At 37.3% G+C, this 72,089-nt stretch overlaps 2 protein-coding genes and 1 non-coding gene across 8 annotated transcripts; 1 reads left to right on the top strand and 2 right to left on the bottom strand.

The window, feature by feature from the left end:
* Positions 1 to 17,925: 17,925 nt before the first annotated feature.
* Positions 17,926 to 26,964, top strand: CUNH21orf91 (chromosome unknown C21orf91 homolog). 4 transcript variants are annotated; one of them, XM_087721552.1, is made up of 6 exons: positions 18,194 to 18,264; positions 19,164 to 19,178; positions 20,041 to 20,171; positions 22,614 to 23,144; positions 24,019 to 24,081; positions 25,869 to 26,964. In XM_087721552.1, the coding sequence occupies exons 3-6, from the start codon at positions 20,048 to 20,050 to the stop codon at positions 26,027 to 26,029; spliced, it is 879 nt and encodes a 292-aa protein (XP_087577678.1). In that variant the 5' UTR covers positions 18,194 to 18,264; positions 19,164 to 19,178; positions 20,041 to 20,047; the 3' UTR covers positions 26,030 to 26,964. The 4 variants fall into 4 exon arrangements, with proteins under 4 accessions (XP_087577677.1, XP_087577681.1, XP_087577678.1 ...); XM_087721551.1 differs by lacking the exons at positions 18,194 to 18,264; positions 19,164 to 19,178 and adding an exon at positions 17,926 to 18,056; XM_087721555.1 differs by lacking the exons at positions 18,194 to 18,264; positions 19,164 to 19,178 and adding an exon at positions 18,091 to 18,189.
* A 9,237-nt stretch (positions 26,965 to 36,201) lies between these two features.
* Positions 36,202 to 36,420, bottom strand: LOC148044385 (Nuclear RNase P). Its single transcript, XR_015697598.1, has one exon.
* Positions 36,421 to 37,923: 1,503 nt separating this feature from the next.
* CXADR (CXADR cell adhesion molecule) lies at positions 37,924 to 68,100 on the bottom strand. 3 transcript variants are annotated; one of them, XM_014055125.2, is made up of 8 exons: positions 67,826 to 68,091; positions 53,347 to 53,507; positions 52,230 to 52,428; positions 50,610 to 50,765; positions 47,979 to 48,101; positions 47,717 to 47,855; positions 46,342 to 46,528; positions 37,924 to 39,360 (listed from the first exon to the last, which is right to left on the bottom strand). In XM_014055125.2, exons 1-8 carry the CDS (start codon positions 67,872 to 67,874, stop codon positions 39,319 to 39,321), a joined length of 1,056 nt encoding a protein of 351 aa, XP_013910600.1. In that variant the 5' UTR covers positions 67,875 to 68,091; the 3' UTR covers positions 37,924 to 39,318. The 3 variants fall into 3 exon arrangements, with proteins under 3 accessions (XP_013910600.1, XP_087577676.1, XP_013910590.1); XM_087721550.1 differs by lacking the exon at positions 46,342 to 46,528 and having other exon boundaries at positions 67,826 to 68,100; XM_014055115.2 differs by lacking the exon at positions 37,924 to 39,360 and having other exon boundaries at positions 43,570 to 46,528; positions 67,826 to 68,095.
* Positions 68,101 to 72,089: the final 3,989 nt, after the last annotated feature.

Genomic DNA, 72,089 nt, shown 5'->3' with positions numbered 1-72,089 from the left:
AACATGATCTCAGTAATGTCATGCAGCAATTTGGTTATGATAGGAGCACATTCACAGCATGGTTCTTAATTGGATTCTTTTTATTCATTTGAAGAAGAAAAGCTATAACAAAAAGAACATATGACACTTTAGTAGAGGATTAGCGAATGAATTATTTTAACATTATGAGCAAGCATGAAATGAGTGGTAAAGATGTCAAGCAATACTTCATTCCATTACCCCAGTACAATATTTGCATTAAAGATTTTAAGTAGAAGATTGTTCCTCTCAATCATAAATATACTAACTGTTTCTCACCTTACCATAGAATGCAGAGATTCTAATACTGTTGTTGTACAATTGGTATTAATGCAATTATCTATGCTTCTTTTTAATGGTTTCTAACAGCACAATTTTATTTTGATATATTTATATCCTGAATTTATTATTTTTACAAATAACTCAAGGTGTCAAATATTTCCAATATACCTTCACCTTCTATTTTCCCCACAACTATCCTGTAAGGTTAATTGGGTTGAGAGAGAGTTGGGGGGGGGGGGCAAGATCACCCAAACAGCTTTGAGATTCCCTCATCCTGCTCAATATTTTAGCACCATACAATATTGGTTACTTGCATAGATGAAACAAACAAAATGTTAAAAAGTTATATTTATGTGTTTACTTACCACGCATATCTACATATCAATAACTTAATGAAAAACTGCTGGTCATCTTCTACCACTGCACCATAGAGAGTATGTTAACTTACTGCACCTGTGTATGGTTTGCCAATTGCACAGTGGCAGGCAGGATAGTACTCCAGAGGGTTACCGTCATTGCCCAGAGGATAATTGGCTGCCCTCTCCCCTCTTTGGAAGAGCTTTATAGCTCCTGCTACCTTAAGAAAGTTCAAAGCATTCTTAAAGATCCATTTCATCCTGGGCACCCTTTTTGAACTATCACCACCTGGCAGACGGTACAGGATAATAAAAACAAGGACATATAGGCTGAAAAACAGCTTCTATCCCAGGGCAGTAACTATATTGAATTTTACTGTATACTGCAATGTCAATGCAATATCGGGTTTTCAATTCAATTGTATAGAATGTGAAGGATGTGTGTTTGGGTTTTATTTTTATAATTATTATGTATATGAAGATGGCATTTAATTTCATTGTATGAGGTGCAATGACAATAAAGTAAACTAACTAAACTAAATTATATTAAATTAACCAAAATATCTTTACAAATCCCGAAAGTTCAGGAAAAAAGGATTCAGCTTTTCATTATTCTGCTGGTTAATATATAAAAGAAAAAGGATGATTGTCAATACAGGAGTAAGTGATTGGTGGTGAAAGTGTTTTTTTTTTACAAAACTGGGAAACACGTTTGGAATAGAGGGTTGCCTATAACAAATAGAAATGCAACAGGAGAACCCAACAGCACCAAACAAACCAGCATAGGTTGGAAAAGTACTTTTTACATAGAGCAGGAAAAGGCAGGTGGGGGTTTCCTTGCGGGACTGGAAGTGGGAAAAATTATGTTATATATTCTTGCCTTTAAGAAAATATCACTGTTCATTGTGGTGCTGAGGCAAGCTTGTCAGTCCATGAACTACTCTCAGGAAAGGATCCCTGAAGGGTGAATAAGGCTAGCAGGTAAAACCATTCTAAAAGCTTATCTAGCTGGATTTCTCTGGTCAACAACTACCATCAGAAGAAAAGACTGGACATGTTATACACTAGAAGACCTCATTTGGAAATGCAATTTAATTGGAAATAAGATACAACTCTTTCCCAAAGGTGCTTTTTTCAAGAAGCAACTGGACTTTGTTTTTCTTTGAAGATGTTTCACTTCTTATCCAAAAAGCTTCTTCAGTTCTGACTAGGTAGTAAGAAATGGAAGGATTTATATTGTTTGCAGACAGCTGGTGATTTGCATTCCTTTAGAGAATCCTTGAGGCCACTCAGAGGTTTGTCTGGCCTCAACAACTCTATAAAAGAATGCAGGTGACTAGGTTAAGGTTAGCAGATCCCTTCCAAGGGGATCTCTTAAATCAGCATTACCCAATCTGATGTATTCTGAGATGTTTGGATTATAAATTTAAAAATTTCTAGCTAGCATGGATGTCTAATCAAAGCCCCAACATATCTGAATATCATAAGGTGACCAGATTTTCAGATTGGTAAAGAGGGACACCATTGACGGGGGGGGGGGGGGGGGTTTGATTAAAAATTTTATATTTTGTCAAAAGGTCACCCCAGGACACTGAAATCAGCATAAATACGAATCTGTTGCCAAACAAAATTTTGATCACGTGACCATGAGGATGCTGCAACGGTCGCTAAGTGTGAAAAATGGTCGCAACCATTGACTTATAAATAGACTAATGTTCTGAAAACCTGACCTAAATTACTATATATTTTAAATAGCTGTAAAGCTATGCTGAAAAAATTGTTCTCAAGGTATTGTGATAAATTCAATAAAAAGAAGGGAATTCTTCATGAACTTAAGGAGAAATGAGAGTATTGGATAGTAAATGGGCAAATAAAATTACCAATCAAAGAGAATATTTGCACCTCAGGGTTGAAATGAGATGTTCTCTCCTACTCTTTCCTCTTCCTCTCTTCTCTCTCTGTCTCTCTCATCCTCTTTCTCTTTGTCTCTCTTCTCTTTCTCTCATTCTTTTCCATTCTTCTGTCACTTTCTCTCTCCTTCTCCCTTCTCTCTCCTCTTTGTCTCTTTCTCTCACCCTCTTTCTCTTTGTCTCTCTTTTCTTTCTCCTCCTTTTCCATTCTTCTATCACTCCTTCTCCCTTCTCTCTCTTTGTCTCTTTCTCTCTCTCTTACCCTCTTTCTCTTTCTTTCTCTCTCCTTCTTTCCCACTCTTCTGTCACTTTCTCTCTCCTTCTCTGTCTCTTTCTGTCTCTCTCCCCTCTTTTTTCTTCCTCTCTCCCACTCTTTTATCACTTTCTCTCTACCACCCAACCTTTCCCCATACTTATCTTTGACTGATCATGTTTGCAATAATTTACCTTTTCTAAATAGGCTCAGTTCCCTTACCGGATCCCTCGCTCAATCAAAAACACACACACACACACACACACACACACACACACACAACCATTTTTCTCCAAATTTTGGTCACAGCATGGTTCTGACTTTGGCTGGTGGGAACAGCTTTCCCCTTTCCCTGTCCAGTTTGGCAGCGAGTCTAGCGGAGAGCTGTCCCCATCCCCGGTGACTGGGGTGGAGCGGGAGTAGCGAGAAGGCAGGCCCGGCTCTTCTTGGCTTCTGCCTCTCCTTGCAGCATACAAGAAACCCCGCGATCTCCGGTCTCTCTTAAGATACAGAAACTAAGCCCGGCGCCTGATACAGACGTCACAAGGGAAACGGCCAATAGGAACGGCTCGTGGTCACAGATCAAAAGAGGAGATCGCGACGGAGAAAGAGCATCCATTAGCGCTGCCCCCCCTTCCCTACTTCTGCGCATCTCAAGACCACCGTGTAAACAGAATTTGCCCCGAAGTTTTTCCCGCGGACAATGAGCTCTCCCTCAGACCTTTTACGCACGCGAAAGATTAAAAAGCTAAATTTACTGCCACGCATGCCTGGAACGCCTGCAAAGAAAGAAGGGGAATGCGGGCAAATGTGTGAAGGAGAAAGCGCAAAAACCAACCTGTCCTTGCGCCATTCCGACAATACAGCCACGCGCTGCCAGACTCCAAATAAGTTCTAACTAAGTTACCCAGCCCATGCGAGCGGCAGCGGATGGGCGGGGGAACGAATGAGCAGCTCACTCGTTCCCCGCCCATCCGCCCGCTCACACGCTACAGTACCCAGCCCATGCGAGCGGCAGCAGATGGGTTGGGGAATGAATGAGCGGCTCACTCGTTCCCCATCCATCCGCTCACTCACACGCTACAGTACCCAGCCCATGCAAGCGGCAGCGGATGAGTGGACGAACGAATGAGCGGCTCACTTGTTCCCTGCCCATCCACCCGCTCACACGCTACAGTACCCAGCCCATGCGAGCGGCAGCGGATGGGCGGGGGAACGAATGAGCGGCTCACTTGTTCCCCGCCCATCCACTCGCTCACATGCTACAGTATCCAGCCCATGCGAGCGGCAGCAGATGGGTGGGGGAACGAATGAGCGGCTCACTCGCTCCACGCCCATCCGCTCGCTCACTCGCTACAGTACCCAGCCCATGCGAGCGGCAGCAGATGGGCGGGGGAGCGAGCGAGCTGCGAGCGCCAAAATAAAGCATGTTTTTTTTAGAACGGCCCGGGACGGGGAAAAATTATGAAAAGGTGTGCCTGTCCCGCCAGATGCAGGACATCTGGTCACCCTAGAATAGCATCAACGTAAAAATATCTACTTCAAATAATAGGCGTGCATATTCTCTTTCAGGTTTTCATATTCATTGTGATAAGACAAAAAAACCCTTGGTAAAAGTGACTTTCTACAATTTTGCCTTCAAAGACGAAACTCTTTTTATTTTTAAGATACAAATTCCAGGAGAATACTTATGGCTATTTTAAAAGTTTACATACATTTTAGGAAGTAATTTTATACAAAGCATGCCAAAACAATAACAATGAGCAAGGCAAAATGAAAACATAAAATTGATGTCTGTGAACAAGTGATTGCTTTTTCAAGATTCTTGGAGAACTTGAATTTTAATTTAAAGTGAGAGATAAATTGAGAAGAAAGGAACTGCTTTACTGAACCGATTTTCTTCCCACGAGTACAAAAACATCACCTCACTTTAAAATTAACATGGTTGATCACATTAACATCTAAGCTGAACAATGTTTGAGACTAATAAAAATATGTGAAGATAATTAACCACAAGATGTTAGTTCTCCACAGGAAAATACTTTTGGGAACTACCTCCCTTTCATTTAGCTTTTAGATGAATATGGTTATACTTCCCAATGAAGCATGTTGTATTTTGAACTTACAGAATAACAAACAAAAAGAAAACCAGTGGGGAATGCAAAACAGATGGTAAACAAGAAAGGATATGACACAACTTGATTTAATTAAAATTAAGCATTACAGACAAGCTTTACACTTGCCATACTTGTGCTAATTGAAACTAATAATAGTGACCTGTTTACTAAGAAACTACTTGTGACCTTTGCTCCAAAAGCACCACAAAACGTTTCACAAAATTAATCCTACCCTCAGTATAACCTGAAAAGGAGAAAGTTAGGATCCTATGGGAATCCATATTATATAAGATTTAATTGTAGAATAAATGTTGAAGATAAAAACAGAGTTTTTCGCTCCCTAGAAATATATGATATATGAAACCCAAGGTCCAAGCTACCATTAATAGCTTTTATTCTCAGTGGAATTTTTCTGAGTCTAGGTGAAATCCAGTTAAGAACATCATAATCCTACAGAGATTTGGGTTGGACATTTGGAAATTATATAACAGTGATGGCGAACCTTTTTTTTTTTTTTTTTGCTTGCATGCCAAACGTGGGGGGAGTGCAGGGGACTCATGTGCGGGTGTGCCACACCCATAATGCTATGCGCACGCATGCAACCAGCTCCCCCTTTTGGCGCCTCCACACAACCAGCTCCCCCCTATTTTTGTCCTCCCCAAGTTCCAGAGGCTTTCCAGGAGCCTGGGGAGGGTGAAAACAGCCTCCATGCCCACGCGGAAGCCCTTCGGAGGCTTCAGGAGCTTCCCTGAAGCCTCTGGAGAGCAAAAAACTGCCTCTAAGGGCAAACCAGAAGTTCAGGAACGGACTTCCGATTTGCTCGTAGGGCCGCTTTTCGCCCTCTGGAGGTTTCAAAGAAAGAAGGCTGAAGTCAGCTGGCCAGCTCGCTGGAGCTGACAGGGCAATGCCTCATGTGCCCTAACAAATGGCTTTATGTGCCACCTGTGGCACGCATGCCATAGGTTCGCCATCACGGTTATATAGCAATCAGGGACTAGTTAGCTAAATGAATATGAATGTGACTTGAGTTATCTCCAATTTAAAAATAAAAAAAGAGGATGACAGGAAGTGATCCAGCTGGACAGATGTGAGAGATATAGGCTCTTAAGAGTCTCACATGAACCCTGTCTGACAAACCATCTCCGAAGATTCTTTTGAATCTGAACCCTCACTGAAGGTGGAGGCGAAGAAGGGCAGCGTCTCATCAGACCCTGAGAGAAGCAACTGATCTCTAGTGGATTAGAGATTTGCCTATGAATTGGAGTCGGGGCGGCAGCCTTTATGGCTGACAAGACACTAGAATTTTTGTCAAAATAAGTTTGGAACAGGCAGAGACGAGGAGAGATAACAGACCTGGTAAGAGAATTTATCTAACCCACAACTACAAATTAAAACTGGAAAAGGCAAAGGAATTTGGAGAACATAAATAATACTGATGGTCAGATCGGGACTTTTTCTTCTTAAAAGAAAAGCAAGAAAGGAAGGTGGAGGGTTGTAACACCAGTCCCCCCCCCCCCCAAAGTTCTTTGCTCTTTCGAACAGAAGAACACAAAGCAGAGCAGCTGCAAACCCATATAATTATAAATGTTGAATTTGGTTTTGGATCTTAAACAGGAGCCAATATTTTTACTTTGTTTGAATTGCTAAAATGATCAAGAAAAAAAGCATGTCTTCTTTTGAACTCACTCAATATAAACTCTAATTTGATCTTGGATATCAAATAGAAACCAAATATTTTGATCTCTTTTTCTCTGGTAATCCAACCTTGACTGTGTGAGAAGTTTCAACTAATCAACTACCATAAATCAGAAGCTGCAAGAGCAGGAGACAAAAGAGACACATACAGGAACCTAGCTCTTTAAAAGTTTGTTCTAATTGATACGGTTTAAACAGCTGATCGGAGACAGAAGGTAACAGGGGGAAGAATTATTACAGAGATAAGAACTCAATGAAAGCTAGGGTTTTTTTTTTTCTTCTCTCTTTTTTCTTCTCTCCTTCGTCTTTTTATTTTAGTGCAAAGATTAAGATGGCCCAGCTTCACTTCCGGTCCTACAGTAGCTAAAATTTAAGGTGGACCAGAACCTCAAAATAAGACTTTGTATAACTAACTGCAATCTTGGAATTGGATATTAAGGGAGAACAGAAGACCAAGATGGCCCCCACTGTTCTCCCCTAAAGCAGTGGATGTGAACAAATTTAAGGTGGACCAGAACTTTGAACTGTATAGCTAATTCTAACTTTGGAACTGGACATCATGGAAAGTTGGGAATGTGAAGAATTGCGTGAAATTATAAAAAATATGCATAAATCACTAAAATCACTAAAATCAAGCCTAAATAGAATTCTGAACCCAGAGAAGTAATACCTAAAGAAAGAAGAAATATCTAAAGAGGAATTCAAAGAAGCGGGGGGCAAAGTGGGCAAGGGGAGCAAGATAATGAAGGAGTAGAAAGGGAGGGAAACAAAAGTCAGACAAAAGAGGTTGAGGCTGTTAGTGGTATAAGGAAAATTGAAGGGGGAGGCTTTTCCCCAACAAAGAGAAATAAAAACATCCTTCTGGTAGTGGCCTAGGGAAAGTTGGGGAGAGTGGATGTGCCAAAGCAAAGAGAAGGGAGAGAGCAGGAGCAGGGAAGTGGGACAAAAGACTTACTAGGAAAAAAATCAGATAACCAGAATTTTTATCTGGGAGAATATAAAACTAAGATAAGGGTTTTATTTCTAAATATGACAACAAAATGGAATTGCTAATTGATTTAATGTAATAATAGAAATATAATTAAGCAAAAGTTGAAATGTGTGGAATATGGATAAATATGATATTGATATTGATGTGGGGAGGTTATGAAAAATATGACACTAAAATGGAGTTGCTAACTGGCTGAATATAATAATGGAAAGACAACTAAACAAAGCCCAAAATATATGGAATGTGGATAAATATGAAACTGACATGAGGACGTTGTAAAGCAGAGGTTTGCTATTCACCTTTATACATGATAATGAAACTGAGTGGCAAATTGAGTGGAAACAACAACAGAAGGATAACTAATCATGGGTTAAACTATATGAAACATGGATACACATAGATGATAAGATGATATATAAAGCGATGATGTTTACCGTTTGCTATAGTATACAATAGATTAAGGGAATTTAAATGAATTTTGAACAGCGAGGTTTGCCATTCACAGACAACTAAAGGTAACCTAATCCAAGACATGGAAAAATTGGAGAAGAAACATAAAATGCACTTATAATGGGAAACTATTGAGACTTAAAGGCAGAATCACAAACTGGGGGCGCCTAAGGATGTATAATTATATAAAGATAATGATGAGAATAGCTGGGAACTGTAACCAGATCTATATCTCAATCAAAATTAGGCTGGCATGGGGGGATTTAAAAGTACAATGAATATATATGTATACTTCTTTGTTCTATTTTTCCTTTATATGTTTAAAATTAAATGTATGTATATTGAAAAGGAACTATAAATACCATCAACATAAAATGGAGCTTGCTCAGAAGCTGAAATTCACCAAGCAAACGAGATGAAGAGTGGGAAGAAAAGGAGAGAGGGAACGGAAGGAGAGAGGGAGTGGCGAGCCGAGGTGGCACAGTGGTTAGAGTGCAGTACTGCAGCCACTTCAGCTGACTGCTAACTGCAGTTCGGCGGTTCAAATCTCACTGGCTCAGGGTTGACTCAGCCTTCCATCCTTCCGAGGTGGGTAAAATGAGGACCAAGACTGTGGAGGCAATATGCTGACTCTGTAAATCGCTTAGAAGCCCTATGAAGCGGTATATAAGTCTAAATGCTATTGCTATTGCTATAGAGATAGGACAGAGGGTAGGAGGGGGGAAGAGGAGGAGAGAAATGAGGAGTGGAAAAGAGAGATATGAGTAGGAGAGAGGAAGGGGAAGTAGAGAAGCGAAGGAGGACAGAGAGAAGAAAGGAGGTAGGGAGGGGATGAGAGAGGGAGAAGAAAATGAACACATAAATATAGTGTATGGAGAGAAGAGCCAATAACTGTTGTTGTTGTTTTTTTTCTTTTGGGGAGTTGGTGGTAAATGAATTGATATAAACATTTAATAATACAATACGATGTTGGCTATGTAATAGTATACATACGATTATATGTTATGAAAATGAAAAATAAAAAATTTATGAAAAAAAGTAAAAAAAGAAAGAAACCTTAGTGTTTCTGACTGAAGAAACAAAAACTTAGCTGAAATAAAATTTATCAAGCAAGTTAAAGAAAATCACCATACTCATCCATTCCAGTTTCTCTTTAGCCATCAAACTGCTGTGTTCACAACAATCTGATCTATTCTACCACCATGTAATGAGACATAAACATACAGGACATGGTGGAATGGATCCTGTTCCCGTAATAGGGTCTCCAAATGTTGTTGTGTCTTTTCAACCTTCTGCTTTTCTACGCTTGGTTTGCCTAATTAGGACTTGAATTTTTAATGAATCAATGATCCTAGTTTTGGGAGAGCTTTTAGGCACATTTTCCCTCCCTCCTCAAGTTACTGATGGAAAGAGAATTACCAGTTGCCTGCTTCTAAGTAAAACAGCACAGAACGATTTGTCTGTCAAAAAGTAAATAGTGGCAGCATTATTAAGAGACTTTCCAGTAGGTGAAGCAGTTTGTGGATTCAAAAATCGTCTTATGGTAATCAACATCCTACACATCCATTCAGTATGATCAAACACTTAAATCTTCACATTTCACTTGTTAATAATTGGTCAGAATTTCTAGAGTTTTCTATCTTTTTTTAAAAAAAGCATTTAAAGTTATATAGAGTCTGGATTTCTGATGTGAAATATAAATGAGCCTCTGAGAATTAAGTTACTTATATCAAGTCAAAACCATCTGACCACTACATTTATTTATATTAATTTCATTCACCTTATTTGCAAGTGCAGAAAGTGAAGGCAGAAAGTGAAGAAGAAGTAAAGAGCCTCTTGATGCGGATGAAAGAGAGTGCAAAAGTTGGCTTTAAACTCAACATTAAGAAAACTAAGGTCATGGCATCCAGCCTTATCAATTCCTGCAAAATAGATGGGGAAAAAATGGAGGTAGTGAGATTTTACTTTCCTGAACTCTGAGATCACCGCAGATAGGAACTGCAGCCAAAAAATTAAAAGACACTTGCTCCTGGGAAGGAAAGCTATGCCTAATCTAGACAGCATACTAAAAAGCAGAGACATTACCTTGCCACCAAAAGTGTGTATAGTCAAGGCTATGGTTTTCCCAGTTGCAATGTATGGCTGTGAAAGTTGGATCATAAGAAAGGCTGAGTGCCAAAGAATTAAGGCCTTTGAACTCTGGTGCTGGAAAAGACTCCTGTGAGTCCCTTGGACTGCAAGGCAATCAAACCCTAGAGGAGATCAACCCTGACTGCTCTTTAGAAGGCCAGATCCTGAAGATGAAACTCAAAACTTTGGTCACCTAATGAGAAGGACTCACTGGAGAAGAACCTAATGCTGGGAACAATTGAGGGCAAAGGAAGAAGGGGACAACAGAGAATGAGGTGGCTGGATGGAGTAACTGAAGCAATAGGCGTGAGCTTAAATGGACTCCGGGAGATGGTAGAGGACAGGAAGTCTGGAAGAACATTATCCATGGGATCGCGATGGGTTGGACATGACTTCACAACTAACAACAACAACAATCTTATTTGCCTGGAAGAAAATGGAAATTTTGCCTGGATCTGAAGATGATTTGATTAATACATAAAAAGATGAATGAAATTACAAAAGGCATACATAGTTTATTAATTTCAAACATGTATTTCTCTTATTTTATTTTAGTGGGTAGTTTATTGGAATAAAATACAGATAGTCCTCGACTTACAACAGTTCATTTGGTGGCCATTCAAAGTTACAATGACACTGAAAAAAGTGCCTTAGTCACACTTAACGATTGTTGCTGCATCCACATGATCAAAATTCAGAAGCTTGGCAACTGGTTCATATTTATGATGGGGTCATGTCCAAGGGTCATGTGATCAGCTTTTGCAACCTTGACAAGCAAAGTCAATGGTGAACCAGATTCACTTAAGATGCATGTTATTAATTTAACAATTGCAGTGATTCACTTAACAACTGTGGCAGGAAAGGTCACAAAATGGGGCAAAACTCACTTAACAGGTGTTTCACTTAGCAACATAATTTTTGGGCTGAGTTGTCATAACTCAAGGACTACCTGTATAGAATAAAGCAACTAAACAGTAAACAATGCATAAAAGATTTATAAATGTAAATAGAGTGATAAACATTCGTACCAAAATCAAAAACTCATGCAAAATTCTGATGGAAGGAAATATTCTGAAGTTTATTTTGGAATAGATTCAGTGAGTGCATAGGGGAACAGGAAAATCAGCCCACCATTTTGCTGAATGACATAAAATATAATAAAATGTTATGTGTTCTACATTTATAAATCATCAGTTTATTTTTTGAAATCCTATACCCATGTTAAAAACAGAAGTGCTGAAGTATAAAGTTTATGTAATGGCCCGTTACTTTGGTATTATGCCATGAAAGACTTTAGCATTAAGGGAATAAAGCAGCTAAACAACTTCACACAATTTCAGCAGCTCTGAAGGTCAACTCCCTACATACTGTATATCTATGCCATTTCCAGGTCTCTGCCTTTCTGAATTAGGAATACAACATACTTTCAATTCATTGCCAGTAGAGGTCCCCACTAACATGTTCACTTTATAATGGATTACGGGAAAAACAATCACATTAACCAAACTGTGAATACTGTACAATTGGTGAGTATAATTGAAGTTTTTAATAAATGTATAAAAAATAATACAAACTAAAGCAGAAGAAAATAAAATAAAATTCAGAATGTGCAAAAAAAAAGATCAAAAAAGGCAACAAAGGCAATAATAAATAAGTGGTTTTAATCTTTATCTCATTGAGTATATGAATATAATAACATTTCACCTTTTAAAGCTACACGTCAAAAAAAAAATCCCAACCTTCTTCTCCCCATTTTATCTAAAAGCAATCCAAAAAAGAACAACAAAGATGATTAAGGAACTGGAGGCTAAAATATGAAGAATATCTAGTCGAGTGAAAAAAATGTTTAGACTGGAGGATCTTCGGCATCCCTTCCAAACTCTATTATTCTGTTCTGTTAGTCTGTTATTCTTACTATGATCACATTTATCCATTCCATGAAGCTCAAAGAAAGTCTTGAATGGTATAGGACAGTGATGGCAAACCTTTTCAACACCAAGTGCCGAAAAGGGAGCGCACGTGTGCATGCACTCTTCTGGCCGCGACCTGGATGAGGAGCTGCACAGGAGGCATGTGCACACCGGAAAATGAACTTCTGGTTTCTGGTGCCTGTGTGCACACCAGCCAGCAAGTCTTCTGGTTACTGTTGCGCATGCGTAAGCGCCGATCAGCTTGCTGGCACATATGCTTACGGCGGAAAATGGAAGACCAGCTCTTTGTTTCCGCACTGCTGCATGCACCAGGCCAGCTGATTGTCGCATGCGCACCAGAAATCCAGAAGAGGAACGGGCGACACTGTGTGCTACTTCAGGCACACATGCCATAGGTTCGCCATCACGGGTATAAGATCGCCTGCCATGAGCTAGAAGACTTCCAAAGTATCTTCCAATTGTATTTTTCTATGTTCTATGCTCTTAAATTGTTCTCTTTTCATTCCTGGTTAAGCAAAAATCCATTAAAAGTTATTAGACATATCAAGCAAATAGTTTGTCCCTGGTCAAACAGTCCAAATTTATACTCATTGTTTTTACTTTGAACAACCTTGACCTTTAAACCTTCATTCCTGTAGCATAGCAGGATTTGATCTTTTATCAATCTTTCACATTTAAAAGGAGTCTTCAAAGCTTTCATCAGCCTACTATTTAGATCCCATAAAAAGGCATTGTCCAAGATTTCTTGTCACAAGCCATGTCTTGTCCACATCATTTTCTTCATTTTTCTTTTCTTTTGGATTCCCATTTTGGTAATCTCAATTTTTAATATATATTTTCTCATAATCTAAAAAAATGTATCTATTGAAATTATATTCTTTATGAAATATTAGTTATTTTTATCTCAATCCAATTAATAAAACAACTCTTTAAAATAAGAAAAAGCTAAACACTTATCGTTTTTAACTCTTTTCTACTTGGTCCTTTTGTTGTCAAGGGTCTATTTGCAATCTTCCTCAAGTGACAGCTCCTAATAAGGGTTTGATTCTATTTCAGTTATTTCCCACATAATTATTTTACCAATAATTAAATATTGGTTAAAGAAACAATATCCTATAGTTCTCTGGATCCCAATCTGTTTACAATTTTATTAATTTTTTTGTTTTTGTCAATTTTATATTATTATAAATTCTTAAATCTCTGCTTAAAATTTCTTCAAAGAAGGTAAAAGATGTCAAACTAAGCTCACCTTTTGGAAGGTCCCTAATATCCATAAATTGGCTAAACTAAACATTTCCAAATGTGGTTAGATAAGGCTATCATGGTGAATAATTAGATTCCAAATAAAAAATCCTTTAGTAGGCCATTTTAAAGTTATCTTCAAAAATAAACCAACATTGTATGTGATGATTTGCCAGACAACATGATCAAGCATTCAAACTGAAACAGCATGAGATGCAAAAGAAGGATTAGATCCAAATGTGATTAACAAAGCAGGTTGGCAGTTTCTGAATTCATTTCAGTCACTACCATGGAAATTAGCCCTTTGCTAACAATGAGCTTAATGCTGGCTGTCTGGCAATTTCTAAAGACTAGGGTTTTGCTTGCATATACAGCAAGGTATCTCTTTAACACTATGTAAACAGAACCAAATGCAGCTTTTACTTTCTATTTAACGCATTATAAAGAGGTTCTGCCAGCTAAATGTAGCCTGTACTGTTCCTGTGGGAACTTTTTATAGACAACTCACAGTAATTAGGCTGTGGTTTATCATATGCTTATTAATGTTTCATCAGATATTATACAGTACTGAAAAATATCATTATAGTAACTGCATTTAAAAAAATGAAATGCTACCTAAAAGTTTAAAAGTGCGAAGTAACACAAAGTCTTACCTTCAAAGTGCGAAGTAACTTAATTTTTAAAATGGAGAGCCATTCATTTCTCTTTTTCATGTGTGGACTTACCCGAAGTGCAAGGAGTGTGAAATGAAGTCCAAATATTTTCATACAACTCAATAGAGTTGGGTGTCCAAATAAAAGAAATATACAATCTATGCTACTGGGAACTGGAGCTCTGTAATAGTGAGAAGGCTGCTGGCTTTCTATCTCTAGGTGAAAGAACATAATTTTTCAGGTTGTGGCAGAAACACTGTTGAAAAGACATATGATACCTCTGATTTCTGAAAATTGAATTAATTTTCAGGAGACCTTATACTATTCCTTAAGTGCCTTAAAAACATTTTAATTGGCTAGCTCTGAATCCCAGCACCATTAGAAGTAAAATTAACGTCACTCTATCTCAGCCCAACCATTTTGTTGTGAGGAAAATAAGAGGAAGAAGGTATGTTGTTGGATATGTTCGCCGCCATAAACAAACAAACTTTCCACATTTTCTGTCTCCTGAAGATTTACCAACTATCTGCGATCGCATTCCTAGGTATACGCAGCGCAGCATAAGGGCTTGCATGCAAAACTGCACATTTCTTCGTGGTTGGCCAAAACTAAGCACTCACGTCATAAATTGAAGTTACCCCATCTCAACTCGATTGCCCAATAATCCGCTTTCAGAACACATTTAAAAAAGGAAGCGTGCAAGTCTCTTTCTAACTGTGAGCGACGTCACGGAAAACTACCGACAAACAGGAACTTCCCTCGCCTTAGTCCTAGTTCATCAGGGTAATCTGAAGATCCCGTCTCCAATCGTTCCTAAATAGCAGTGTTACAATAGAAAGAAGTAAATTTATTATATATGCTGTCCAGTAAAATTCCCGTTATTAACCTGAATCACTTGTGGCTGAAATGGAAACTGCCCAATAAAAATCCCTGGAAAAACCCCGGAAGCGGCAAAAACACATAAAAGAGTTTTGTTCAGTTATGCCTTTATTCTGTTTAGGAAATGTGGTCCTTTTTTAAAACATTGTTAACCCACAATCCATATTAATATAATATCGTAATAGAACTTGATACAAAATATTGTATTGAGGCAGTCGCCCCGTCGCAGTCAGTTCTACGCGACAAGATTGTGGGGACAAACAGACGCGTGTTCTGAAAATCAGTTTGAGCTTGTGGAAAAAAAGGTACGATACGCAATATAAATGTAAATATATACTGTTAAAACCTCAACACTAACAATAGCTAGTCACTCCTCTTTTCCTATGACTTTTTAAAGTTATCTTGTCTTGACGAGTTTTTAGTCCTCAAAAGCTAGCTTATTTTTTGTAACCCCAAGTCGATATTCTGTAAGTAGCAAATGGTTGTCTTCTTACCCAATTTGTCTATGGAGATTCTCAGTCATTCAAGTCCCAGAAGTGTTTTTTCAAGTGGCAACTGGACTTTGTTTTTTCTTTGAAGACATTTCGCTACTCATCTTGTATGAGAAGTGAAAAGTCTTCAAAGAAAACTCGAGAGAGCCCAGTTGCCTCTTGAAAAAGCACCTTTGGTTTCTTACCCAATTAGTATTAATAATAGTTCATTTTCCCTTGTAATGCATTTATTTTCTATACCTCTAAGATGTTTGCAAATTCAGCAGTATATCATTTTGCAATAATATTAGTTGCCGTGTTATTACTCTTGCAACTTGCTAGATTAGTTTGCTTTTCATTAAATGAATCAAGATCTGAGGACGTATTAAGCCTGACTGATGCCAAGTCACTGAGGTCATAGGCTTGAATAGAGAAATTCAGAGATGCAAACATTGGCAATATTTTTTGCATGTAATCAGAATAGATTATATTATTAATTACAATTAGGTTGTGTTTGTTGATTCTTATAAAACTGAGGCAAAGGAGTACCTTCTTACTTTAGACCTAATGTCTTTGTTTTCCTTGCATGCTCATCCCATGGCACTCCCTGTTGCTCACCATTTTACTGGTCCCACATCAGGTCCTTGTTGTACCTGGATTGTATATTCTGATTGTGCTCCAGTGGTGTGGTTGTTGCTCTGTCACCAACCATACCACTGCAAGTCCCAGATTGGTGGTCTGTTAGTGGCAACCCTATCTGCAGGGATGTTGCAGTATAAATATCTTTGACTAATATCCAAGTAGTGCAATGTTTTACTGTATTTTAAAATCAGATCGATTGATTGATTACATTTAATTTGTTTGCCACCCACCTTGCCAACAAGCAGTTTGATCCTCTGGTTGACCAGTCAATAAAGTATTGAATACATTTATACATGCAAGTATATATATTTGTATCTATGCAAGACTTTCATATTAAAATAATGTGATTATTTAAAATCTTTTAATCATACACATTTACAAGTTCATGCACAATCCAGAATCAGCACTGCGTAGCAAGCCCATGGTTGTTGTGCATAGTCTCAAGCATCTGTTTCAGATATGTTGGGAGAAAGTTAGATGAAGGAAGTATTTCTTGGCCTTAGATGCACCAGCACACTTAAATATTAGATGCAGGATTGTCCACAGCAGCCCTGAATGCATGTCACAACTTGGGACACCCTATGTAAATGAGTTACACACTTCATTTCTGCCTTCATGTACTTCAAAGCTGGTCAGGATTTCTGAAAGGCTGAAGGCAAGCAAAAGAGAGTAGCTATAACATCAGGGTCTCTAGTTCATGGCTGAGCTTTCTGCACCATCTGTAGCACTGCTTTTAGTAGAGAGATACATAATGGAGAACAGGATGTTGGTCACAGCACAGATTTGTCGAGGGATGTTTGGGCAAACCTCTTTGAGCTGTGCTGATCTATGCCTGGAGTTCCTGGTCCTCTACAGAATCATCCACCCTGCCACTAGAATCTTGTAGCATTAATCAATTACACTTCCTGGTTGCTACACAACCATGGGTGCCACTGCACATGAACTATAGTTCCTATAGTTAGTAGGAACTAACTGTAACAGGGTTAAAGATGCAGGTCTTTTATTTGAAAACATCTACACATTATTACTTTTAAATTAGAATTATAAATTAAAGATATATAACTTTATTGCAGTCATTAACCAGCACAAAGAAATTGATATCTAAAATATCCAAAATTAACAATGGTTAAGATGTTTAGGAAAAGTAAATGCATACAAAAATTGTGGTTAAAAATAATTTTAAATAAAAGTTAGCTAAAGGACTTACTCAGGCTACACATTCAATAAGAAGAGATTAAAATTAGCAATCTGGAAGATAAAAATCTTGAAATTCCAATATAAAATACAATACAAATAGATATACATACATACACACAGGGACACATATACGTACGCATATATTCATGTGTATGTATTGCAATGAATAAAGCAGTAAATAAAGCAATGAAGTATAAATGAACAAGTAAGTCTCTTTACTAAAATTTATCGTAAGAGTTTTGAGGGGGAAAATACGCTTAACCATAAAAACATATGAGAAATCTTGAAGTTCCCAATCATCCTTTATTATCTTCTAGTATCGTACCCCAAATTTCACTTCTGAAAACTTGGGGGGAGGGAACGACTTCTCAACAGGAAATGCGTAACTCTATCTGGAGTATATCTATAGCTTGCAGCACTGGTTGCTACTTGTCTGGGACTGAGGGTCGTGTTTTTCTTACACCGTGGGGAGGGGGGGAGAATTATAATTTTACGGTGCTGCCGAATCAGAGTGACAGCAAAGTAAATGTTACTGCACACAAATCCCATTCGCTAGAGGGAAACAAGAAAAGAAAGGAGAAGGTGGAAAGGCTGGTTGGGGAGGAGGGAAAGTTTTCTCACTCTCCTAGATTTTCACCCCTCCCTGACCAAAAATGGTATAGTCCGGAAGCAGGCAAAGTCGGGGTTTCCCCCACGCTGGGAGGCCAGGCTTAAGCTTAGGTTTGCTGCCGCCGCCTCCTCCCACTGTTTTCGCTGTTGCTGTTTCTCCGACAGCCATTTCGCGAGCGCCTGTCGTGAGCACCGAGAACTCGGGAAGGCGGCGGGTCCCGTGTGGCCAGGGTGAGGAGGAGTGCCAAGGGGTGCCATGCTTGCGAGTGGCAGGGCTGGGAGCGCTAAGGGTTTCACTAGGGTCAAGTCAAAGTGAAGCTGGAGCTTGCCTAGAGTGGCGCGATTTACTCTTAAAAGGGGAACGGTAAGGCAGGAGCCCTCGAGCACGTTATTTCCGCCCAAGGAGGAAATATTTGGGTTCTTTTCCAAGCGGCTTTGTGTAAGGCTGGAAGGACTCGTGCTAATTTCAGGGCAGCCATTGGATGGCTTGGGGGCGGATGAATTGCAGCTGCGTGGTTTAGCGCTCCTCTCCCCTTCTCAATTTTTACCTTTCTCCCCCCCCCCCCCGACATGCGGCTCATCACCTCTTTCCCATTCTCAACTTTACCCAGCCTTCCACTCTCTAGATGAGTTGGGACTCTTCTTCTATCACTTCTAGAAACCCCCTGGTAATCTACCTCCAGTGCTGAAAAGGCTTGCTTCTTTGGAGGTTGGGATATTGGGTCCATCAGCTGAAGGGGTCTAAGGAGAGGCATGGAAGTAAATATTGTCAGGATTAAATGTGCCTAACGAAATGATAAAAACATCTTTTGTACAGATGCCATCCTTGGAACAATGAGATACAAACCAATGGAACACATATATGCAAGAGCCAGAATGTATGAGAGCAAAAATAGCCTCTTTACCTGTACCAAGTACATTTCCCTGGCCCCAAATTAGCTCTGAGTTTTCCAAGACGTGAGAAAGTTTTCCTGTTTTCCAGCTACATTGGTTGTTTTTTTTGTAAAAATGGCAACATGCAAAATGCCACTCCTTGGTATAGCTCTTGTTCTCATTAAGGTGAATAAAAATGTTTGGATATAGGTTTTCCCTAGCAATAGAGAAATAATTATACTGGAGATGTAGAAGTGTACACAACTGCTATCTTCTTTACTGAAGCCTTGGCCAAGCCTTTATCTTATCTTAATACCCTTTCAGCAAAGAGAAAATGGCCTAGTTTCAGTTTTGGGGAAAAGGAAAACCTGAGAAACATTCCCACATGTCCCAATGAGAAATGCTGTTTAGAAAACAATTCTGAAATTAACTTTGTGTACTCATTTTGTGTTTTTCTAAGCCCAGTCAATGAAATGAAAGGCAATTGATTTGATATATTGACTATTGTTACTTATTCTATTAATGAAGTATATAAACAAGGTTGAATATAAAATATAATTTCGTTGTGCTTATTTAGCAGAAATAATGGGATGATTTGTGCTCACAGCATATAGACTAAATTCTACACTCTGCTGGAGTAAAATTCACAAGCTCAAAATGACTAAAAAGATACCTTAGAGCTGCCAAAATTACTCCCTGCATTTATTTATGTGATAAATTGTGTAATATTGTTCTGCCAAAGGCTGTTCTGAGATAGTAAAGTTATTACTGAACTAGCACAAAGATTTAAACACTTATTAAAATGAGAAATTATTGAAGGGACACAGATTTTTTTCTATGTTTCATTAATGATTTACATATTTAAGATATTCTGTAGGCTGATCATCTTATATACCAGGGGTGTCAAACTGGCAGATCACAAACTGGATGCATCACACACAGGCAACACTCACCCCAGCTCTGCAAAAGGGAAAAACGTCACAAAACTTTATGTGATGCGACGAGTTGACACGTGCTATATACCATAAATCTGTGTGACTTACAGTAAAGATAGTGTGTTTGTGTATGAAACAATTTTTAAAAATCCAAAAACCAGCTCCCAGTAGCCTACAATAATAAACAATGATCACTAGGTTTCAGCCAGATCTTATCTCAATGTAGCAAATGTATTCAATTTTGAATCAATTGGAAAATAAAATTTTCTAAGTTTACTAAACTGTATTTGAATTAAAACAGAGTTTTTCCAGGTTTTTCTGTCAAACCTTGTGTGGGATGCTAAATATATGATTCTTCCATATTGTGAGTAACAGTAACAATATATTATTAAACTTTTCTCTTTTAGGGGCATTATGACTGAAGAGCAATTTGTTAACATTGATTTAAATGATGATAATGTTTGCAGCATATGCAAATTAGGAACAGAAAGAGAGACACTTTCCTTCTGCCACATTTGTTTCGAGCTAAGCATTGAAGGTAAGTGTAATCTAATTTCAGACACCTGGGGAGGGGGGGAATCTAACTTTAACAAACAAAATCTTTCAATTTCCAGATTAGTGATGATAGTAGCTTAATAAATGTATTCCTGTTTTGCTAACATCGGTCTTTTCTTTGGAGGGATCTCTGAGTAGGAAGATGAGTTTGTTTGCATTCAGAACTTTGATTTTTCAGAGTTATAAATCACTTAGTAATCCTCTGTGTAAAAAGGCTCCAATTCATCTATTTATCAATGTTTCTACAAATAAAAATTAAAAAATCACAAAAATGTAACTCATTTATAATAGATTTTCATTAGGATTGTGTGAATTTATAAATATAAACTTACCTTTGAAGCCAGTTTGATTTAATAGTTAAGGCACTGGACTAGAAGTGAGAAACTTAAGTTCTAATCCTGCATTACCTATGGACCTAGTTGGGTAACTTTGGACCAGTCATTCACTCTTAGTTGTAGGAAGAAAGTAATGACGAACCAATCCGAAAACTTTTGCCAAGTAAATTGCAGGACCTATCTGTATATTTACCAGGAATCAGAATGGATTCAAAGACATGAGAGGAGGAACCTAACATTTCCCCATATATAGTTACTTCTGTAATTATTCCATATTTTATGTAATTATCTAATTTGATAACATTGCTTTATCAGTTAGTCAACAATTTCCCCTTAAAATTTAAATATATTTACAATTTTATAAATGCTTACTTTTCTATATCCTAAGTTATGGTTCCTTAGTTTTCTCAATGAAATAATGCTTCTCATGTGTTTTTATGAAGAATTTGCAGGTTTGGAAAAACAGCTACCAATTGTCTTGCAGAAGTGAATAAAAGAGACATTATTTTTATTAATCATCTGGGAGATGAAAATAATGAGACTTTATTCAGAAAACCAGTAACAATTTAAAGCATCATAAGAATTTTGTGACAAATTGTGCTTTGAAAGTAATAAGTTCACTAGACCCATACTTTTGTTTTGCTAAACAGGTTGCATGTCACTTCCATTTGTTATCTATGAATAGAGATAATTTTAAGTTTCTGCTTTTTCAAGATTCATAAATTAAAGTATCCCAAGTTTACTATATTACTCACATAAAATAAAGATAAGTAACCACGCAGATACTGTGACTAAGTTACTATGCCAACACTAATATCAGTGCTAAGATAGCTTAATCACAGTACTAAGAAGATATTTACAGAATCCTGTAAGACTGAATAATTGGCGCTCTCTCTCTCTTCAATATTTGTAAAGAATTCATTGAGATTCAGTGACAGTATTAGATGCTCTTCATAATATATGTATGTATATAAAGTCATTACTTTATATCCAAATGTACTTAGAATGGTGTTAGTGAATAAATACGCTACTACTCCCTTACACGCTTATGTAAACATTGTACAAAATTATTATTGGACATTGGTGTTACCAAACTGTAGATTATTTCTTGAGCTGATGTTTGGATTATATTCACATTCAAACTTAGTCAGGGTAACTCATTTGGTAACTCTTGGTCAAACACCCACTTTGTGGGTTTCAATTCAGCCTTCAATTCTCTGGGTTGCTGTAACACTTGTTGGGGGTTTACATTAAGGAAATCCCCATTTAGGTCATTTTTTGCTCTCAAAGAGGTAAGATATAAAACAAATATGAAGTTGAAAAACTATAGTTCTATTATTCGCAAAGCATCCTGGCCACCACAAGATAAAAGATGTAACTCCAATATCCAATGAAAAAAATCTGCATATTCTTTCAAATGAAAAGAATGTTGAAATCTAGTTCTAGTACAGGTAGTCCTCAACTTACCACAGTTCATTTAGTGACCATTTAAAGTTAAAATGGCACTGGAAAAAATTGATTTATGACCATTTTTCATACGACTGTTGTAGCATCCCCATGGTCATGTGATCAAAATTCAGATGTTTAGCAACTGACTCATTCATGACGGTTGCATTTTTTGCCTCCCAAAACCCCACCTCCTTCATCAAAATGGCCGTGCATAGCCTTTAGGAGGCTTTCAGAGTGCTCCTGGGGGGTGGGGACGGCAGAAATGAGCAAAATATGGCCTGTTTTTTGCTCAGTTTTACCCCACCCCACCCCCAGGAGCACTCTGTAGGCCTCCTAAAAGCTATGCATGCCCCCCCCCTTTTTTTTTGACAAAAAACAGGCCTGTTTTTGTGAAAACTGGGTCATTTTTTGCTCCCTCCCCCAGCACTTTACAAGCCTCCTAAAATGCATGTCTTTTTGGGGGGAAAAATGGGGCCATTTTTGGGAGGTCTACAGAGTGCACAAATGTTTTTTAATTTACATCTTCAAAATCTTGGTGTCTCTTATATTCTGAAAAATACGGTATATATATTATTTTCAGCCTATAATTTAGTATTATTCATGGAATTATACTACTTATTTCTTTTTTTCCCCTTTCTTAGGAATACCAAAGTTTGATCTTCTGCATACAAGATCATTAAGGGGACATAGAGACTGCTTTGAGAAATTCCACTTAATAGCAAACCAGAGTTGCCCACAATCAAAATTGTCCAAAAGTACATATGCAGAAGTGAAAAACATTTTGAGCAAAAAAATTAACTGGATTATACAGTATGCACAGAACAAAGATAGGGATTTGGATTCAGGAGGTTCGAAACCAACACAGCATCGGATTTTTAGTTTTAGACATCAAAGAGAGAGAAAGTTACTTCCACAGTTTGATTCCCAAGTCCCTAAATATTCTGCAAAATGGATCAATGAAAGCTCTGGGAGTATTACAAACTGTTCACAGAGTATTCTAGAATCAAGAGAATCCAGTGATTTTAGATTTGACATGTTGCAACAAAGAAGTGCACAATTTTGTTGTAATAATTCATTATGGTCTAGTCATAATCAGTTATCGGAATTGGGAAAAACCAAAAAAGATCCAGATTCTTCTGTACGAAGATTTCCACAATACAGCAGAGAGCAGTGTAAGTGCAAGAAGTAATTTATAAACCCATTTGTATATATAAACTTTGTAGCACTTGGAAAATAAAAATACTAACTTATTATTATTGAAAGAAGTAAATTTTCGGTTGCATACAATCCAGTGATACAGTGTCAACTAGTCCTAGCCTAAAGAAATATGATTTTTAAATTGTGAACACATACTAAATAATATGTTCTCTTTTAATTAAAAAAAAATACTCAGAGTTCATACTAATTTAAGTCTAGTAAATAAATCTATTAAATTTATGGAACTGTATTTTGTGCTTTGTTAATGTGATCTACACTTACCTTCAACAACATAAGCTCCATTAAAGGAGCTCTATTTTGTTTTGATTAAGCATGTATATTTGCAATGATTAAATATACTAGTCCATATATCTACTTCAAGAATATAATGTAAGGCTACTTATAGCAATCCTGGATCAGCTAGGAAGGACTTTAAATTGATGGATTCATCTGGAACCTTCATAAGCAGCCCTACAAGTTTGTTAGAATCAGGGCAAATCTGCTACATGATAATAGTTACTATTTCAAAGTATAAAAATTATTTGGATAAAAGTTGGATGCATCGTTTTAAAGAGAATGGTTGAAAAATTGCAAAAGCAGCTTTTCTCCACTTATATATTGCATTGTATTTTAAAAGAGATATTAGTGCTTTTAGTTATTTGATTTATAATTGCAAGAAGGAGAAAAGAATCCCAACACTGACTTAATATAAAGAAATGTATTGATCACTATGTATACATCACTAATATACAAGTAAAAACTATTGGTATTTAATATTTCTGTATGAAAGCATTGTTTTCCATTTATACACACTCATTAACAATTTACTTTGTCTTTACTTCATACCAGTGAATATGATGCCTCTGAGAGAAGTTGAGCAGCTGAATGGGAAACTACTCAAACAAGTCCATGGTGAGATACATTTTAATATTTGCTGATTAATACATTTTTATAAGCCTGTATTTTCCCACTTTATGTCCCTAAAAAGATTTATGCTATGTATGCGCGTGTATATGTACATACACATGCATGCATGCATATTAAATTAAATCTGTAAATCTGTATCCTTCATTGAAAGCAAATCAAAAACAGTTTCAACTATTTTTTAATAAATGTACTGTATTTTTCAGAGTATAAGATGCACCTTTTTACTCCAAAAAAGAGGGTGAAAATCTGGGTGCGTCTCATACTCCGCCTGGGTCCTCTGGAAAAGGGGCAGGTGAAGCGGGCGCTGTAGAAATTGTGATAGCTGGGAAGGAGAGACATTTCGCTTTTGGGGCTCCCCCTTGGCTTCCGGGAGGGCTCAGGCAGTGGCAGTAGCGCCTCACATTGCTGGGGAGTGAAGTCATTGTGGCCATTGTCTCCCCTGAGCTGCCCGCCAAATATCTGAGGCACCTTTCACTTGCAGGAGGAGGAGGGCAAGGGCAGAGTATACCAAAGACTTTGAGTAACTGGGAAAGAAAGCCGAGCTTGGAACCTGCTGAAAACTGCCTCCCGAAAAGCACGCCTTTCCCAGTTACTCAGAGGCTTTGATTTAAGGAGATGCTGCTTTAAGCCACCCTCCTCCTGCAAACGAAAGGTACCTCAGAGATGGTAGATTTCTCAGAACGCTAGATTGGGGAGTTAAAAACCTGAAATGAGGTACAATGAAGCTTGATTCAAAGGCTTTGGTCTGGAGAGATTGGGCGGGGAGGGCAGGGGGAGGAAGGGAAGGGAAGAGGAACAATCTCTCTAGGAAGACTTTTATCAGAACACTAGACTAGGAAGTTAAAAACCTGGAATGGGGTACAATCAAGCTTGATTCAAAGACTTTGGCTCCTGAGATCACTGTGTTGCCACCCAAAACGCTGGTACTGCAATCTCTGTAGCACCCGCTTTATCTGCCCCTTCTCGGGCGGTTCCAGGCAGCAGAGATGGCGGTAATAGCATTTTCAGGTGGCAAACCTTTCCTGAGAAAAGTCTTTGGTTCTTTTCCCTTAACCCCACACCACCCCAATCTCTCCAGATCTGTCACGCAGGGCTTATTGCTACTGCTACTATTGAGCCTAGCTACTGTATCTCTTTGCCGACAGATCCCGGTGGATTTGGGGGGTGTGTGTGTGTGAGAAGGCAGCCTCGTTTCCTTTATGCTTCCCTTTTGCCGCTCAAGGAACCATTAATCCAAATGGAAGGGATCCCCATCCCTCCTCACCAAGGGCTGTTCCCAGCCAAGCATAGCAGCAGCCATTCAGCCATACCTGCATGTCTTTCTCCCCTAGCTGAAGAGAAGAAGCGAGCCCCCCCCCCCAACCAGCTGCCAGGAGCATTCTATAAGCCACCTAAAGGCTATCTATGCCTCCCCTTTTTTTTTGACAAAAAAGAGGCCCATTTTTGTGAAAAACGGGCCGTTTTTGCTCATTTTTGTCCCACCCCCCAAGAGCACTCTACAAGCTTCCTAAAGGGTATTCATGCCTGTTTTTTAAGAAAAACGGGCCATTTTTGGGAGGTTTGCAGACTGCAAAAACTTTTTTTTAGTTTGCAGACTACAAAAACTTTTTTATATAGTTATTATCAAAACCTTGCTGCGTCTTATATTCTAGTGTGTCTTACACTCCGAAAAATATGGTATCTATCTCATAAATTAAAGTACATTGTTGCAACTCTTAATTAGTATAACTATTTGATGTTATAGGCTAACATGCCATCATTATTGATTTCAGATGTGTTTGAAGAGTTAACGAAACAAGTACAAGAAAAAGACTCCTTGGCTTCTGAGCTTAATGTCCGTCATATTGCTATTGAACAACTGTTAAAGAACTGTTCAAAACTGCCATGTTTACAGATGGGACGGGCAGCCATGAAATCCAATGTATCCATATAGCCATGGCAAACTTGCATTTTCCACTTTTGCTTCTCTGTGAGTTAGACTTTGGGGAAAAACTTGCACATTTGAGCAGTATTTTTGGGGGAAAATAAGCTTGTGGGTACACAAGGTAGCTATATGTATTTGCATTTTTAAAGACAAAAATAAAGATTGATAGCATTTTCATTTTATATAATCATTTCCAGTATTAGTTGAACTGTGTGAATCCGTTGCTTCATGGTACAATGGGACACCAAGTCTTAAAAACATGGTTGTTTAAGAGCCTCCCACATTGGTTATGTGCATGCATACACATTGTCCAAACATCATGATATGATTACCATCTCTATACTTTGAGTAGTATATTTGAGTGAATGCAAAAAAATCCCTCTAAATTTTTTTTCCACCCTAATAAATATTTTCCTTTGTCACCGATTACCAATATTTCAGCTTAATTTAACTAATACTTCTAACCATATGTAAATAACCTGGGATAACAGGTGAAATATAGTTTTAAGTATTAAGAAATAATGGAACCACCAGTATTCATCTCAATTTTTTTTATTTATTGCAAGCAATATTTTATTACTGAATTTTATAAAAAAAGAAAACTATTTTAGGTACTTTTCCACATCTTTTTTATAAGAGTTTTGATTATAAATAGCATTTTACCTGGTGTAATAGGTGTTTACTCTTTTTTCAGGTCAATGTAAATTATTTTTCATGATGGAAGTAGTTTTAAAAAAAGCTTGTTCCCAAAGACATGATCTCAGCAGTTGTATAATATTACCTTTAATTTTAAGAGTGTATAATTATATCAAGCATCACAAATTTAAGCCAAGAATCTACTTTTGGAATGATGGTTCAGGCTTTGTTAATATAAGCAGAGCTCAACTTCAGTTTTATATGTGAATTTCTATTGTTTATAAAAATAAATGGCTTTAAAAACATAATGCCTCAAATTAGTTGTTTATATTATTTTATGTCACTTGTGAACTTTATAGAAACTATGAAACTGTTAAGTGCTAAATTAGGTTATGGTTTAAATGCCCTGCAAAAGAAATGCTTCGTCTCTAAAATACAAAAACACTTGCCACCCATGGAACAAAAGTTGAATAGGCTGAAAGTTGCCAGGAGAATCTCATTCTGGTAAATACATTTTTTGTAAATAGGCAACATGATTTGTGTGTATTTGTGTGTGTGTTTTCAGATCTCAACTTTAAACGTTTTTTCTAAGAGTTGGGACTACACATAGCCTTGGTTCTCTATTTAATTTAAATAATTCTTCAAATTGAGCTTGCATTTCAGAAATGATAGTCTGTCCATTGATCCTACAGGCTGTCCTTGACTGCCATCTGTTTAATAATGTGGTTTCCAAATTATGGCCTCAGAAAAAGTGACTTATGACTTTATACATACATCATGAGAATGAAGAAGACTTTAAAGTGTGTAACAAAGTAGCAACAATAGTGCATTGGAATATCTGCAAGAAATACTACATACTGTATCTCTCAAATTTGTCACCCATTCACCACAAGTGTATTATAATTTATAGTTAACTGCCTGCAAACAAGAACTGATGGGATCACAAAATAGATCAAGTGCTCTGAGTCTTTAACATTCAAAAAGACAATCAACTTTCATATACTACTCCAGACATAACAATTGTTGATAGTGGACATTCCAGTACCTTGAGATAGCAAAATAGAAAAGTAAGCTGGGGGGGAAATTAAAATACAAAGACCTGAAAATAAAAGTAGAGCTACTCTGGCAAAATAAAGCAAAGATAGTCTCAATAGTAATAGGCACCTTTGGTGCAATCCCAAAACATCTGGAGCATCACTTCATCAATAACAATCATTAATTGCAAAAGGCAGCTTAGCAGTTTACATATTGTGACTACCATCAAACAACATCTGCCTATCCAAGGAATTTGGGAAGGACTTGGTATGTAGATAAAAATCAACATTTGGCTAACTGTAACAAAACAATTTGAGAGTCAATTTGAGTAGCGGCTCAAGGCACCAGATTAGAAACTGGAGACTAAAACAACTGGGTGGCTTTGAATCGGTCACTCTTGCCAGCCCTAAGGAGGCAATAACCACTTCCAAAATCTTGTCAAGTAAACTGCAGACTTCTCCAAGGAGTTGCCAGAAGTCAAGATTGATTTGAAGGCAGCAAAAAGAACCATTTGTCTGAAGTGGTGTAGGGTTTCTGCCTACCCAGGAGGTTGGACTAGAAGACCTCTAAGGTCCTTTCCAACTCTGTTATTCTATTCTAAATTAATTAACTACCGGTAACTTGTATGTTGTCTAGCTTTCAATGCCTAAGTAGGGCTCCTTTCCTTTTCTGCCCAGTTACTTTTTGCCTCATCTAATTTTACTTTTCCCTTTCTTCTTTTCCCAAGTCACTTACCCAACCTGCATTCTACTGCTTCTTATGTTGCTACTAAAAAGAGGGATGAGTATGAGTTTGAGAAAGTGATTTCTATGTAGGAGAGTCATTGGCTGTTATATTCAGATAGACATTTTATAAATAGCTGTGGTTTTCATCAAAGTAACAAAACTAATACTGTATTATAGCCATGGCACATGTTTTTCCTCTTTCATACATGTATGTAGATATTAAAGGGGCAGAACTTACACTCTGAAGTTGGTTTTATCAGTTTGATCTTCCTTTCCCATGAATGGCTGAAATAAGATGTTACCATTACATTTAAAGACTTCATTTACTTGTTATTTAACAGTTACTCTGTTTCTCCTTTAGTCTAGAAAATTAAGAATTTACTCTCTGTGTATATGTACACAGACACATTGGGGTGGGTTCCTGCTGGCATTACTACCTGTTCGGCACACAAAAAATTCAAAAATTTGAAACTTGATATTTATGTAGGCAATTTATAACTATAAATTAAAAGAAAAGGTTAAAAATGAATTTATAGTTATTACACGTCTGTAGATAATGCTAGTATTTTCCATTTTCTAGGAAAATGCAGAAGTTATTTAAAAAAAATCCAAGGAAAATCATACAATACCAAATTTTTATTAAGTATGCTGTATTATGTATGCCCTCTGGTGGTAGAAGTTAATAACTGTTGAAAATGCTTCAGGTAAATTTTCATTTTGTGTAAAAAAACAGCCCTATGGTAATAAAAATAATAATAGACAAGCCATGTCCAATTGGGTCATAGTTTAAGAGATAGTTGCTTACCTAAACAGAAAAAAATGATCACATAGATGGGCAAAAAAGCAGTTGAAGCAGGAACAACTTTCAACTCCCTACTGGCTACCCTAGTGGTGGGTTGCCAGTTTTTTTACTACCAGTTCGGGTCTGCTCCTGCGTGCGCTTTTGTGAGTGTGCGATGATTCTGCGCATGCACAGAAGCGGGTGGGTGGAGTCTCCCACTGCCGCTACTACTCATTCGAACCGGGAGCAACCCACCTCTGGACTACCCCATTAAGTTTCATTGTGGGAAGCTGGTAGAGAGCATCAAAATTCTTCCCTCCCTGGCATTCTTTCACTATCTTCCTTTCTCCCACCCTCGTCCTCCTTTCCTTTCCTCTTCTCTTCCTCCCTCCTCCTTCCTTCCATTCCTGTCTCTTTCCGTCTCTCTCCTCTCTCCCCCTCCCTTTCTTTATTCCCTCCCTTGAATTCCTGCCAGCTTCCCCATTTACTTTGCTAATGGGAAGCAAGCTAGCAGGAAGTTTCAAGTCCAAGGTCAGGTGGAGGAGCACCTGAAGGATTATACAGGGACTGAGGGTCAGGGATGGTTTGTGGGGCTGCATAAAAGGTGTCATCTGGATTGGGAAGATTATGTGGGGTTATCACATAATATTGAAAATGAAAATCATAAACACAGCAACAGCTAGTAGCATTAAAACAGCCACAGCTTTCCCAAATGTAATTCCCACACCCACCCAGAAGTAACGGGTACTTGCAGAGATATATAAGGTAGGTAAGCAATTTTAATAATTTTCTCCCTGGACCTACACAAAATGATTAGTATCTTTCTACAATTAACTCTAGTACTTTTTTGTGATATAAGATGAGTTTACTAATTGCTGGAGTACGTTTTTATCAAATTTTTAAAAGACCATTATTTCTTGCATGTGTAATTCTATATTGGCTGCAGAGCAACTCATTTAATCTGTATATAGCTTTGTGGTTCAACTTCTTATGATGTCATAGACAAGGTAGCACTCCTAGTATGTGTTTCTTGCTACGCAATTCTTCTTCAGACACCTTTGATTTTGCATTCACTCTGTGGAAGAGATTTGTGAAAATTAAAAGTTGTATATTAGTTTATGGAGCCATGGTGGCACAGTGGTTAGTATGTAGTATTGGGCTGCAGTCTGTTCAGGGTTGAAGCCGCTGTTTTGAAATTCACCTTTCAAACAGGCAGTAAGTTGTGCCTTTCTCTTCTTAATCACCTTCAAAGACAATTATTCTTTTTAAAGTCAAGTTTAAAAAAGGCTCTCTTCAGTCACAGCTTGCTATTCCTTTTTGAAGACTCATGCCATTTTAAGGATTTTTTTGTCTTAAATAACGAAGGTGGTTGCTAAGGCAAGCCAAATAAGGAAGTATGGTGGGGGGAAAAAGCTAACTGACACACATAAGACTGGATTTTAGTTTATTATTGTAGTAACTTGTAACTTGATCTTCTTTGCTGTGGGTGACTAAAATTTTCTGATCCTGATTAAAAGTGAAAGCCAAGATGGTAGAACAAAGTATTAGAGATATACTTATTTGAAGGGTACATAAATAAATAAAATAAAATAAAATCCGTTAATTAGCTGTGCTCCAAGGATGACAAAAAATCCTCTCAAAATACTGAGATGCAAACATGTGGAGAATGTTATCAAACTACAAAGGCAACTTCACAGGTAGCTGAAAATGCAGAGGAGTTCATTGCAGTTTTGGAAGAACCTGATATTAACTTTCACTATTATGGTTTAAATATAAACCTCTTAACACAACTGAAAGAGCAGCATTGAGAAAAAAGACAATTTGGGACTTTTAAAGATATTAACAAGGTTGAGGATTTCACGATAAAAAGAAAGGCCTATAACTCCGATAAAACTTCCAGAGAAGAAAAAGATTTTACTTTACACACACACACACCACATGTTATTGAAAATGAATTTCAGAGTACCTCTATTAAGAGAAAGTTAAATAAAATGATGTACCAGTTTAAAGGTAAACTCTCTATAAATTCTTTATAAAAGAATATTTATAAAAACATTCTTTATAAAAGAATGTTTATAAAAGAAAATATATATTTTAAGGGTAGTTTGGAGGGAGGGATCTAAATGTATTACTGAAGTTTAAAGTTTGTATGTTAAGAAGTCAATAAAAAAGATGCACTAGAAAGTTTTGACAAAAAAAGTTTAGGACTTAAAAAAAAGAATGAAAAAAGAGGGGTTTTTTTCAATGATCAAAAAATTGGAAAGAATACAATGAACTTTGTAAATAAAAATGGTGATAGTTCACAAAGATTATTAGATGCACATAGAAGTACATACCATTTCCATAGCATGAAAGATAAAGCAGGAATAGTTAAATTGATTATTTTATTCAAAGAAAAAAATAAATTTTCATTTGGATATCACTTCTGGACTTTATGCTTGTGATGAAAAAAAATTGAAACTTTGACTTTGGTTTTGTTGATCAGAAAGATTTGTCATTATAGGAATAGCTAGTTATAACATATAAAAGCAAACAATTGAGGATGGAGTATTTTTATCTTGTACTGTGCTAAGAAGGGTTGGAAGTCAATGCCTTTTTCTCCCCCCACCTTTGTATCTCACACCTCCTTTTTCCTTCTCCTTTTCCTTCTCTTAATTTCCTATTTTATTTTAAATAAAATAAATAAAATTTGAAAGAGAATTCAATACTAGGCAGCGAGAGATATTTTTCCATTGGGGCACAAAGAGAAAATATCTGCTACAAACTTCACATAGGTGTCAGGAAGGGCATATAGTAAACATTCAGCTTCACTGTTATACCCACCTCAATATAAGGGATTACAGGGTCATAAAAAGGGGGAGGGAATCATTTGATCCTTATTATTGAATCATACTTAACTTTTTTAATGAGGTAAGCAAACACTAATTTTTTAAATTCATCTAAATATTAATGAGATAAATTGTTGGCATGAAAAAGTATTACAAGCTGCTTACAAAAAGGTTGTGAACATTACAGAACTATAGCACAGGTATGATGCTACATTGAAGATGAAGCTTCACAAATAAAAACTTTCACTCCAGAGTGCCAACTTAGTTAGTTTTCAAACTGTCATCTGCTAGATGCCATAAGTAAAAAGACTCAAGGTTTTTTTTAACCTTAAAAGGGTTATAAGTAGAATCTTATCTAACTGAATTTAATGAGTACTTTAGTCAATAACTTTTTCTGCAAAATAAAATTTAATTCTTTTCATTTTTTTTGCTGAAGCATTTATTTATACATTAAAAGTTATTAACAAATATGTAAATGTCCTAATGTGTACATAAGTTCATTCTAAATCATTAGAAATGGAGAAGAAATGTATAATGAAACAAAATGTTTATAACTAATAGAAGAAAATGATATGAAGCTTTACTTTCTGCTTACTGTTATTTCTTCATATTTTGGGCTGGAGCAACAAAACAATGTTTAAATCTCATAGCATTACTTGAACAATCAGAGGTGGAGATATAAGCTGGGTGTCATCTGCATACTCATTGGTATCTCAATCCATGCCATAAGATGAGCTCACCCTACAGTTTAATGTAAATATTAAACACAGGGTGGGGGAAGAAAGCCTTTGGGGTGTCCAGCAAAAGCTCTTCTTTCTCTTCCTTGTATGAAAACATAAAAGTAAAACACTGAGAGCCCAGGAATGTAGATGGGTAGTATGTTTGTGTGTAGGGAAGAACAGAAAGGGATTTGCAGCTGAGAGTGGAATAAGTCAACTGAATAGACAACTAATAGTAAAAAAGAAACAGGAAGGATTTCACAAAGATAACAACAGACAAGCTGAAAGAGAAACAGAGTCCAGCAGTTTCATCACTCAGTAGTAACAAGGAGCAGCATCTGGAAAAACACCTTCCTTTTCTCACCCCAGCAAAGACTGAGAAATTGCCAAAGCAATTTAAAAGAACAGCAGACAGCACCAGAAAGCAACTTGAAGATGACTAAGCTCTTTGGTGTAAGCTCAAGCAACAAAGAATAGACTAATAAGATGTAGACACCAGGGACGTGCAGTCAGGGGAGGCAGAGCCTCACCACTGTCATCATGAAAAGAAAAAAAAATGTAAAAGAAAAAAGGCAAGAGCTGAGGGTCAGGCTGAGCTAGTTGCTGCCAGAGTCACCGTGGATGACTCTGCTTAACTGTTTAAAAAAGCCTCTAAAAAGCACCCTCTACAGGAGGCAGCAGGAGAAAGATGTGCCTCATCTAGTCTGACTTTAGGCATTTTATGATCACTCGAGCAGAATTAAGCAACTGTTAAAAGCCGAAAAATTCCTGACGTAGATGAGGCACGTCATTCTTCTGCCTCCTCCTGTAGAGGGTGCTTTTTTAAAGGCTTTTTAAAACAGTTAAGCAGAGTCATCCACGGTGACTCTGGCAGCAACTAGCTCAGCCTGACCACAGCTCTTGCCTTTTTCCTTTTACATTTTTTTTCTTTTCATGATGACAGGCAAGAGCAGAGTTGAAATTCTCTCTGAAACAGCTGGAAAAGGTACGTGTGGGTCGGAGGGAGGGGGAGGAATTCAAACTTCATCCTCAAGTGTAGATCCCGCCCCAAGTGTAGTTTGATTGCAGGCAGAGCCACATTGCCTTTTCTCACACACACACACACACACACACACACAGAGCTGGATAAAACTATATAAGCCCAGCTTCACTGATTACAAGTTTGAAAAGGCAACGTGGCTCTGCCTGCAATCAAAGGCTTGGATCGGCTCCCCTCCGGCTTCTCTGCCTCTTCTCTCACCCCAGCCTGCAAGCAGGTGGTTAGTGGGCGGGTGGGCTTTATTGCGTTTCAGGCATTTCCCACCCAGACAGCAGTCTGCATTTGCAATGGGGGGGGTATGGCAGAGGAACTGCTTTCAAGCCATTGGAAAATATATCCAATCCAACTTCTCTGTTTGTGTTTGTTTGAGTGTGAGTGAGAGAGGGAAGGGGGCACACTTCTCTGTGTGCATGTGTCTGTTTGGAGAGGGGGGAGGGAGGAAGGAGGGGGAGGGAGAAGAAAAAGACTGAAGGAAACTTTTTCATAAAGGAGAAAAAACAAATGCTGTCGCTTTTAATTGGAACTGCCTGGCTGTGGAATTCTGGGAGTAGAAGTCCACAAGTCTAAAAAAATTTGAAACCCACCACTGTGTCATGCCTCACCAGCCATAAACCTCACTGCACGTCACTGGTAGACACAGATGTTGTTATAGGTATACAGGTAATTCTCATTTGTTGACTACGATTTGTATGGACATCGATTATTAAGCAAAGAACTCTCTAAGTGGGAAATGATATGACTGACACTGTTTTCTCCACTCCCCCACCCTTTGGAATGCTAATCTAGGTACTGGGATAATTAGCAAGAAGGGAAAAATGTAGTTTTATACACTGGACAGGAATTATAAGAGTAAGCAGGCACACAATGGGAAATAACACCAACGGTTTGTGTACTGTGCTCAGGACCACCAATGTCAGCATATTTTGTTGTGTAATCCCCTTTGTCTATGTGTCTGCTCACTCTCTGGTAATCCCTTTCCAATAAATGTAAGTACAAACATTAATCTTTCTTGTTAATTATCCCAATATCAAAAGTGAATATTCCACCGACTGGATAAGTAAAAGGATCTTAAGAATTGCCCACATGTCACACTTTCTCGTGAGTTGCATTCCAGTGACCATCTCACCATTGAACTCACCTGGCTGTTGAGCAGTAGATCCCTCTGGCCTTTTAACAGTGTTATAGGGCAATTCTTAATAAATTTCCTGTAAAAGGTTTCTCTCGTCTCTCTTGTTCTTTGCTGTTCATCCTGCAAATTCTAAATTAAATGTCTATGCATAAATTAGGGGCAGGAGAGCATTAACAAAATAAGGTTCATTATTTTAGAACAAATACTGATTAGGAATATTATCTTTAGACTTCCTTGAATAGTAATATTGTGAAAATGAATGACATATATTTCAACTGACAGTATTGTTTTCTTCTGTAACTCTCCCTCACCAAACACTACAATTGAACTCATTTATTTTTTCAGCAGTCATGCTGAAGGATGGCAGTGTAAACGAATGAGCCCTCAATACATTGTACTGTACAGTAGTATCAAAATACTACATATCTGCAATACATTCTTTTCAATTGTGGTTCCCCAACCCATGCAGATTACATTCCATGAGACGGCTTTAAAAATTCATCAAAGTAAAGGAAAGCATTTTGTTTAGATGTTCAAATGACTAATTCTGAGTGTTTTCATTTCAATTTTTTTTGCTTTGTCTAGAAAAAATTATAAAGCAATTCATAGTTCTCTGTAGAAAACTCAATTTACAGCAGTTTTACATGGATGTAAATTTATTACCCGGAGGAGGGCCTCCTCTGTGGCTGCTCCGGCCCTTTGGAACGATCTCCCCGTGGAGATTCGGACCCTCACCACCCTTCAGGCTTTCCGTAAAGCCGTCAAGACCTGGCTGTTTCAGCAGGCCTGGGGCTGCTGAGTCCCATCCCCTACTTGAATGGGTATGCGTGTTGAGACCTTTTAGACTGTTTTGTACTGTTGTTTGTTTTTGTTGTGGTTTTTCTTTTTGTATTGCCCCCCCATCCCTTGGTTTTGTTAGCCGCCCTGAGTCCCTCGGGAATAGGGCAGCATACAAGTCGAATAAAACCATAAAACCATAAATTTTAAAAATAATTTGCATAAGAAATTTGGTATCAACTGATAAGAACATTTATACACAATATATGCACATTCATTTGAACCATGAATATACTGTGCCTATATACAGAGACTGAATCATGTTATACTGGCTTGGTTCACATATCTAATTAAGTCACACTATAGCTTAATATTGTGAAATGAAATATTATGGTTTCTATTAATCCAATTATTGCAATCTCTCCATATTTGAACCCACTGTACAAACCATGATGCAAACCTGATGCACTAACAAGACATGTTTTCATTCCTTATTTTATGACACTTGTCTGAATTGGGTTATAATTGGGTATTTCACCTCTTCTAATTGTACTCAAAAGTGGTTGGTCACGAGTCATTCTCAAATCTTGCATAAGCCCCAGAGGTACCCATGTGACCCCTTGCCACTTCTCCTGCCTTAATCTGGGGTTTCAACGTAGAACTGCATTGCTGGGAACACAACCACCTTCAGAAGGTGACAAATCCTGCTAGGTACCCAGTAAGAGGCCTCTGTGAAGATTTTTCTTCCAGCAATTAAGTCGGTTATCCATCCCTGTGCTTCTTATTGGGGGTAACATTATGTCTTTCTTTCGCTTCCTTGGCTCTGGCCATGGCAAAATATGTGGAGGTCTAAAATTTGCATTTCTATAGCAGAAATCTTTTCTTTCATATGTGCCTAAAATATTGATATTAACTAATTAGCTATTAAATGATAAAAAAAACAGTAGGTAGAAACAAATGATGGATCTAGAATCAAAATGGAAATAGAAGGGACTTGGATACAGACACTTGATAGTGAGACTATTTTGGAGGAAAAATTGGAAAGTTTTGGTGAAGCAAAATTGTTAAGGAGTAAAAGCAAGGAAAACAGAAAGGGACAGAGAAGGGTACTTTCAACACAGCTGAACATAACACTATATTGGTGAAGAATACTTTGTTGGAAAATATAAAGCTTTGATGAAGAGAAACAAGTGCGTAATTATTAAGTTTTTCTAGCAGTAGAGTATTAGAAAAGAGAGGAAATAGAATTAAGAAAAATTATTTGATAGTTTGAAGAGATTAGAAAAATAATGTAGATTTAATGAATAGAAATGCAGTAGGAAAACTAAACATCTTCTGCTACAGTATTCATCCTATGTATTTGTATTTCTTTGGGTTTGCTATTATTATGAATGTTTTGATATCTGTTGTTTAACTACTTGCCATTTTAATTGCAATTATTACTGCTGCTGCCCTCCCTGAGGGCAGTTTTTATTGCAGTAATTTGTTTGGGTCTAATTAGGTTCATGCTTGGAAATCTATTAAATCAAATAAACTGCAACTTTATGAGCCATGGTGGTGCAGTGGTTAGAATGCAGTACTGCATGTTACTTCTGCTGGTTGCTGGCTGCAGCAGTTTCACAGTTTGAGTCTCATCGGCTAAAGGTTCACTCAACCTTCCATCTTTTTGTGATCAGTAAAATGAATCAGATTGTTGGGGTCAATATGCTCCTTAAACCGCTTAGAGGGGGCTGTAAAACACAGTGAAGCAGTATATAAGTCTAAATGCTATTGTCATTTATCATACTGCAGTGTCTGTTAGTCATATGGTGTTTAAAATTGTTATGTTGTAATGGCTTCTTGGAGTGAGCATATGTGGGCTCATTACTTTACACAAATAAGGCCATGCTGGAGAGTGCTTTGGAATGGATTTTCCACTGAAGGTTTGACTAGGTAGTAATAAAAATTAGTTAAATTCAAGAATGATCAAGGAGAAGTGCATAGAACTGCAAAATTCAGGGTGTGGGTTCAGGTAAATTATCTGGGCACAGATTCTCCCAGCAGGTTTCTATGTATGAGAAAAATGATGGGCTAAGATTGGTAAGGAACTGCTTCTTTGAGGATAAGCATTCTGAGACTTTATATGTACAAATACAATATATAAAAACAAAACAATGTTCTGTATGAAGTAAAAATGACAAGATATATTAAAAATCAGATTTCAAATAGAATAAAAATGACAGTATCTTGAACAATTGCAAGATTATTAGCTTTATTAACTATTATCAAGATTTTCATTTTTTTATGAATTATCAGTTCCCTTGATTGCCTCTAAATTTCTATTTTTGTGGTGTAAACACATTTGTGGTGTAAACACATTTCACATTACATTCCTAAAAACATAGTTTTTCAGCTTTTCACAATTCTTGATTCAGACGTTAAATTGTACTCTCAAGAATCATTTCCAAATAACAGATTTAAATACTGTATATTAAATTATAATTTACTTCCCTATTTTAGAAACTTATGCATGAAAAAAACCAAAGCAATTATCTCCATATAAAGTTTATTACATAGTTTTGTCAGGATTTTGCAAATGACATTAAATATTTCATTATAAATAATATAATTTTACTGATTCTGCTGATTCCTCTTGTAAGGAACCCCATTAAGAAGTATATATAGTTGATGTTAAAATAAAGCGACAAAAAACTAATAGGTGATTCAACCATGGCCTCCATTTAAAAGTAAAGAAAGATGAAGGATGCAAAACAAATAGGCCACATGGCACATGTTGATATTAAGTAGGGGCTTTTAAAAAATAATAATTCAGTTAAGGTTTATTTTAAAATTTGGAACATAAACATATGATCCGTAGCTTCTCATCAATTTGCAGAACAGATTTTATTATCAATAAATTACTTATCAATGTACATTAGCTATGGACGATTATAATGAAATGGAATCATTTATTGAATGGTTTGTGTAAAAAAAGTCATGAATATCTACCTATATGTTTTTCTTATGATTTTATGATTTTGTATTGTATATTATAGGTTTTTAATTGCATTCAAATAATAAAAAAATAAGACATACCTTTAAAAAAAATCAGATCCATACAATTTTTAAAAGCATAAAAATATAATCTGAAAGGCAGAGTGTTAAATGATACTGATTGCCTCTAAAGTACATTAGAAAATGCATGTTTTACTCAATAAGTACTTGAACCAAAGCTATATTACTTACTATCTCCATTACATGTTAAATCAGCTGACTGTAAGAACAGTTCAATAATGAAACCAATCATACATTTCCATTTATTGGTTGTGTCCCAAGAAAGCAGGCAGCCATATGTCAGGAGTGCTTTAAAAGGGATTAGTGCACTAAGCAGAAGGTTCGATGGCCTAAATTGCTCCATTCAAGTAGGTAACTGCATGATCTTCAATCAATTTCATTTCTCTTTTCACATTTTCCATGTCTGGGACTCTTATAAAATTTTCAAGCAGTATACTTTTAAATATTTGAGAGGCAAATATTACCTATAGTAGATTTACTCTACCATTGTCTGCAGACATTAAAGCAGAATGATAAAACAGAGTACTTCATTTCCTTCATAATGTAAATTCATGATATATGATGTTTCTTCAACTTTATACCACTGTTATGTCACGCATCCCGCATGCATTTTCGAACTACAACAAAGAAAACATTAATGAATAAATGAATTTTAAAATTAAAGTATAAACAATTATTCTAAACTTTTAGCTGTAAATTGTTATTGCTAGATATTTTTAATCAGATTGTTAAATGAACAAACTCCCCATCTAATGAAACTAGCTGAATTTCTTTAAAATATTAATTATATTAATATAGGGTTTCACTGCTTCTATATAGTGTATTTAAACCAATTTGTTATTAAACACAAATGCTCTTTTTTAAATCTCAGCTCTCTTATATTGGACATTTAATTTGATTTTAGTCAAATTCATTAATCCAATTCGTATTTTACAGAACAATGCACAATTTCCATGCCTGAAATAAAAATGAAGGTCTGGTGGTAAACATTAAGAAAACTGGCCAAAAAGTGTTCCCAAAACCAAGAAATTAATTAAGCTGGCAATTTATTTTCCTATAGCATTGTTTTTAATATATTTAGTTTATTCAAAAAGAGTTTAAATAAAAAAATGACAAAATATTAAAAATAAAAAAATAAAAAATTTATAAGACATTAAAAATTGTCTTAAAATAAAAGAAAAAAATACTAACACATATACACACCCATCTTTCCTAGTTGAATGCTGATTGATACAATACAACATGCCACGAAGCCTGGTATTCTACCAAAGAAAAAATTAACAAACTTATTGATCCAGCATATGAATAGGTAAAAACCCAGACCACTGGAACAACCAATCAGCAAAAGAACCAACCAGCTGCTTAGAATTTAAATATAGCTCCAAATGAACCACCAAATGGCCAACTGACAGTGGCACACTAGACATTTATAAGCTAAGGAGAATAGGGCAAAACAATCCTGCTGATGATATTACCTAGTCTGGTAACAAAACATTTGCAAACTAAATTGAAACAAGCTTGGAGAAGAAACCACTGCCAAAATCTAAAACCCAAGCTATAAATATTTTCTATTGTTTCAGAATACATCAGTGTTAATTTCCCACCTCTTGCAAAATAGGCGAAAAGTATTTTAAATTGTTAAAACAGTTTTTAAATTGTTAATGTTATCTACATACTATATTAATAAGAAAACAGTTAACAGGAAAAATAATAATAAACATATTATATAAAAGTATAAATGAAGAATTATTAATAGTAATAAAAGACAAAATTGAATTTCTAAACCCTGCTAACTGTTGTTGTAACCAATTTGTACAAAATTTACCATGGCTTGAGTCCCAAATATTCCCCAAAATTTAACCCTATTTGGTCCTGGATCAAAAATCCACTTTTAAAACCACTTATTATTAATTGCTGATTGATTTGAACAGAGTAGGTCCAATGTCCAAAACCAATTTATCCCCCCCCCGAAAAAACCCAGACCAGATCATTCCCCAATTAAAATTAATAAATCCATTCCCCTCGCTACTTCACAGCCCTTAAAAAAGACCCATTTGCCAATTATCCATCCAGAGAATTCTCTGCTTATAATTATATAAAAGCTTTCAAAAGGTATATGAAATCAATTTTGTAATTTCTAAGTCCTTGTTTCTCTGAATATTTTCTATAGTCTGTGTTATTTCTGAGTCCATATTTATTCCTTTTGTGGGTTTAAAGTATTTAGAGTAGTTTCTTCAGAACATTTTCTATAGTCTTTATGAGTTCATCAAATATTTCAGAAAAGTCAGCTAATGACTGCATGTTGCTAGGCATTCTCCCCCCCCCCCCTACTCCTTTTCTATGTAATCTGATAGTTTATTGTTCAATGAAGTAGATATGTAGGAAATGAATAAAAAAACAGAAAGGATATTTTCTGACTATTTTTACCCAAAGGCTTTTTGCAGGTTAATAAAATGCAGAATCCTGCAGTGAATAGTCAATAATATATAATTCAAATATAAACACTTTTACCATTCAAAGGCACATGCATAAGGAAAAGCAGAAGTTGGTAAGAACAGCCAAATAAAGAGAGCAGCCAGACTTTCTGGCTACTCCCACAAGAAGCTGCAACTTTCAAGATTCCCGCTCTTGGCTGTGTATACAAGTTGTCTTGAGTTATTCTTAAGTGTACCCATTCAAATCCAGGGAGCAAGACTGTCAAAGAACCATGTATGTCTTACTCTTCTCTTTATATTTGTTTTAAAAAATTATGTTAGAAAATTTTTGCAATGAAAGAGCATGTAACATGCACTATATAACAATTTCTAATAAATTCACACAATTTTTTAAAAAGATGAAAATTGTATATTTCCAGCTCCATGAATATAAATAACAATCAAGCCCAACATCTTTGTTAATTTTGCCAAATTGTTTTTGTTTTGGCTTATGCAAAGAAGAACTTACTTAATATGAACAAATTATCTTTTTAAAAGTATTTACAAAACAAAGAATCAATATTTTAATAAAATCACAATATGATTTACTAATATCTTTATTGCAAACATTATACCAGTAGTAAAACATTATACCAGTAATAAAACAAGTTCTTTCCACAATTTTCAGCGCTTTTAACTTTTAACAAAAATGTAGGGGGAAAATATCATAAGTGGGTTCATCACAAAACCCAAAAGTTGTGATGGTGCCTCATAAGCGTTCTTCACAATTTGTTCCATTTACTGTGTTCCAGGGATGTGCTTTGATTTCCTCTTTAAATAAGCAACCCTTTTCTCCTACAGTATTCCAAAGCCACATAATTCCAGGAAATGGTGCATTTGGCTCTAAAAGTTGCCCGTTTTACATATGAAAAAATACATACTCTGTTAATGACATTGACATCTCCTGATTCAAAACCACAAAATATTCTGTACAGTACGTATATTTAAAAGATGTACTGTAAACAATTTACAGGGTCATAAAAATGGGTTAATTAACATTAACTAAATATAAAGCTAATGAACTTGTAACATAACATAACATAACTGAACTCTCATGTATGTTATTTGACAGATTTGACACAGGCAATATGAATGTAAAACCTACATGTTCAAAAAGAATCTTAAGTTCATACATTAACATAAGCCAACAATCTATTAATATAAACCAATTAATCTACTTATTCAAAAGCTATTTTTAAAAAGGCAAAATAAATTTTAACATCATAATTAAAGATTGGTAATAGTTGTAGAACCTCTATTATCAATCTTACACTTACTACAAACGTAGCTACTGAAAAGGCTCATAAGGGTAGTGTGTGTAATAATCAACTGATCTCTTTTCCTACCAATAGCTTTTTATTGCTATATGTAAAATAGATTACTTTTTATTGAGCCCTGATACATCACAATTGAAACAGCCTCATGAAAAGCTATCTTTTACAAAATATGAATTAGGTTTTATCAAATGTAAATTACTTTCAATACCTTCTAGAAGTATAGAATAGTCCAACCCAAATCAATTCCTACTATATATACAAATACAACCAGACTATCCTACATTTAAATATGTAGAAATCATATTTTGCTGATAAACCATTGTATCTTTTTACTATTCATTTATTATTTTCATGAGAATGAGCAATGATAAAATTAAATGTTCCAGTATTTTTCAACAGTCAAATAGCTTTTTGCATTTTGTCTGAATTCTACTATTAAGTATAGACACTGAAGCAATCTACAACAGAATGACAGAAGTGTTCAAACTTAATTATTATTTAAACAATGTAGTCAAATTCTTGAGTGTAGTACTTCAGAGTACTCTATACCACACCATATGTTGATAATTCATTTCCAAATCCTTTGATTTTTTTTTATGAAAGCATGTGAACACATGCAAAGAACTATTTTGTTATTGCAATAGTCACACCTTTTTAAAAACATCAATGTGCAAACATAATTTAAAAAAAACCTCACACGCTTGACTAGACTGATTTCAGCAAGCCAGCTTTAAACACAAAAGTTAGGTTTAATCCAATATAAATTTAAGGGGAAGCCGCCTTCTTATTAAACCTTTGATTTTTATTATTATCTTACTATTCTATTTTAAAAAGCAAGAAGACAGGTTATAATAACAATAATTTAGTAGTGTTGTGCAGTGGGAGTTGCATGAGTAAGTTCGAACCCCATGAAGGAATTATAAAAACAGTAAAGGCAGACATTCTGAAATATAAAATTATGCAGTGACTTAACCAGTATTTGGTAGAAAATATTGAACAATAAAGGAAATTGCAGTATTTTATCAAAAAATGCTTTTCAAGGTGCAAACAGAAATTTTATAGGAGAAATCTGACATACAATCAAATATAAAGTTTATTGAGCACATGTTTAAGGCAGACATAAACATTTATATCCAACAGTATCAAGAGACCTAAAAGACCTCGATATGTGAAGACTAATTCTTGTCTCCAGTATCTAAACTTAGTAATAATAGTGTGTGCACTTCAAAAACTGCTTATTATCTAATTCAATATATCATACTATCAGATCAGGTTCACTTAATAACTATCAAAGTTATTTGCACTATGTTGCATTACATTTAGAAATAAAAAACCTGCAAATTAAAACTAGGTAACAAACAATGTACTACAATTAAGAGTAACATATTACAGGTGGTTCTTGGTTTATGATCATTGAAAAAATGAATTTAAGACTGAGTTTAAGCTCACAGCAACACTCTCGCAAATGGATTAAAATTCAGGGGCTCAGCAATCCCCCCCCCCATCTGTTTTTCATCAATCTATTACTTTTTGACCATACTGCACAATGGCACGGCTGGGGCTAAAGTAGAGGCCCATGACTTTCTGTAGTCTCAACCAGCTAACACCATTCCAGGCCTCTACCTCAGCCCCAGAACTTTCTTATCTTCCCCAAGTTTCATAAAAATGGATGCACTATTGGGAGAATAGCAAAAGTCCCATTCTTGCGATGCTTCAGACACCTCATTCTCCAAACCATACATGCCATTCCTTCTCCAAGCCACATATCCCGTTCTAGTGACTCTTCAACAATTTTCTGGTCTTGCAAGAATGGATGTACTATTTGGAAAAGGAATGGCTGGCCAGTACTGCTTTGCAAGATAGCCAAAAGGCACAGATCAGGAGGAAATGGGCAGATGGGAAGAGATGAACGTCCCTGCAGTTATTAAGCTCTGCTTGTCCTGGTAGGATAGCTGAAGTTTCTCAGAATTCAGCACCATTTTGTCAAGCTACTGCATAGGGGTGGAGAAGCTGAGGATTCCAGCACCTTTGTACCACACTGCAGCTCTCCCCAAATTCCACGCAGCCTGCACCAGGCCTCCTCTTCTCTGTGGTACATGAGACTCTCTCCACTTAACAGCCCATAATTCAGGAGTGCTGAGATTACTAAGTGATGTGATCACATGATATATCGCTTTATGTCTGCATAACTTAGCAACTGAAATTCTGGTCCCAACTGTGATTGCAAGACAAGAAATTTCTATATACTAATTTGGGTTACTGCAAGAGAAGTTTAAATATTAATTCTTGATATCTTAATTTTTTAATTATTCATGTATATGAGAACCACAATTTCCCCAAAAAAGTTATCAAGTATAAATATTTAAACTTCTCTTGCAGTAAATTTTTGAAATTATTCATGTGTACAAAAAGCATAAGAGTCAATTTGGTGAAATGGTTACGGCTAGAAACTGAGAGACAGTGAGTTCTAGCCCCACCTTAGGCACAAAGTCAACTGATGATCTTGGGCTAGTCACATTTTCTCAGCCCTAGGAAGGAGGCAACAGCTTTCTGAAAAACCTTGTCAAGAAAACTGCAGTCTCCAAGAATAGGACATGAAGAATGGGAAAAAAGACAGACAGAAACAAATTTTATAATTCATTGGGAGCAATTTCCTAATAAGAATTTATAACTTGTCACATATACATATAAACTACCAGCTTAAGCCAATATTCAGTTTTTGGTATTCCATTTTTTTATTGGTAATAAAAGCAGTAGAGGAATATAAATAGGATGAATTAATAAAAAAGTACTAAACGATAACACTGAGCATATTAATATAGTGGGGAAGCCCTCACCAGCTCTTGGGTTACAAAAAACATTACTACGAAAATGTAATTGTGCCAGTATATTTTATAAATTAAACTTAGGTATTCTGGTCTCATATGTAAAATCTATTTGCACAAATCTTTATTAAAAAATGGGAATTTCAAAATAGCAAGTAATCATTAATGATTCAATTCAGGAAATTACACTATCAGCTCATGTTTGTAGTTAATATGCTGACTAAATCCATTCAATATTATATATCTAGAAAGGAGCAGTTTAGAACAAGCAATATGCTGTAAGACTGGAGAGCAAGAGCGAGAAGGAGAGTGTGTCTGAAAGGTCAGTAATTAGTAAATATGGTAAACATGTGCATTACTATAAGTAATAATGCATTTTAAATATTCAAAGTTTTTGAGAAAAGTTCTCCAAAATCAATATTACAAGAATGTAAGTCTCTATTTTCAGATTTGTGAACAGGAAAACTATCATTGTAACAGTTCTCATATAAACAGGTATCTATAACAATGTAAATACAAAATGCTTCATGTCATACAATCTGCTATAACTAATACATCAATAATTCATATTTGAATATTTATTTAGAAATCCCTACAAATGTGGATAACATTTTTTTCAATGCAAGCAGTCAAACTTAATGTTGAGCTAAGCACATACATCTTGATGCTCAAGAGTACAGATGAAACTCAAAAAATTAAGAATATCGTGCAAAAGTTCATTTATTTCAGTAATGCAACTTAAAAGGTGAAACTAATATATGATAGACTCATTACATGCAAAGTAAGATAGTTCAAGCCATGATTTGTCATAATTGTGATGATTATGGCTTGCATGATATTCTAATTTTTCGAGTTTCATCTGTATTTTTAAATGTGTAGAACTGGAACAAACTAATCATCAATGTGGCAATGAACTGGTGAAACTTCAAATTAATGTCATGTTATACTATGGAACCATCTTTGCTTTGTGCTGGTATCATCACAGGAATAGCTCCCATTCTACTTAGATTAGGTGCAGCTACCTTTGGTGGATCAAAGTACTGGTTCTGAGAGGGAGCACGTTCAAAGTCTTCACTCGGCACTTTATTGTATTGAGTTTTGGTAAAACCATCCATATTAGATGGAGACATTGAGCCCAAAGATGATCGATTACTCCCTATGTAGCTGCGGGCTGTTGAGGCACGACTCTTTGGAGGAGGGACATCCTCTCTGAAAATAAAGTATATTTAAGAATTTACTTAAGAATCTTTAGAAACACTAAAAACCCATCAATACTTTTTATTTAATGAAGGGTACTAACATTACCGTAATAGCAGAATATTCATTTTCTCTATCACAGTGTTTCTAAAACTTTAAGATGAGTGAATTTAATTTCCATAATCCTCTCGGAACTGATTTATTCTATCCTTAATTTTTTAGAATATTTTTGTCAAATAAATTATGTAACATAAACTTTTTTTTAATCTACTAAAAATATCACTTATTCTAAGCTACATCCTTAAATAAATGTAAACAAATAATGCCCAGCAATGTAAGATGCATTTTATTTACTATTAATTAATTTTTTTAATTTATATGCCGCCCATCAGCCTGAGAATATGGCTCTGGCGGCAGAGTGCATTCTTTAACACAATTAGTATCTCCCAAGTTGCAGTTTTACTATTAAAAGAAAAAAAAATCAAGGTCAGGGAATAAGGGAAATGAAGAAAAAAGAAATATATAATTTCTTGAAGAATGGAAAGAATTGATGCATTAATATATATCCTGTTATGTTATATTTTAATATTTAAAAATGCTAATATTTATATACAAAAATTGTACATTGAGCATTCCCTTTTCTTGCTATATTAAGAATAATAATTTACGACGTTTCTTGTTTCAGCTAACAAATTGACTTTGAAGAACTGCTTTTCAATGCTAGGGCAAATATCAGTATCTATAAGATATTCTATTGGCTTATGAAGCCAAAGCATGCTTATTAATTTTTCTGACTGATACCATTTTACCAAAGCAAATAAAATCATCTATTAATTATTGCATCTAAAAGGTGCCAACCTTTTTGGTTGATTAAATGTTCTTTTAGATTTTGTTTAGTTTTAGAATAATTAATATTTCTATTATTATTGCTATTGTTTCTTTATATTGAATTACATGCAATAGATTTTACCTTCTTAATCAAGTTTAATTTTTCAAACATTGTAATATTTATTTTGTCATTTATAAAACAAAATCTCACTAGGCCCATTCCAATATCTTCCCACTTTTCTTTATAAACTTGTGAATTTGTCTATTGTTATTTGGCTGCTATTTTTGTGGCTAAAATCAGGTAAATCAATATATCTAGAAGTTAACATTTTTTGAAATGAATTTTTGAAATATTTAATCAAAATGCCGCACCTGATATCATGATGTACTTCTTTTTCATATTTTGTGTCTCTTCGTTTCTTATAGCAACAGAAAATGATGAAAGCTATTAAGCTGAGTGCCAGAAGAGTTCCTATAACTGCTCCAGCAATAGTACCAGCTCTATCTATAGCTAAAATAAAATGTAAAAAAAAACCTTATGTCAGATAGCAGAAATTAATTTTGCAGTTATAACAACAACTATTTACCTAATGTCTATTTTTATTACTTTACTTGCCTGTTGACTAATACTTACGGGGTGTAATAGTCAGTATGACAGAACATTCATCTCTGCCGACCTTATTGTTAGCCAAACATGTGTAAGTACCAGAATAGGTCTGAGAGGCATTTTTCACAAATAAGTCACCTGTATTTTCATCTGTAAATATTTAAGGTATTTGTTAGAATGTTTGCATCAATATATAGAATACAAACAATAACTTAATACATTATTTCATAATTCTGATGAAGAAACTAAATGACTGTTATCACCATACAAAATTATTAGTAATGTGTGAATTCTTCAAATAAGACAATTCATAATACATGAGAAGTTTGTTCAATGCACTATTTTGAGATTGTTAGAGCAACCATGTTTTTTGCAAGGCTGCTCCTCCCTGCCGAAATCTGCTTAGCATTCTGAGGCAAGTCTAGATTGAATAAGTACTATCACCTACCGAGAAGACTTCATGAAATATTATAATTACCTCAAGAGTCTTAGAGAATTATCCCCATTTAAGATTAAAAATGTATATAAAGATTCTTACACAAGGTTGTGCAAATTCACTTGATCAAGGAACTGAAGCAAAGCAACTTATTAAAGCTGGCAGTTTCCAAACTGGTGTTTTTGGCTGGCTTCAAAACTAGTCTAAGAATTCCTCAATATTTCTTAGAACTTTTCTGTACTTACTCTCAATAGGGAATAGCCTAATTGGTATAAACACTGTGTGCACTATTATTAGGCAAGTGATTATTTTGACCATATCATTTTTATGGATATTTTCCACCTCCAAGCTGTATAAACTTGAATGCTTAGTATCCTCATAAGCATAGCAGGTGATGTGTATTTGTATAACGAGAGGGCGTGGCCTAAGGAGATCAATACCCTATATCAAGGTGTGCATAATTATTAGGCAGCTTCTTTTCCTCATGCAAAATGGATTAAAAAAGAGTGTTAACTGACTGTTTTGAAGTCAAAACTTGTAAAAAGTCTTTCAGAGGGCAGCACTCTTGAAATTGCTAAGATATTGGAGCGTGATCACAAAACCATCAAAGATAGTCAACAGGGTCGCAAGAAACATGTTGATAAAAAGAGATGTACCTTAACTGCCAAAAATTTGAGACTTAAACATGAAGCTACCAGGAACCCATTAACCTCCAGTGTTATCATATTTCAGAACTGCAACCTATCTGGAGTGCCCAGAAGTACAAGGTGTTCAGTGCTCAAAGACATGGCCAAGGTAGGGAAGGTTGAAATCCAACCACCACTGAACAAGACACATAAATTGAAACAGCAAGAGCGCGCCAAGAAATACCTGAATACAGATTTTTCAAAGGTTTTATGGACTGATGAGAGTGAATCTTGATGGATCAGGTGGATGAGCAAGTGTCTGGCTCAGTAACAGGCACAAAGCTCCACTTCGACTCAGATGCCAGCAAGGTGGAGGTGGGGTGTGGTATGGGCTGGTATTATGAAACATGAATGCTAATATTTATATACAAAAAGTTGGACCTTTTCAGTTTAAAGAGAGACTCAAAATTAACTCCCAAACCTACTGCCAGTTTTTAGAAGAAACTTTCTTCAAGCAATGGCACAGGAAAAAGTTCGCATCTTTCAAGAATTTTATGCAGGACAATGCTCCATTGCTAGCCAGTAAATGCCTTAAAGGTGAAAGAATAATGACATGGTCCCCATCCTCACCTCACCTAAACCTTATTAAGTACTTGTGGGCCCTTCTTAAATGGGAGATTTATGGTAAAGGAAAACAGTATACCTCTCTGAACAGTGTCTGGGAGGCTGTGGTTACTGCTGCACAAAAAGTTGATCATCAACAGATCAAGAACTGACAGACTCCATGAATGGGAAGGCTTATGGCTGTTATTGAAAAGAAGGGTGGCTATATTGGTCCCAGAATTGTCAGAAATGTTTATTTGTAAATTTTGAATTGTTTGTTGTTTTTTCTTACTTTAACAGACAAAAATAAATGAGATGGGAAAATTTTCATTTTTCATTTAGTTGCATAATTCTGTGCACTAACAGTTGCCCAATAATTGTGCACACATAGATATTCTCCTAAGAAAGTCATTACCTCACTTTTACTTTCTTATATATTCAAGTTTGAGGTTTATTAATATTTTGGATTGACCGAGAGCGCTGTAGTTGTTCAATAATACAATTAATCCTCCAAAATACAGCTTGCCTAACAATTGTGCACACAGTGCATATTTTGGATAGTAATACTGTATGTACATTTTGCTCATGCTCCCTTTCTACTACCAAATGTTTTATTCATACAAATTAATTTTAATTAACCATTTGCCATTTAGGAACAAAACAAATATTCCATCCTGAACCTTTCTACATCAATCCTTCCAAAAGAATATGAGCAACAGTAAACAGTAGGGAACAATGCCATAGCTTTGTTTCCTTCAGCTAAATTTTAGTCTATTTTCCCTTTTCAACTAGTTTCAAGAACTTAAAAGTCTGATGATATACCACTGAGAAATATTTTGGACAATTACATGGTAAATAAAATATGTTACAACAACATAAATTAAACAAAATGATTTTCTTATATCTCAAAGTTATATCTAAAATTAATTTAGCATTTGAAGACAATAAAACAGTCCTTTCTATGAAAAATATATTAATAACATAAAAGCATACTTGGTAACGCTGTTGCTGGAAGTTCTTGTGAACCAGTAGTTTTTGTCCAGGAGTACACTATGATGGGAGAGCCTTGTTGGGATTTACATTTCAGAGTAAGATCACTTCCAATCTCCTGTGATCCCTCAATGTGGCATTTAGTCTTTATGGGTTTTTCTAATAAATAAAGAATCTAATGTAAATTTTAATTAGGATTAAATGAATTGGCATTTGCTTGTAATCCAGAAATATTTTGTATATCCAGGAGATTTTAACAGGCTATTAATCAGCAGCAATTTGCCTTAGCAAATCCAAATCCAAAACAATATCACATATTTGCATATTAACCCTAAAACCATACTCTTTTCTCAGTTCACAATAATCCTGTAAGTGCCTCATTAGCTCAAGCATGCCTCATTAGCTCAAGCTGTTATGCTAATCTGTGAGTCAAGGAAAAGTTTCAAACTTTAGAAGATAACAACCCACAATCTTGCTGAAATATCTGTTTCACTTCAGATGGTTAACAACTAACCATTCCAAGTTACAACTATTCTACAAGCTTTGATCTGCAATATCACAATAAATGATATGTTATATAATTTCTAATGATATGAATTACCATGACAATAGTATATCAGAACCAGTGGATATTGGCTTAGGTTAAATGAAATCAAGATTTAAACTCCTTTAGCCATGGAAGCCAACTGGCTGACTTTTGACCAGTTATTCTCGGGTCAATGGTTCTCAACTTTTCTTCATCATGGATCCCCTTTAAATACCTTATAGAAATTTAGCACCCACCTCTCTCCTAGAAGAATGAAATATTTTAGGAAATATTTAAAAAGGCAGAATATTATATCTGCCTGGATGATAAAAGAAGAAATATATTTTAAAGCTCCCTGCCCCCAGCAGATATTTGGTGCCCATTAAAAAAGACTGTGCCAGCCTATCTACAAGACAAAAGACCTCCAGCTCCAGGGTGATGGGATTAAGACATAACCCTCCAGGACATAATAGGATTAACCTATCTAGCAGCAGAGCTCACCACATGGCACAATCACTCAGGACACTGCATCACCCAGCAAGCTTCAACCAATCCTGGGACTCAGACAACCTACAACAGCCAATAGAATATATGTTCTTGCACAGGAACAAGAAGTTCAAGTGCAAAGCCCACAAGAGGGTATAAATACCCCCCTCTCTCAACTCCATGTGTTCATCTGCACTAGGACCATGTGCTTGATGGTTCTGCTTCATTAGAAAACATCTTTCCAGTCAGCATCCATGTTTTCAGTGTCCTTCTCCCCACTTGGAACTGAATCAGATGGATGTTTCTTCCATCAACCTATTGTGACCACAGCCCATGGCCACGGAGCATCAAGATTTAACTGAAGATTTAAAGCAGTAGACTGTGCCAAGCCTTTACAGACCCCCCCTGTGACATCACAGCCTTCCAGGGGTCTGCGGACCACAGGTTGAGAACCACTGTCTTAGGTTATTCTACCCCAACCAAGGGGTAGAAAAACCTAGGATAAAATTAAGAAGTCTACTTTGCATGTCAATTTGAACTCCTAGAGTAAGTGCATGAAATAATAAATGTATTATTACATTTACAAAAAAGGCAAACCATAAATATCTTACCAAGTACTATCAAATGGACTCTATGAGTTTCAATACTAGGAAGCTTCTTCACTTTACATTGGTATATACCAGTATCTTCTGTTTTTAAATTTAAGATATCAATGCTTGCATTTCCAGATGCTGGATTTTGTTTAGCAAATTGTACTCGTCCCATCAAAAGATATTTATCATAAATTTTGCCTTCATTATATATGATAACCTGAATGGAAAAAAAGAAGATTCATTAAGCTACAGTGGTGCTTAAAAGTTTGTGAAGTCTTTTGAATTTCACAAATTTCTGCATAAATATGGCCTAAAACATTATCTGTTCTCCACATAAGTTCTTAGTGCCCTGTCAAAAATATACTTGTTAATTAGTTATTGAAGAAAATGGTCCAAAGCATATTTCTGTGTAGCAAAAGTATGTGAATATCTAGGATTATCAATTCATTTAAAGGAGAAATGTCAAGTGTTTTAATCAATAAAAAAATAACCAGCCGTATGGGAGGTCCTGAATAATTTAAAGAACAAAGTAATTCTGGATATTCACTATCAAAGTCTGATCTGCACAACAGGGTGGTGTCTCCACAAGACTTGCATCATGCTTGGTAGCCAACTGAGAGTAAATCCAAGCGATTTTATCTGCTAGATGCCTGGAGAATTCTTCCATATGGTCCTGCAGGTTGATCTTTGGGTCACCCTTTCCAATAAGAGTCCATGTATAAACAAGGCCGCTGTTTAGGACGCATTCAGTGGATGCAATAAGACCAGAAAAATATTGATACTTTGCCACTTTTACTGTCACAAGGTAAACCTTAACTGTGGCCTTAACATGTGCTTAGTCAAGTTCATTCTTTGTTTTCTTCCAATGGTACTCTAGGGTCTTTTGAACATTTTAAGTTTATTATGTTTTTTACTCATTTGTTTAACTGCGTTTTCTTTACCTACTTTTAGGACTTGTGTGACAAACAGAACACATTTTAAACTACTGTGTGTCTTAGCTATAAATAATCTGTTCAATATACTTCTCCAAAGTGCCCTGGAGAAGGATACAGTATTCTCATTAAGAATTTAATTTACAATGCACACAGCCTAAATTCAAAATGAATATTATATCTACACGATGATTTCTACTTACTGGTTCTTCCCCTTTTGGTGGAAAAATGCTCCATTCAATTTCAACTGGGGTTTCATCTGCTGTAGTGAGAGTAAATGTGCACAACAGTGTAACTTTATCTCCTTGAGCTTTTGTAACCATAGTCTGTTCTGTCGATGTTATTGTTACACCTTCAATTAGATCTAGGAAAAGTATTATGAAATCAAGTATATATGATTCAATATCTTAAAAGTTAAAGACAACATCTTAAAAACACATGTATCATTGAAACATTTTTATAGCAAGTGTTTGATTCTTTAGATAACTAGAGGAATCAATTGATTTTATAATCCTCATTTGCACATTATGCTCAAAAGGACTATGTATTTTATAGAAAAGATTATTACAAGGGGGGGGGGGAGAGGAAGAGAAGGAGGGAGGGTTAGAGTGGATCATTTCCAGCACCAGAATGTTCAAACACCCAAAACCACTCAGTCTTCCTTGGGTTAAACCAAAGCCTAGTCTGCAACATCCAGACTCTCACATGACCAGACGTCTGCGTCATCACTGTAGTGGTCAGGCCTAAGATGTAAAACTGAGTATAATCAGCACACTGAAGCAAGTCAATTTCATTATATAATACATTTCAACATATGGTTTAAAGATGGGAGAAATGTTTTAGAGGAATTTGAAGAAAACACTAAAGTTTGTGTTCCTTGATATATATTATGAATAAAAAAGTCCAAAATCATTTAATATTTAAATTTAACCAACAAAAATCTTAATAAATTAAGTACATTTACCTCTATGTACAAGTAGTCCTCAACTTACTATGACATTTATTTAATGACCATTCAAAAGTACAACAGCAATGAAAAATATGATTTTCATTACAGGGGACAATAATGACAGACTTAAATGTTAAAAAATGAAACACTAATACTTATAAGAAATACTTAGGGTAACAACTAATGCAAGAAATAAGAAATCTAATCTTCCTTTCCAACATTATTCTCATTTCTATCCTTTTCCTTACAATTACAATATTTCCCATATACTGAGTGGTTTGCGAATATAAAGACCTTTAAAATAAATAGTAAGTTCTCTTTATATAAGGTCATTTTAAACTTGGATTACTCTTCTTAAGGGGGAAAAATTCTGGAACACTACAGTATTTACTGCTCCTGTTTTCAAGTGTCTCTAGGCATTTACTGATATCTGAATAAAATTAGTTGCTGCCTGTGGATCCTTTTTTACTTGAACTTTTATTGAACTAAACTGACACCTTTGGAAGTACTAAATTATATAAAAAAATATTTTTAGACACTTTCAAGGGCCAGTAACATGTCCTAGACACTGAATAAGAGAAATGTATCTGAGATTATTAAACAGAAGTGCTGTTGTTAGTATAATATAAATATTATTAACATTAAAAACTAAGTACCGTTTTCCAGAAAATAGGACCTAGCCCAAACATAAGCCCTAGCCTGTTTTTTAAGTGTGCGGCTAATATAAATCCTACTGCAAAAATAAGCCCTAGGGAATGGGTAGGCATGGCCAGCATAAGAGTCGGTGAGAGTGTGTGGGCCAATAGTGTACAGCAGCCACTGCAACCACACATGTGATTTTATTATTTGTCCAAGCAGCAGGCAGAGCCAGAGGTGGGAGAGGCACACTATCTAGACGTATCACACGGGCCATGGGAAAACCGAGATTGGTGGGCTGGAGCAGCAGATGGCCACAGGAAGCTTGTCTTTGTTCAGCAGCACTGCCCACAGATGGAGGAAGAGGCATGGGGGATAAGGCAGGCAATCCAGACGTGCCATGTGGACTCTGGGAAAGCCAAGAGGTGGTTTGGAATGGGTGGTCGGCCACAGGCGGATCATCTTCACATCTCTTGGCTTGCCTGTGCCTGCACAGTGTGTTGGAATTGCCTGCCTTCCACCCCACGCCCCTGCCTTCGTTTGCTGCTGGTGCCGCCGTGCAAAGACAAGCCTCTTGCTATGGCCTGACTCTCAGTTTTCCCGCAGCCTGCACACGCTCTGCCTCCTCCTCCCACGCCTCTGCCTCCATCTGTTGCTTGGACATGGAATCAACTCACCTGTGCGGACTGTGCAGCCCCAGTATCTGGCTGCTGATGCTGCCAGATACCATCAGTCTTTGTGCGCCCATGTGGGCACATCACCGTGAAAGCGTGTTTCCCCGAAATTGGAGCCCCACAAAATATAAGATTGGGTCTTATTTTCCAGAAAACACGGTGTATACCCTAACCCTGTATATATCTTTATATAAAATGCTATTAAATAATACAACTATTTTATCATCAAAATATTGTAACAATAATTTGGATAATTGGGTGTCATTTAAACTGAGTATTTGGGTAAAATTATATACCTACAGATATGTGATATCTCTCTCTTTTTTTTTTTTTTTACAAAATGTGTTTTCAGAAACAATGCAATGTTTCAGAGGTTTATATTCACATACTGGTTTTGATGTTTTATTTCCCCTTTTATTATTGTTAACTATCTTAAATATTAATAATTTAATTCTACGATAACATTAAAGCATTATTCTGGTAATTATTAGTATACCTATATGGGAGCTGTAATTTTTTGTGGGCTTCCTTTATCTTCACTGATAAAACAAAACATTACACCTAACCTCTGCTTTAGTTGTGTTTAAAGAACTGGCAAAATTTAAAGCAAAAACAAAACAATAAAAATTCAAAATACAAACTGAAATTAGTGATGAAATCACCTTAAAAAAACCTAGCAAGAGAACTGTTTCTTTTCAGATTTTTAAAAAGAAATAAAGTGAAGACCAAACAGTTTGTAGAAGAATTGTGACCCATGATTTGGGAGGAAAGGTGAAGTCCCTCTTTCACACATCATCCAAATGAGCTTCTGCTAGTGGGATACATTCAAAAAGTCTTCCACTGCAGATTTGTATAGTATTATAAAGAGAGAATCCTTTAGATATTCAAGTCCAAAGCTGCTTAGTATTTTTGATATGAATGTCCACATGATATACTGTATATGATAAGCAACTAACAATTCAGTAAAGGCATAATGCAATCTCTTTAGTTTCATTATGTGATACCTAACTGCTGTATTTGAACTAATAGCAAACTTTCAAGTATTAACCCATTTAGAACTCACTGCAGCAGTCAAAACAGAACTGAAATACAGCTCTGTCCAATATGACTAGCTAAGGATAAGATGCAGCTGATGAAGGCAGATATATTACACAAACCCATTATAGAAAATAGTACAAACCTGTCCTCCAAATCTTAAACCTCAATCCTTATCACATTTCCTATACAGTATATCAATAGCACTTCAGACCTGTCTGAATTTAATTACCCACTATTCTCATACATGATAAGTCAACAAATAACGTATTTCAGTGGTTACTTTCCTAACCATGCTTTCTGGATGTGGCCCAACAGGAAAGGCAGGGCAGATGAAAGCAGGGCAGAAGAATAGTTTTGGAATGGGAGGAATACTGGCTCGTGTCTCATCACTAATTAGACCAGTACAGTATGCTCTATACTGTATACACTGAAATTCATGTCTACACACTCAGTATATCTACTCTAAAATACAAAGATCTTGTTGCTGGCTGATGCTTGTCCTTACAAGTCTATTACCCCAGTGCTCGTGGGGTTACAGTGGATATAGAAGGTTTACATACCTCTATTAAAATGCTAGGTTTTGAGATGTGAAAAAATCAGACAAAAGTAAATCACTTCAGATTTTCTTCTACCTTTAATATAGCATATCAGCTGCACTTATTTAAGTCTAAAATATATGACACCAGAAGATGAGACCCTCAAGTTGGAAGGTGTCCATACGCTACTGAGGAACAGCAGACGACAATTAGAAATAGCTCCAGAAAAAGTGAAATGGCTGAAACTGAAAAGAAGCTCAGCTGTGGATGTATCTGATGCTGAAAGGAAAGTCCAATGCTGTATAGAGCAATAATGCATAAGAACCTGGAATGTAAGATCAATGAATCAAAATAAGTTAATGTCATCAAACATGAGATGGCAAGATTGAAGATCAACATCTTGGGAATCAGTAAACTAAAGTGGGAATGGACAAATTTAATTCAAATTCCCATTAGATCTATTACTGTAGGCAAGAATCCCATTAAAAAAATGGATAGTCATAGTCAATAAAAGAGTAGGAAAAGCAGTGCTCGAGTAAAATCTCAAAAATAATAGAATGATCTTAGTTCGAAGGCAAGGCAAATGATTCAACATCACAGTAATCCTTGCGTATGCCCCAACCACTAATACCAAAGAAGCTTAAGTTGACTGGTTCTATGAAGAATGACAATACCTTCTAGAACAGGGGTGTCAAACTGGCGGCCTGCAGGTCAAATACATCACATGCAGACCACAGCTACCAAGCTCCGCAAAGGAGAAAAACATCACAAAAAGACCGTTGGCTTACCTGAACGGTCGTTCTCGGGGCACTGCGAAGAGAGCCCAAATGCTGGGTTAACACAGCCTATCTGCCCTTGGACTGAGTGATGTTTTTCTTGACCACGCCTCCCTTTGCCTGCACATGCTCAATTCGAAAACGAAGGAACCGTCCTGTAATCAATTACAGTCAATACAGCCACATCGTTCAATACTAACACCCGGGTGGGTTTGGGCTCTCTTTGCAGTGCCCCGAGAACGACCGTTCAGGTAAGCCAACGGTCTTTCTCCAGTGCACTGCTCAGAGAGCCCAAATGCTGGGACATGCCCAAGCTATTGAGTCCCAGGGTGGGGAAGCGCCGAAGCCTCTGGCATTTCAGCCACTCTTTGTAATACTCTTCTGCCAAAGGAGGCTTCGGCTGAGGCAAAGGTGTCAATCTTATAGTTTCTAATAAAGGCCGTGGGGGAAGCCCAGGTGGCCGCTCTACAAATGTCTAGGATAGAGGCCTGGGTTGCCCAGGCTGCAGACGTTGCAGCACTCCTGGTGGAGTGAGCGGTGATTCGTCTCGGAGCCGTCTTGCCCTGGTGCTCATATGCCAGTTTGATGCAAGCACGTAGCCAACGTCCCACAGTGTGAGAGGAGACCTTGCGGCCCAGGGACGCAGGGAGGAAGGAGACAAAGAAAGCCTCTGAGCAGCGGTAGTCCTTTGTTCTCTTTACATACGTGCGCACGGCCCGTCTCACGCCCAGCTTGTGCCACTCACGCTCCTTAGGGTGAGAAGGATGGGGACAGAAGTTGGGCAAAATAAGTTCTTGAGTCCTGTGAAACAGAGAGTTAATTTTCGGAGAAATGACGGATCAAGTCTCAATATTACTCTGTCCGGGTGAACTACGCACAAATCCTCCCTGACAGAGAGCGCAGCAAGCTCGGCTACCCTGCGAGCGGATGTAATGGCCACCAGGAAAGCGGTTTTGATGGTGAGGTAGCGCAGACTGGTCTTTTTTAAAGGCTCAAATGGGGCTTTGGTCAGGGCCTAAAGCACAAATGGAAGATCCCATGACGGATACCGGTGAACAGTTGGGAGGGCTGATGTTCGCTGCTCCCTTGAGAAAGCTCTTGATCTGGGGGAGCTGACGCAGCGAGCGAGAGGAGCCCTTTGCCAGGATGGTAGACAACGCTGCAACCTGGCGTCTGAGGGTGCTGACTGCAAGGCCCTTATCCAGACCCTCTTGCAAAAAGTCTAGGGTCTGGGGGATCGAGGCTGAGGAGGCCTCTATGTTCCTAGTCTTGCACCACCGTGAGAAGGCGGCCCAGGTGGCATCGTAGATTCTAGTCGTAGAGGGCTTCCTGGACACTTGGATTGTTCGAATGACCTGGTCAGAGAATTTTTGCTTTCTCAGGAGCTCCCCTTCAAGTGCTAAACGGCTAACTGCAGCCACTGGGGCTCCGGATGGGTGATGGCCCCCTGGCTGAGGGCAATCTTGTCCCGGGGGATTCTCCAAGGTCTTTGAACTGAGAGGCTGACCAGGTCTGCGTACCAGGGCCTTCTGGGCCAGAAGGGAGCCACCAGAATGAGGTCTGCCTTTTCGGTCAGGAGCTTGTTCACCACTTGAGGGATGAGCGGAAGTGGAGGGAAGGCATACAGAAGTCCCTGAGGCCACGCTGACCTCAGAGCATTTGTTCCCTCCGCCTGGGGCGAGTGGTAGCGCCTGAAGAAGCGTGGGAGCTGTGTGTTGTTATGTGTGGCAAACAGGTCTACCTGTGGCTTGCCGAACCTCCTCACGATCTGCTGGAACAGGTCCGGGTGCAGGCGCCACTCCGAGTGGTCGATGCGTTGGCGGCTCAGCCAGTCTGCTTCCCGGTTGCTTACGCCGGAGATGTGATCTGCACTGAGAGAAGCCAGATGACGTTCCGCCCACCTGCCCAGCGCTTCTGCCTCGAGCATGAGGGCCTTTGATCGAGTGCCCCCTTGCCGGTTTATGTGCGCTTTTGTCGCCACATTGTCTATCATCAACAGTACATGAGCCCCTCTTACTAGAGATGCGAACTTTCTCAGCGCTAGGCGAGCTGCCCTCAGTTCCAGCCAATTGATGCTGTGGGCGGCCTCCCTCTGAGTCCATCGGCCTTGGGCTAGGTGGCCCTGACAGTGGGCGCCCCACCCCAGGAGGCTGGCATCCGTGGTGACAACTAGTCTCTCCGGCTCCTTGAACAGGCAGCCCTTCCTGACTGCCTTGGACCTCCACCATGCCAGAGACCGGATCACCTTTCGTGGGAGCCGAACCCGCCTGAGTGAGTTGCTGTTCCTGGCCCTCTGCACTGGCAGCAGAAACCACTGCAGCTCCCTGGCGTGAAGGCGAGCCCAGGGAACCACCCCCAGGCACGAGATCATTATACCTAGGAGCTGGGACAGCTGAATGATGGGTACCGACCTGGCAAGGCTGCAGTGCTTCACTCTGCGTCTCAGGTTCGACAGCCGGTCTGGCGAAAGAAATACCTGGCAGGAGGTGGAGTTGATGACCGCACCCAGGTGCTGTATACAGGTGGATGGTCGGAACTGGCTCTTCTCCATGTTGACAGAGAAGCCATGGTACTGCAGGGTCTGCACAGTTAGAGAAACATCGCGGTGTGCCTGCTTGGTGGTGAGAGAGTGAATGATTATGTCGTCTAAATAACATTCCAGACGAACCGGATGGTTGCGGAGATGAGCCGCTAGCACTGCCAGAATTTTGGTGAATGTTCTGGGCGCCGATGATAGCCCGAAGGGAAGAGCCCTGTACTGGAAATGCTTCCCTTCCGCGTAGAACCTCAGGAACCGCCTGTGGGCCACATGGATGGGGACATGCAGGTAGGCCTCTTTGAGATCTATTGATGTCAATAGGTCCCCCTCCCTCACACAGCCCAGGATGGAGTGGAGTGACTGCATCTTGAACCTCTTGTAAGCCAGATGCTGATTTAGGCTCTTGAGGTCCAAGATGGCCCTCCACCCCCCTGAACTTTTGGGCACTAGGGAGAGGATCGAATAGAAGCCCCTCCCCTGCTGATCCCTGGGGACTGGCTCTATCGCCTCTATCACTAGGAGATGGCAGATTTCTGCCCTCATGCGTTCCCTCTTTTCTGGGTTCCTGGGGGTAGGACAGCGGATAAACTTTCTTTGGGGAAAGGATAGGAAGTCCAGGAGAAGGCCCTTGCGAATGGTGTTGAGGACCCACTTGTCCGATGTTATCTCCTCCCACCTGTCGGCATACAGCCGTAGCCGACCCCCGATGGGGGGATCCCTGTGACCGTCACTTTCCCTTACGAAAGGGCCGGAATCCACCACTGTTGTTTCCTCCTCCTCGGAATGGTCTCCAAAAGGAAGACTGGGATTGGTTGGCACGAGCCCCGAAGGATCTGTCTTGGTGCCTATCCCCCCCTGCCTGAAAGGGCCTCTGATAGGAGGAAGGGTGAGAAGATTGCCCTGTTTCCTGGCTCCTGTAGGGTCTCTTACGAAAGGATCCCGCCCCTTTCCGGTCACCCCTTTTAAAGGTTGCCGGAAGGATCCTGCGTTTGTCCTTGGTTTCGGTGACAAACTTGTCCAGGGCCTCTCCAAACAGAAAGCCCCCTTTAAATGGGGCCGATGCCAGCTTCCATTTAGCCTTCATTTCAGCCTGCCAGTGCCTGAGCCATAGGAGGCGGCAGGAGGTGATATTGGAAGCTAGAGCTCTGGAAGAGAATTTTGCTGCTGTCAAGGTGGCATCCGCCGAATACTCGACAGCGGTAATAATCTTGGTTAGCTCATGGCGCCACCTAGATTTCCTGGGCGGGGGTCTGGACCTGAGTTGGCGCAACCAGAATAGGGTGGCCCTAATAAAAAAGGAGGCAGAGGTGGATGCCTTGATGGCCCAGGCAGACGCCATGTGTGTTTTCTGACATGCCTTTTCTGACCTCTTATCTTCTGCCTTAAGTCCCTCTAGGAGCTCAGCTGGCAGGTTGGAATTGGAAGTCAGAGACACGACTGGGGCATCTACTTCTGGGAATTTGAGGATTTCCTCCATTTTATCTTCTACTGCATATAGAGTTCTATCCCCCCCCCCACTGGGGTTGGTCAGGGTGCCTGGCTGTAGCCACTGGCGCTGTACCGCGTCCATAAATAGGTCTGGCACAGGAATAACCTCGGGAGCTTCTACTGTCTCTTTGAACAGCCCATGCTTAAGATCCTTGGAAGTGGAAGCCTGAGAGGCCTCAGGTCTGGAAGTGGGGCCTAACTCTGTGGCCGTCATGGCTTTGTGCAAGATAGACTTGAATAATGACGGTTGAAACAGGCCAGAGAATTTTGGCTTGTCAGGGGTGGGGTTTTCGTCTTCGGAAAGGGCGAAAATCTCCCCTTCTTCCTGCTCAGAACTTGATAACCCAGAGTGAGAGGGGCTTGAAGATGGGGCTCTCTCATCTTGGGCTCTCTGAGCAGTGCACATGAGAATGTCATGTGACGGCAATGTGACACTGCAAATTTGACACCAATGTTCTAGAACGAACAACAAAAAGAAGGTAAACTGATTCTTGTTGAAAGTATTATTTGAATATGTGGAATGATCCATGCTACTTAATTTTTATTAGAAGGGAAAGCTTGGTGAAATTATTTTGAGTTAGATTGTAAACTAATGTCTGCATAAATTTGATAGTGGTAAATATCAGAGAAGCAAGGGCTGAGGGTAAAATGCATGCGGAATCTGGAGAGTCTACAGGAGGTTGGGGTAAATAACAAAGAAGCAAGAGACGAGAATAAAATACATATAGAATGATTTACACTATTTAAACATAAATAAAGATGGGGGGCTGAGCTTAATACAAAGAGTTCTTTTTTTTCTTTTTTTCTTTTCTTTTCCTTTCTTTTCCTTTATATAATTTGTATTTTCTTTTTATCTATTTTTTTTTAATATATTACTTTTATTTTTAATCCATACGATCATAAGATACTTTAGACAGAGGGCAGTGCCAGGTGTGGGCCCTGGGAAGTCGGGAGGATTAGGGATGGGGATTTAGGGTGGGTGGGTGGGTGGGTGTTAATATAGTCTCAATAAGAAAAAGAATGCACTTGTATACGGTTGTTCTTTTTTTTCTTTTCTTTTCTTTCTTTATATTTTTTTTTCCTTGGTTTATTTTATTTTTTATTATACTATATTAATAAACAACAGTTGAATAAAGGAATACACCAAGGGGGGAGGTAGAGGGAAAGAAGAGGGAGGAGTAAGGAAGGAGTAAGGGGAATGTAAGGAGGGCGTGCTGGGAGTAAGGGGAGAAGGAAGGTTTGAGGGGAAAGGGAAGTAGGAGGGGAGTGTTAGAGGGAGGAAAGGAAAGTTGGAGGGGGAAGATGGGGTGTATGGAGGATGGAAGTGTCAGGTGGGGTTGTGAATGATGAGTTGTGTTTTCTTTTTTATCTTGTTCTATTTCTTTTCTTATAGCAATTATCCAGTATATAAGTGACTGTAAAATGGAATGTGAAAATGAATAAAAATATTTGAAAAAAAAAAAAATAACCAAAACAGGCAAGTTTGTTGTTGGACTACAAAATGAAACAGGTCAAGACTTATAGTTTTGTCAGGCTACTCACAGCAAACACTCTTTTCCAACAGCCCAAGTGACTCTAGAGATGAACAACATTAGCTGCAAGTACACAAGGACTTCCAAACTGCACACCACTCATGAATGAAGAAGTGCTCACTTTATCCAAGATCAAGCATTAAAATATTTCAAATTTTACTCTGCTAGTCTAACAATTCTAACAATTCCGTTTTTCCCATGAGTAAACCAGTATCACATAAAAGATACAAAACAATATTCTGTTGCTCCTCAGCAACAAATAGTCTCTTCAAATAGGAGTGGCTAAATACCTAAATACATTATTATTTATTAAATGTATGTTCCACCTCTCTCACTGATAAGGTGACTATTAGAATATTAGTAGCTAGTGATGTATTTTTATCCAAATATGTGATCATCTCTTGAAGCAATATACTCTATAAATTGTATGCTAGCAAATGATGTACCAATACTTTATTACTTTCTTGAAGCTCCTGGCAATTAATTTCATTGGATTATCAATTTTTAGTATTAAGAGGATATAAAACTTCATAATTTTTTTCAGACATTGGTGATTTTATAAATCCTTACTACAGGAATAGATAAATTTCTGCCAAGGTTGCACACCTTTTGAAGTAATAACTCCAATAGCATAATATAGTATAGAAAATCAAAGCCAAAAATTCTCATTTCTTCTCCCTGCTTTAACCAGTACAGGTAGACCTTGACCACAACAGGTCAATTAATGACTGTTTACAGTTATAATGGCAATGAAAAAAGTGACATGACCATTTTTCACACTTACAACCATTGTAGCATCCCCATAGTCATGGGATCAAAATTTAGACACTTGACAACTGACTCATATTTATGATGGTTGCAGTGCCCTGTGATCACCTACCACATCCTTCTGACAAGCAAAGTGAATGGGTGTCAAATTCACTTAACAACTGTATTAATGAACAACTGCAGTGACCCACTTAAAAACTGTGGCAGGAAAAGTTGTAAAATGGGGCAAAATTCACTTAACAACTGTCTCACTTAGCAACAGAAATTTTGGGGTCAATTGTGGTCATAAGCCAAAACTACCTGTAGCTGCAATAGGGAGAAAAGGCTATTCTTAAAGGAGATTAAACTGTTGTTGGTAGGAGCTTCATAAATTTGAATGGGTGCAGATTCTGACAAATGCCATAATATGTAGTTCTGATGCTAGTACCCCTTCACATACTACAGTATCTCCCTTCTAATCACTTTTTTCCTACTTTCTGAATAGCTCTGTGACAAGAAAGATCGTCGTTCATTTTAAATCTCTCTGTACCTGCCAAAGAACAAGAAAGGAAGTTATCCTCTTCTGTGGCATTTTTATTTTGACATACATGATGTCACTAGTGATCAGATTAGCTATTAAATCAGTATAGTAGGAGAAAAAGAATCTGTTTACCATTATCCCATACTTAAGGTAAGTATTTGCAGTATTAAACTTCAAAATACAGAAAATGTACAGGTGCTTCCGCATTGTGGTTATTTCATCTGTCCTTCCTTCCTGCACATAATTCCTTCTCTTATTTATGTCATTATATGTCTGATACGTTTTTCACTTGACCCTAGCTATGATTTTGCTTGCTTTTACATTTTTTTCTTTTACTTCATTTATTTTTAATTATACCATTTTCTGTAACCGGAATTTAAATATTATGCACCAGCCAAAGGTCAATTCAACCAGGTGGAGCTTAACTTACAACTGTTCATTTAACATTAATTCAAAGTTATGATGGCTTTGATAAAAGTGATCTACAATCACCTACTGTCATTCCACTCCGGCAGTCATAATTACTAGTGATCACAATTTGAGCAATTGGCAAGTAATTCACATTTACAACCTGTTGCACATCCTGAAGTCATGTGATCATAATTTAGCAAAAAAGACACCCATTCAGAAAGCTGAACCACTTAACAACTGTCATGATTCACTTTATGACAATTGTAAAAAATGATTTAAAATCAAATGTGACTCAGCTTATGATCGCAATGACTTATGATGGAAATTCCAGTCCCAACTCTGGTAGTTAGTTGAGGACTATCCTTATTTTTGAATATTTTTGAATATTTTTGAAACCCTTAGATTGAGTTTAAAAAGTGGTACCTTTTAACTAGTCTGAAGTTATTAAAACAAAACTTTTGAACATGCATAATTACAAGTTTTAAAAGTGTACATTTACAGATGTTTCAGCTTTAGAATTTTGTGACTGGGTGGCAAGCAAAAGGAAGATTGACAGGATCATTTCTACAGGACACATCTCCTGTACATATATGTGGTTCTGCCAAGTTTACACGGCTAAAGTTGCCTGCTCAGATTCTATAGGATGTTCAGAATTATTTTATAGTTATTGTTACAAGGCAAAATTTGTATTTTTAAATTGTTAATGTTTTGGGATACTTTTTGTGAATCATAATTAGTTCTTTAACATCTGAGGAAATAGCTGTTTGAATTTCCTATTTCAGTAGTTTGTATTTAAAAGTGAACATGATATACAGACATGGATATGTACACAAAATATTGCTTGATGACCCAAAAGAATTTTTATCCTATGAGTAATGTTGCAAAACTATGACATCAACAGTGGCATAAGATATCTGGACAGGAAACAAAGACCTGGAAAGTGCTGAAAAGCTTTTAGTTTCCCTAGCTTTTAACCTCACAGGTGTTGGTATAAATTGAATTCTAACTGTGTGCAGTTTGATACTTGTATCTTGAACACAGGAAATAATTATAGCAAGACAGCAGTTTGGTGACATTAAATGATTTAAATCCTATTATAATTCAACTTTATGAAGAGAATCCTTCATAAGGATCTGTGTATTTTTTTAAAAAAAAATTGTAGACCCAAAGTCTGTTTCTGGAAGTTGGATGGCATACAAATTTAATTTAAAAATGTTGTGTTGGAGAACACCTGAAAATATGTTCTAAATAACCAACACATTTGTATATCCTAAGCTTAATACTTGCTACATAAAACTTTCAGGATCTAGCATAATATTTAAGCAAATGTCTTCTTGTTTTACCTGTACTTCTAGTTGTTATTGTACAAGAATACATATTTGAATAAGGTTACTTACTAATTTTAATTTAGTTATCACCTTAATTTTATTTTTCTCAATGTGGGTCTAAAATGGCAGGTAAGGATAAATTTGTCCAATCATAAACATCTGAGTATAGTCTGCAGCATGATTTCTAAACTAATTATACCCGAGATGGGTATAATTAAAAACTATACCCATTTCAAACACATATTAAGGACAAATACTTCCAGAGTTTAAAAAGTACTTTATGTAGTTATTTGGATTCTTTCTAACATTTTTTTCTGGAAGGCATTTTACAAAAATATATGCAAAAACATGCCCTATAAAAGCTCCTAGCGGCTGTATCTTTAGTGACTAGTGTTAAAGATATAAAAGACTTAAGGTTTAAAGAATACACTTTGCAATTCTACAGCCCTGAACTTGTCAATTAGAAGCCCTAAGTTCAATACAGGCTGGTCTGAAATGGGTGAGGTGTATCTATTTCTAATAACTCTCCTCTGTTCTACATTTAGTAAAGCTACAAAACTTAAGTTTCAAAAAAGCAAATGAGTCCTAAATTGGGCGACAACGGATACCCTTAAATGTTCTTTTCGCACTTTTGCAAAGGTGGTGAGAAGCCTTGCTTTGAAGCAAAACAAGGCCACGTTCTGATCAGAAAGAGACTGTTAGAAAAGCTTTTGTTTCATTTAGAATTACATCAGGGCAGCTTATTTGGAAATAATTTGGCAGTACCTGCCTCATATCACACGGATTTATGGAGTAAAGATCATGAGGGTGGTTAAAACTTGTGAAAGGTTTTTTTTTTTTTAAACAAGTGTAATTGTAAGCGCTTCTCTTAAAAACATGCTTTGCTCTTACATCTTTCAATTCAATTCTTCGCCTGGCTCACTACTTGAGAGGGCGAAGGACTTTGTTACTGGGCGTAGGGAAGGGTAGTAGTTACGCGAGTCCAGAGCTCACAACAATGCCTCCGGTGAATCATCAGAGAGTGAAATCCTGATACCTCCTGCTCGCCCCACCCCCCCAGAGGGTAAGATTTCACCAAAAGAAAGAGGCCGACATACTAGTGGTTTTTTAAAAAACTAACCTAGGGAAGAGAACCGCTAAGAGTTTTTTTTTTAAAGGACTCAGTAGTAGGCAAAAAAAAAAAAAGGCGCGTTTCTTTTCTCTCCCTCTCACGCCTCTTCGGAGCCTTTTCTCAACCGATCCCTCTCGCGAAACCCCAACAATACAGGAGCCACAGAGTCATTTCGCAACGCGATCCATCCAAGCTCCAGTCCCTTTAACTCGTAGCCTTTGTTTTCCCATCTCCCAGGGAGAGTTTGGCGAAAGAAACGCTGGGCAACCGAGGGTGGCGGGAGAAGAGGGGGATGGGGCAAAGGCGGTTGGGGTGGGCAAACGGAGGGCGGAGGGGTGGGGGATTTCTGCTCTTCCTCGCTGATTTCTAGCCTTACCTGCGCAAAGAAACGTTATAGCCCAGAAGAGCGGCAGCAGCGATGCCATGGCGGGGAGAGCGAGAGAGCGAGAGAGAACAGTCGCCGGCGGCCAGAGGAAAAGGAGCGACTCTCGAGCGAATTCCCAACGGACAGTCGCCGGCTCGCGCCGCCCTCCTCTGTCCCCTTGCAGCCCAGCAGGTGAAACGACCGTCACTTCCGCCCGGCCACAGCCCTGCTTGGTGCTCCGCTGGAGTTGCCCGACGCTAAGGGCAGCCGAAATCCGAGAGAAAGGCGCTGACCTCTCCCCTTCGCTTACTTAGTTGATCACACACGCTAAGCAGAAACTCCCAGCAATACAGGCTCCGGGAAATTGCAACAGGCAAAAAAGCGCCCTGACTTGCCTTATACTTCCTATAAGGTGGATTCTCTCTCCGGTACACGCACAATTCCATGAATAATAGATACCAGTGCAGAAAGCTTAGGAAGGTCTGTGTGGATTTGGCCACTTCTTCCTGGACCCCTTTTTAACTCCCCACAGAAAGGGAGATATTTGTGCAATTGTATAAGAGTCCGTAGTTACCCTTTTACAGAAATAAAAACAAATTATTTCATGCCATAAACATCTTTTCCATATAGCCCTTAGCTAATACTAGTCGCATTACACCCTTTTCTCCCCCAACAAAAGGTTAAATCTGAAAGTAAGTACTCTGGATCTACACTAACCTGTGCATAAATTACATGCACTTATCACATATATAGCTGGAAAGACAAAGTCCTATCACAAAATATAACAGGCCATTGGGATAAAAGAGCTCTAATAGAAAATAATGTACAGGGTACCTAGAATATATCAGCAAGAATAAAACAGCAAAATTGTATGAAATTGAAACTATATAGAATTTGTAATGAGAACTTCCAGAACTATGATGAATTGCATGCATCAGATTTTGGAAGAACTATAGTCAAAGGGACTTTTTATCTATTTCCTGTCTGTCTTTTCAAAATTCTGTGAGTAGATTTGCTAGATGATTTGGCCAAAACAGTTATTAAATGTAAGTGATACATGTTTATCTAGCTTCAAGTTCAGAGATATTTATTTAGAGAGAAAAAAGACCATTTATTTGCAAAGCTATAGACTAATCTAATTTCCTCTTCAATTGGCATATCTTTTCCTGTATTTAGAAACCACAGTATTCAGGAGAGAAACTGAACTTGACTTTTTAAATAATATTAATACAGTTGAATATACAGATAACTGGATAAATATATTAGTGAGAGGAGCATTTGTAGAAAAATTCCCATTGTTACTCTTGTGTTCCTTAACTACTTCCCAGGGGTTGAAATCATTTCTCCTAAGTCCTGTCCCTGTATTGCAAAGCCAAGTTTTTTTCCCCTGACTTCTGTAGGGATCAGTGTCACCTAAGATGATGATGTGCCTTCTCCCTAAATGATTGTCAATAATCTCGTACTGTGTATGATGATGGCAACCAAGATGTCTCTTATTCTGCTGAAATGAATATGTTAATGTACTGTACAATCTTATGAAATCATTGGTTTCTGTAAATAACCTACATTTTTTCCCTTGTAATCTGAGTAACTGTTTTCAGGATAAAATTACAGGGGAAGCAGTAGATGCATGTCATTTTTTCCCTCCTGAAAATACAATTGAAAGTTCTGTTTATCATTTACAAAAGAATTTACTGTGTTTAACAGTTTGTTTAGCTTGAGTCCTAAAACAGATGCTTAAGGCTTTATTTATATATTTAGCACTGATTTCAGAGATCTGTTCTTCAAAATCAAAGCTTCGTAAATTACAGAAAGTATTTTAAGATTTGCCAAATTAGATATATGATTACTCCTGGATACTAAGCAATTCATAATTCAGATTTATGTATTTAATTAGCTAAGCAGTTGGCTAATTCAGAACACATTAATAGCTTTCATAACTAGCAAATGCATAGTGGTATAAGTTTTAACTAGGTGGAAATATTCATTTAAAAACCAAGAGACTGTAAGTTCTATTCTCACCTTAAGCATGACAGCCAGTTAGGTAACTTTGGGACAATTATTATCTCTCAGTCCAATTCACCTCACAGGGTGAGGTGTTGTGGGGAAAATAGGACAAAGAAAGAATAGAAATAATCCTCAATTTATGACCGTTTATTTAATGATGATTCAAAGTTACTGTGATGTCAGAAAATATACCTTACAACTTATTCAACTGTTGCACAATCAACAGCAATTATTTGCTTAACAACTATAGTAAAAATAGTTGGAAATCAGGTCCAGTCATGTGATGACTTGCTAATAGCAACAACACTTAGCAACTAAAATTCTGGCCCCAATTGTGATCATAAGTTTTATTATGTATGTTCACTGCCTTGAATTACTTATAAAGTAATAAAATCCAGGTAAAAATGTAATAAATAATGTCTTATCTCTCCTTCATAGTTTAACTCAGCAGGCATCACAATGCTTCAATTTGCTCCACAACTAGATTGAACTGAATTAAAGCAATTCTGTGAGTTTCCATGATTATCAATGGACAACTTTTATTTCTGTGATCGTAATACGTTAAACACTATATGATCCTCACTTTCTAATACATCTGCTAATCTTTATATTGTTGTTGTTTTTATTTTTATTATTATTTACTTTATTCATTAAACATGAAACTCAATCAACTGAACACTCAAAAATGCATCACAAATACCATTGACTGGTGCTACTGGTTGATACAGGTTGCTGCCAGTGTCCCAGGTATCAACCAAGTACCTTCTTAAGATGTACCATGTTCCAAGTAACAAAGTTTTTTGAGGTTCCGCTGGTGTTATTGCAGGAAGCTGCAATTCCTTGGTGTATTTTATAAAATTCTTGGACATGGTACAAAGTACCATGGTACCGATGACAATGGGTACCACTGTTACATGTTTCATCCATAATCGCGGTTTCGATGGCCAGGTCACAATATTTTGTGATTTTTTTCCCAGTTCTTTTTCTTTGAATCTGGTGTCCCCTGGTACCAAGATATTAATAAATTGTATGTTTCGGGTTCAACAACTGTGATATTTGGTGTGTTGTGTTCCAAATGACCATCCGTCTGTATTTGAAAAAGCCACAAGATGTTCACCTTCTCATTTTTAATAACTTTTTTCACTTTATGTTCCCATGACTTTTTGGATACAGGTAAGTTGTATTTTTTGCATAATGACCAATGGATTAATTTAGCAACTCGGTCGTGTTTAGCTTTATAATCAGTTTTTGCAATGTTGCTGCATTCACATATTAAATGTGAAACAGTTTCGACTTTGTCATTGCAAAGTTGGCAGTTTGAATTGTTAGTGGATTTTTGTATCTTCACTTTCATAGCATTAGTTTGTAGTGCTTGTTCTTGAGCAGCAAGTATTAAACTGTTTCTTTCTTGATGGCTCCCATCTAAAGCCATGCTTAATTGAACATTCAAAAATGCATCACAAATATAATTGTTTGGTGCTAATGGTTGATACAGTTTGCTGTCAGAGTCCTAGGTATTATTATTATGTGGTTAATCTTTGGTGAGATTCACAGCCTTTGGGGCTGGTTGGTAGCTCAACAGCTCGAGTCCTAACCAAGGACCTAGGAACTGTTAAGGTAACATCGGAGGATATAAGCTGTTCCAAGTAGGGTGGTTTTTTGTAGAATCAGAGTGTTCAAGTCTGATAAATTTAAAATTTCCAAATAGCGAGGTAGCCCTTTAGATATTGCTCCAAGGGCTCCAATTACAATTGGGACAACACACAATTTCTTTTTCCACAGTTGCTCAACTTCAATTTGCAAGTCCCGGTACTTTGTGATTTTTTCTTGCTGTTTATCTTCAATTCGTGCATCTCCAGGTATTGTAATGTCAATGAACCATGCTTTTTACTTTTCAACTATTGTTATATCAGGAGTGTTGTGGGCCAAGTGCTGTCAGTCTGAATTCTGAAGTCCCACAAGATCTTGACTTTCTCATTCTCTAAAACCTTCTGAACCTGATGTTCCCAGTGGTTTTTGCTGTACTCAAATCCAAACTTTTGGCACAATTTCTAGTGAATGATCTTAGCAATGTGGTCATGGCATTGTAGGTAGTCAGTTGGTGAAATTTTGCTGTACTCACTGATCAGACTGTCTCGTCTTTCTCATTACAGAGGCGACATTTGCTGTTGGTGGTAACGTTGAATTTTTGCCTTCATGCAGTTTGTGGCTAAGGCTTGTTCTTGAACTGCCAAAATAAAGTCTTCTGTTTCTTTTTTCAGTGCTCCTG

The sequence above is a fragment of the Thamnophis sirtalis genome, unplaced genomic scaffold, assembly GCF_051295495.1.
Source record: "Thamnophis sirtalis isolate CommonGarterSnake01/CBP01778 unplaced genomic scaffold, rThaSir2_p1.2 scaffold_8, whole genome shotgun sequence".
Lineage (NCBI taxonomy): Eukaryota > Metazoa > Chordata > Lepidosauria > Squamata > Natricidae > Thamnophis > Thamnophis sirtalis.
Note: the sequence above shows the minus strand (reverse complement) of the source record. Positions and strands in the feature narration are given on the sequence as shown.

What these genes read in the sequence shown, in the direction of transcription:
- CUNH21orf91 (XM_087721551.1), top strand. Translation starts at nt 20,048, where the DNA reads ATGACTGAAGAGCAATTTGTTAACATTGATTTAAATGATGATAATGTT. An exon ending in TTTCGAGCTAAGCATTGAAG is followed by an intron (nt 20,172 to 22,613) that starts GTAAGTGTAATC and finishes CCCCTTTCTTAG; the next exon opens with GAATACCAAAGTTTGATCTT. An exon ending in ACAATACAGCAGAGAGCAGT is followed by an intron (nt 23,145 to 24,018) that starts GTAAGTGCAAGA and finishes ACTTCATACCAG; the next exon opens with TGAATATGATGCCTCTGAGA.
- CXADR (XM_014055115.2), bottom strand. Translation starts at nt 67,874, where the DNA reads ATGGCATCGCTGCTGCCGCTCTTCTGGGCTATAACGTTTCTTTGCGCA. An exon ending in CACCAAAAGGGGAAGAACCA is followed by an intron (nt 52,429 to 53,346) that starts GTAAGTAGAAAT and finishes TTTTCCATTCAG; the next exon opens with GTTATCATATATAATGAAGG. An exon ending in AGTCCATTTGATAGTACTTG is followed by an intron (nt 50,766 to 52,229) that starts GTAAGATATTTA and finishes TTTATTTATTAG; the next exon opens with AAAAACCCATAAAGACTAAA.